The sequence below is a fragment of the Sinohyriopsis cumingii genome, chromosome 7 (assembly GCF_028554795.1).
Source record: "Sinohyriopsis cumingii isolate HCF-2022 chromosome 7, ASM2855479v2, whole genome shotgun sequence".
NCBI lineage: Eukaryota > Metazoa > Mollusca > Bivalvia > Unionida > Unionidae > Sinohyriopsis > Sinohyriopsis cumingii.
The window spans coordinates 96,943,643-97,015,731 of record NC_142967.1 but is presented as its reverse complement, the minus strand read 5'-3'; the positions used below and the strand labels follow the sequence as shown (position 1 = coordinate 97,015,731).

At 35.2% G+C, this 72,089-nt stretch overlaps 2 protein-coding genes and 1 long non-coding RNA gene across 3 annotated transcripts; 1 reads left to right on the top strand and 2 right to left on the bottom strand.

The window, feature by feature from the left end:
- Nucleotides 1-15,107: 15,107 nt before the first annotated feature.
- LOC149795771 (uncharacterized) lies at nt 15,108-19,047 on the bottom strand. Its single transcript, XM_089964132.1, has one exon. It carries the CDS (start codon nt 18,881-18,883, stop codon nt 17,570-17,572), a length of 1,314 nt encoding a protein of 437 aa, XP_089820258.1. The 5' UTR covers nt 18,884-19,047; the 3' UTR covers nt 15,108-17,569.
- A 27,683-nt stretch (nt 19,048-46,730) lies between these two features.
- Nucleotides 46,731-55,289, bottom strand: LOC149795770 (uncharacterized). The gene has a single exon (XM_089965695.1). The coding sequence runs from the start codon at nt 55,268-55,270 to the stop codon at nt 53,921-53,923; it is 1,350 nt and encodes a 449-aa protein (XP_089821821.1). The 5' UTR covers nt 55,271-55,289; the 3' UTR covers nt 46,731-53,920.
- On the top strand, nt 47,323-68,734 carry LOC149795769 (uncharacterized). The gene is made up of 6 exons (XR_016422399.1): nt 47,323-47,695; nt 56,384-56,499; nt 57,574-57,795; nt 61,787-61,919; nt 63,595-63,654; nt 64,985-68,734. It is a non-coding gene; the product is annotated as an uncharacterized LOC149795769 (long non-coding RNA).
- The last annotated feature ends 3,355 nt before the right edge of the window (nt 68,735-72,089 follow it).

Genomic DNA, 72,089 nt, shown 5'->3' with positions numbered 1-72,089 from the left:
CAGACTCACCAGCTCGTCGCGTATGTAGATGCAGGAGAAGTGTTTTCGGGATGGGTGGGCCGTAGCTGGTTAAAGTTGGAGATGGTGTTCGCCGTCGCCTAGGCCCTAGCTTCCAACGCTGCGGTTGATGGATTTTAGGGCCAGCCCGTTTAAGGCGCCTAGTGGCGGCCTTGAAAGTAGCTAAATGCTCCGCGGTAACTGCCGCTCTGGCAGCAATACCCATGAATGTGCGATAAGGCAAAGAGAGGAATCGAAAAAGATACCGAGTTTGCGATTAAGACGGATCGGAAAATTGCTTTGCGGGCCACCCGTATGCGCATATCCAGGGTGGGCCTCAGTATTATTGGACGCTAGAGCTGGACCGCAGCCTGTCACCCCGGCCAATCTTCCAGGCTGTGTGTTTTTCCAATTGTTAGAGGGTGAGGACTTCAAAATGTCTTTTTGTAGGGATCACATGCACGTATATACTATGGGTGGACATCAAATATTTTTTTGCGGCGGGAGCTTGGAAAACCGTCTTAAGTTCTCCACCGCAAGAGAAGGACTGAAGATGTGATCTCCTTATCTTTGTACATATATCATATATTGAATTCCATATCTCTAGAAATCGGCTCCACAAATTTTCCATAAATTTATCCAGTGATGGAACGGATCTATAGACAGAAATTCTCCAAGAGGCGCTGAAATTAAACTTCTCGAAATACAGTATTTGTGGGTACAAAATATTAATACAATAGATAGCCATTGAACATATTTTTTTTTTATATCCGATACCCAGAAATGGCCACCCCTCCCCAATTAAACTAATTCCTCTCATTTCGTCAAGATTTATTTCATGGTTTCAACATATTCTCAGACATAAAAGCTCAAGAAGTGACAATGTAAAACTATGTATAAGGGTTTTTAAGGGTCCCTGTGCATATATTCGATTTAACCCGTGTACTGCATGTATTCCCCCATCAAATATTTACCCTTAATTTCTCCACACCTGCTTCGCAAAATTTTACTAAAATCTGCTAAAGGGCTGTAACGCTTCAATACTGCGGATATCCATAACGATTTTCCTATTAATCCCTTTGTTATCGATTAATGCTGTCAATACATCTTGTAGGAGTCAAACATATCCATATGTACAATCTTTCAAAAGAAAGATCGATCACGAGGTCATTTAGGCGAGAACCGTACAATGCAGATAAGGACAGAAGAGGCAATTTCCTAGTGGTCATCGTTATAACTACCGTGTATTGAGCTCTAGATTTATCGAAATCGCCTCTAAAATTCTCCTTAAAAGTTTTCTACTGTTTAAACGGGTCCCTAACTTGATACTGTCCAAGGGACACCGAAATCAAAATCATCAAAGTAGGGGTACAATTAGTATAACATATTGAGATAATCTTTGCTCAAGATGTGTTTTTCGTATCTGTTAACGAAAACCCGCCACTTATTTCGCTGGTACCTATCGAAAAAATTCGTAAGGACATCCTTCCTTGGTAGACCCAATTCCATATGTATATAAAATATCAAAGAAGGGACCATGTCAAAGATACTTAAAGAGAAGACGTAAGAGCCCAACTGTATACGTAAAATATAATATTATCGCGGCATGTGCTCTACCCGGCAAAATTTATATAGCCATGAATTTCTCGAAAGTGGCTTGACGAATATTTTTTATGTTTTCCTACTGTTGCAATAGATCCCGAGCTAGATACTGTCCAAGAGGCGTTGAAATCAAAATCCTGTAAGTAGAGGTCACATTTCTACAAGTTATTGATATATTAGATGTAGGCCTACATTGAGCGTGTTTTTTTCAAACCAAGTACTCATAGGATGCCCCTTAATTCGCTGATTCCTCTTGAAGAAATTCGTCGTGGGTCGACGCTCACCCGAGAGATAAAATGTCAATGAAGGGTTTTATGTCAAAAATCTATTTTAAAAAATCTTCTTACGGCATGCGTGTATCCAACCCCTTTATCTAGCCGACACATTCGTGAAATCGGTTCAACAAATATTCTTTAGACTTTTCCTACAGTTGGATAATATATGTGGCTAGAATTCACAAACACGCGTTAAAATAAAAATTCTCTAAGTCGGAGTTCAGTTAGTAAACATATATTGATACCATTGACGCACATTCTGCGTATTTCTCATACCTTTACTCGCAGGTTTACCCTTTCGCTGATTCCTCTTCAGGAAATTAATTAGGACTTCATACGTAGGTAGACTTCATCCCTTATAGATAAATATCAAATAAGAATCCATCTCAAAACACAGTAAAGAGGGGACGTAATGTCCCAACTGTATACATAAGATATAATCTTCGAACGGCATGTGTTGTGCTAAATTCAATTATCTAGTAGACTAATGTTATTCAAAATTTTCCTACTATTGGAACTGATCCCAAACTAGTTAGTTTCCAAGAGGCGATGGAATTAAAGTCCTCTAACTCCGTGTCAAATTAGTTCATGTTATTGCTTAATTCGTGGGTTTTTTTTATAGCAGATCCCCTTAGGGTGCCCTTTATATGGATGATTCCTATCCACGAAAATCATCAGGACGTAACTCGAGGGTCGACTCTATCTCCTACAGATAATGTCATTGAAGGGTTCGTGTATAAAGAGGTGACGTAATGGCCCATATGTAAACGTACGATAAAATCTTACGTCATGCGTTCTGCTAGACTTCCTATTTTTAGTCGCGAATATCTCGAAATCGGCTCGGGAAATGTTCTTTAAGCTTTTTCTGCTAATAGAAAGGAGCCTTATTTCGATACTGTATAAGATGTGTTGAAATTAAAATCGTCTAAGTAAGGGTTCCATAAGTACAAACTATTGATACAGTTTATTAACACATGCGTGTTTTTTTTATTGTAGCAGGTACTCCCTAAGGCGCCCCTTATTTTGCTGCTTCGTCTCCACGAAATTCGTCAGGACTTCCTTCGTAGGTGAACTCTAAAATATCAGTGAAGAGTTCATTTATAAAGAGTGGATGTAATGGCCCAATTGTAAATGTACGATATAATCTTACGGCATGCGTTCTGCACGACTTCCTTTTTTTATCCGCGAGTTTCTCGAAATCGGCTCAACGAATTTTCTTTAAACGTTTTCTGCTGTTAGACAGTGGCATTTTGTCGATACTATATAAGAGGCGTTGAAATGAACTTCCTCTAAGTAAGGGTTCCATGAGTACAAACTATTGATACAGTTTATGAACATTTGCGTGTTTTTGATAGCTGGTACCCCTTAACGCGCCCTTTAGTTTGCTGTTTACTCCAGGACTTCAGAAGTACATTCTTTCTCCTTATTAAATTTCCGTTACGTAGGGGTAGTATTTCACTCCTTGAAAAGATACAACTCAAACACCAGGTATTGGGAACTATTTTGCATGCACTACCCCAGGCCTTTCAGATTACGCTTTTAAGCCTCATTTCGCCTGTAACCTTGCACCATATATACCATCATAGGAACAACACAAGCCGTCTCCAGACTACGGAACCGTCTTTTCTCAAAGACTATTGTACAATTTACAGTTACCCATCACGAATACTGCATATGGAGTCACATAATCGTTCCATACAGTTAGGTTTTAATAGGGACTATTCAGTTCGAGGAACACTTATGCTTATCTGACTCGAATTCACTATAAATTAAACCATGTCATCCTGGAATCTCAACAACACTCCAATCTGGGACGTTTGCCCCTATCAAATTAGTCGCGCTGCGAACACCGACTTCACAAAATCAAACAAGTGATCACTAAAAATCTATGAAATCCTTAAAATGGAGAGATATATGCAAATGGCGGATACTCCAAAATGTATTAGAATATCAAAGATGGGTCTATGTAAAGACTGTATAAAGAGGGGACTTATTAGCTCAAATGTAAACGTAATAGTCTTACGTCATGTGTTGTGCTGTACTAACTTTATCTAACCGATAATTTCTCGAAATTGATTCGACGTTATTTCTTCTACTTTTTCAGTACTTGAATTTAGACGATATCCAAGAGGCATTGTAATTAAAATCCTCTTAGCAGAGGTTCAATTAGTGCACAGTTTTGATATAATCTATCAACATTTTACTGTTGTTTATACCCGGAAGCCATCGTTGCTATTTATCGACGATATTCGTCAGGACTTCATTCGTGGGCGGACTCAATCGCACAGAGATAAAATATCCGAGAAGGTCCATTGTCAGAACTCTTTAAAGACGAAATATAGAGGCTCGTCTATATATGTAAGGCATAATCTTCTGATCGCATGTGTTGTGCCCGACCTTTTTCATCTAAGCGCAAATTCGTCGAAATCGTCTAGGCGAATTTGCTTCTAAGGTATCTTACTGTTGGGATCGGCCACTCTTTACGGACTTTTAAACATGGATTGAAATAAAAATTCTCAGAGGTAAGGTTTAAACATCGGTAAAGTGTGGTTGCAATCAGTTTTCCGCTTGCATTAGACAAACACCGTCAGAAATGCTTTTGGGATACTTATTTATCTCTGTTTACAAAATATCGAACAATAATAAATGTCAAAATCATTTTAGTGGTGAACTGTGATGAACTAGATATGGGCTAAAGAGGTAATCTGCTAATAGACGTAGTTACAACTATCATATATTAATCTCCGGATTCCAAGAAATCGGGTCTACGAATTTTCTTTACATGTTTCCTACATTTGGAAGAGATCTTTAACTAAATAGTGTCCAAGAGGTATTGAAAGCAATATCTTTTGGTTAGGGGTTCACTATTCACTAATTACAATTTTTCAATCGATCCAAATTGAGAGTGTTTTTCATACCTGGTGCTCGTAGGTTGCCCCTTTTTCCCGCTGATTCCTCTCGATGAGATTCGTCAGTACTTCTTTCGTGGCCTGACACTAGTTCTAGAGATCAAATGTCAGAAAAAGTCAGTGTCAAAACTCGTTAAAGAGGACACGTATTGGCCCACCTGTATAAGTAAGAAATTATCTTCTTGCGGTAGGTGTTGTACTCTAGCCCCCTCTGTTTACGTAGCCCCATTTTCTGAAAATAGTTTAAATGAATCTTTTCAATGACTTTGGTTTCTGTTGGAACAGATTCCTTAATAGAAACTGCCCATCAGACGTTGTAATCAACATTGTTTAGGTTCTGGTTTAATTCTTGCTAAGTATTGATAGATTTGATGCACTCTGAGCGAGTTTTACGTCTACCCGTATGCTTGTTTACCCAGTTTCAAGGACTTCAAGACAACAGTCGATGTCATCTGAAGGCTTCCTAAACCCGTGGATGCGTGAAATAATTCTTCTTTTAGCACACTATGACCACAAAAGAGAAATCTCCAATTTCACACATGTATGGTTGCTTTTATGATTTCCCGTTTACATGAGTCATTATTAAGCTTTTCGAATCCGAGTACTATTAGTTTGCGCCATGCACAGCAGCACACGACCCAAACACCTAACACAACTAATTATTCCTATCTCAAATTACTAATTATGTATACCGATCCATATCTAAACCCCTTGTCTGGGATTTGTCTCTAGTCAGCTTTATATAGCTGGCACCAAAGAACACTCTCATTTCCCTGTGTTGGAATAACATCAATGCATTCTGTGAAATGCTTTCAATCTTCAATAAATAAGTTATAACCAATTACTTATTGAACTATGAATAAAGAATGAACACCCAACTGGATGTTATTAAGGAATAAGTAAAAAAAAATGTATGTAGAAATAATTGAATCGGGAATAAGTAAATGGTTACTTATTCCTTATTCAATCGGTAATTGGTTACTTATTCCTTATTCAACCGGGAATAATGAATAAGTAACCAACTTGATATCGCTGAATATTACTAGTACAGCACAGGATGTACAAACAGTAAGGAATAGGTTACATTTAAAAAATATCATATTAGACGGTATTCAGTTCACAAGCACGACCAGCACCATCTTAGAAAAGGTACTTCCAGATCAATTATGTCGTACCGATTTGTCAACTGCTAGTTCAGAAGACGACGATGAACCAGGATATAGTTACGAAATGTATCGACGGTTTACAACATATTCTGGATGACGATATGAAACACGAATGTGAAGGAATAAAACATGAGATTTGGGATTTCGTAGCCTATTTAACAGGGACACCACCTGCAAATGAATTGAGTGAGGGAGATAGAATACATGTCCTGTCGGGACTGGGGCCCAGCTTGACAGTAAATGTATCTAACCAGCTTGGTATAATTAGGAGCAAGGTCAAGGATATGGTGATAAAGCGCAGTACGAATAAGTTTGATATTTTCTTGAAATATGTGGAATTGTATTGTTCCCTGGTGATTCTGCGTGTGCTCTTGCTTTTATATCATTTTGCCGTTCTATCGGCATACAGTGCACCAAATGCAAATTGCGTGAAAAATGTACTGGGCCAGCACAGAGAAAATGATAAGAGCTTATTCAAAGATATTAGATTTCTGCTCAAACCTAGAAAAGATGCAGTGAGAATGCATCTTAATTACAATGCGCACAGTTGTGAAATCATTCAAAGCTTCTTAAATAAGCATGAATTAATAGAAGACCCAAGCCGATTTTACGACAAGGCATTACAAATATTCCCTGAGAAAAGTAGAAACGCAACATTTTCTTTAGTTAGTCTATTTGAATGAAAATTCATCAAGTGTAATAACATTACAAATATGGGGAACACGGTTTTTCAATTTCGCAGATCTTCTGAAAGAGCAGGAAGCATTTGCAGTATCCAACCTCTCACTTTGCCAGACCAACACTTAACCACTGGATGTTTGCCTTGGCTTTCTATAACAGACGGAGAACCATCAGAAAGAGGGAAATGGCGACTAGTCGAGATTGAACCGGTGAACCTAGCCAACCGTCCAGTTTTGTTATAGTACTAGAATCCACTGAAGATCAATGTATATACACTGATAGTATGGGATATGTGTATAGCAAAAGGTTAAACAACACTGACTCTGGTTTCTTCTGGACATTAAATGTACTGTAAAGGCGAGAACAGATTATGTTGAGACATTCTCGTTCAGGAAATTTTCCTCAGCAACTCTTCTTCAGAAATATTTTTATTATTTAAACCTTCAACATGGAAGTGATACAAACTTTTAAAACAGATCACATTACTTATATTCCAGTTGTTTCTGGATATTTAACCTGCTTCTAAGGCAGTAAAATAGTATTTTGTGGTGTCATATTTGTGAAACTGCTGCTGAGCAATGGTTTGTCCATTCAATCAGACTAAATACTACAGAAATTTATGAATGAAAAGTGTGTGTACATATAAACATCAGATGCAGATTCTCATAGAACCTCATTATTGTGATAATCTTATACAGTAGTCCCGAGAAAATGAATTACTATAAAAATAATCAACTCCATGTACGCGCATGCGTAACGTACATAATTACATTTTATACATTACAATGTCACATATGCCACGTGTCTTTAGGCAGTCTGACAGCTGTAGAGCTGTGTTGTGTCTGTGGTGTGTGTTTTCACTGTGTATTAGAGCCGTTGAGTCAGCCGTTTGGCAACTAGATTTTTTTGAGTTCAGAGACGATGTGTTTGTCAGCTGTAGAGCTGTTGGAGATGTAGGCAGTCTGGTAGCTGTATAGTGTTGGTCCTGATGATGTTGGATCTGTCATGTGTGTTGGTGTTGTGCTATGTGTTTGCACTGTGTGTCGATGCTGGTGGGGTAGACGTTGTTTGACTTTGGAGACGATGTTTATTTCTCAGTTGTATAGCTGTTTCAGATATCGGGATCCATCATGTCCGTTTTTGCCGCAAAGGTTAGGCAGTTTGGCAGCTAAGAGTTGCTTGACTCTTTTGGAGGGGTGTGTGTGTGTGTGTGTGTGTGTGTGTGTATCTTGGTTAGCTGTAGAGCTGTGTAACTATCTGTGTTGAAGGTGTGGTCTTAGCCGTTTTGCTAATTTGGATGATGTGTTTTGATACTATGTGAGTTGGTATACACCTGGTGTGTTGCTGTCGGTGGTGACGTTGGCTCGGAGGAATATAGTGGTTATCTCGTATTGATGGACCAAAGCTCCGGGACCAAAGGGTCTGCAGGGAACAAAGGGGTCCTAGGGGTCCTAAGGCAGGCTGCGAGGGGCTCCTTCATCATCCGACAGCGGTGGTTCTGAAGATGCTTTGTGATCGTCAATTGGACATCAAACGTTGTCTCCAACATTTAGGTTATTTACCATTATCATTATTTGAACGAAAACTATCATCATCATTATTAGAGTGAAATCTATCATTATCATTATTCAATTGAATGTCATCAATATCATTATTTATTTGAAAACCATCATTGTCATGATTTATTTGAAAATCATCATTATCACTGAAATAGTGATAATCGTCACTATCGATGTTTTAGTGAAAGTCATCATGAGCATTATTTGAGCGATTATTCATTTTTGTTGGCTTAATTTCTAATCAATGGTCATCCATGTTGAGAGATTCACCAATCAATAATATGTTTTTAATTTCTATTCGTTTATTCTTGTTGATTGTCCGGTTTCAGTTAATGTTACGATTTATTCCAGTTAGAAACAGTATCATTTTCTTTATATCAGTGGTTTAACTCAGTGCGCATCATTGTATAAATTCCATTGTTCGAATTTATACTCACAAGTTTGATGTCAGAGTTTTTTTTAGGGTTTTACATTTTAACTTTGTAATAAAGAGAAATGTATAACGTGCTGAATTAAATTTTTGTGATTTCGCTTTTTTCTGTCACATAGTCGTTACAGAACTCTGGGGGGCTCGTCCTAAATTTGAAGTTCTTAAAACATTTCAGAGATATTGAAAATTGCCTTTAAATTTAAAGTTGACTTCGTTTCAGAATTTTCATAGTCCCTGATAAGATTTTCATTTGACACATATGAGAAATCGTTATTGAAACCATTTAGCAATCAAACATCATTTAATATCGAGTATTTTGTCTTTCAAATCCTACTCAGAAGGGTTTTGAGTATATGAAAAAGGACCTGTTGCTTGAGCTTGCTAGACATTATGATCTTTCTGATGCCAATGAATCTTTAACAAAACAAGAGATAACGAGGTTTTTAATTCGGCATTTGGTAGGAATGGAAGGTTGGATGAGAGTGGTTTGGAGTTGATTGGTAAGTCTGTCTCTGGTTTTAATAGAACATTCAAGGAATTACTGTTAAAACAAAATCCAGATAGAACTGGAATTATCAAAATTTTAGCTTCACAATAAAATGATGGAATTGTAAATTCAGAAAGAAGAAAAGGAGAGACAAACAACAGAGAGAGAGAGAGAGAGAGAGAGAGAGAGAGAGAGAGAGAGAGAGAAATGCATAAGGTAGAGAGAGAACCTGTAAAAAGAAATGCGATGACAAAGAGAATAAGAACAAAGTGAAATAGAAATAAAGATGCAGAGAGAAGAAATAGAAATGCAACATACATTAAAAAATTAAAACTGGCAGGCGGAGTATGCTCCCCTCTTTACATATAAGTTCAGGTTTTGAATTATTAGGTTAGTTCCTCATATTCAAGAAAATAAAATATGATAAATACCTTCTTCACTTTGAGAAATTGCTGAAAACTTATAATGGACAAAAGAACAAAGAGTACCTACTGGCAAATCTCGTGAAGTCAACACGTCACTGTCGGTACAACAAAGTGCTGATTATGATGTGGTTAAAGAATGTATCTTGAAGGGTTGTGAGTTAGTAACCGAGGTATATCGACAAAGGTGTAGGAATTGCAGGATAGAAACAGAAAAAACCCCACATGTTGAATTTGCAATGGAAACAAAACTTTTTGACCGGTGGTGCTCAGCCAAGAAGTTTGTGAAAGATTCCGATAACCTCAGACAGGTCTTAATAATCGAAGAGTTCAAGATGTGAATATAATAATGATATCAACACTGTCTTTATGACCAAAAGTGGAAAAAGTACTTTGGGAAGATGCTACTCGCACAGCTGATAATTATTTCTTGACTCTATAAGTGTCATTTGTCAGTACGCCTTCTTCTCATCAGTTTTTGGTACAAATCATCTCAGACTCGGACGAGTAGTTCCAAATCTTAAGCTGGCGCAACGTTTAAAAATCAAACATCTGATAAGACTGATCAGAACTCCTCGTCTCTTCCTATGTTCACCTCTTGTACGAAGAAAGGGCACGATGTTATTTCTGATTGCTACAGTTTATTACACAACCAACAGAATGTTGTCATTTCAAAGAGGTCACTGTCGCGGTCATGTCTTGAAAGCAACTCATTTATCGGGTCAAACAAACCTCAGTCTGAGTCTATTTTGAAGTCTTAAGGACCCTTCCTGTCGGAAGGTTCTATATCACTTATTGGCAGTTCTGCCAAGTCTATCCCTATTTAAATATTAAGGAACATTCGTTACTGTTCGTGTAGTCTGTATTGCATCTGTGATATTCACATAAAACTCTATCAGTTGATGAAATATCGCTTTGACATTGTTGTAATTTCATACGGGAAGTCCCTGAAATATATGAAGTGTCTAAATATAGGCTCAAAATTTTAATAATTACACACTGTTAAGGATATTTTTGTCCTGAATTGCAATTTAATACAGTTGCTGGGGTTAACATTTTGTTTCATTGCAAAGGTTGTGGGAAAATATAAAATAAAAAAAGACTGCGAAAAACTTTTGATTCAATATCAAGGGCATGAATATCAAAACATCAAGTGTATATATAAACCACCCAGGAGTAATTTGTAATAAAAATACATGGAAACTTACAGCTATAATACGCAGAAAGGACTTTATCTTTCAAACAAATTCAGGACTCATAAATTTCACATGCTTATCTCTCATAAATGGGCTCCTGACCAACATGATTCTGTCCAAAATGTTCATTTCCACTGTATAAAAAGAAGGATACCACGCTACACAAGTGCATGTGCGTACTGTATTGTTTTAATTAAGGTCTTAGTCAAAGTGTTTCTTAATTTTAAATAAGTGAGATTTGTTATGATACCTTTATACCAGTGAATCATAATTTAAGTTTCCATTGTTAACTGTCCGCTGAACGTGATATATGTGCATTATTACGGTGAATATCCATGAAAACTCTTTCTATTCAGCACATCTATCCACGCAGTTCACAGCTATCACGACCATTGACTCTCCTGTACAACGATTATATTTTAAAGATAAATCAATCACACCTTAGGGTTCACCGATTTCTTGAAAACGTGTTTGCTCCTACTGTCTGGAATGGCCATGGATATGTTTTCTATCGAGCAATTTGGGTTCGAAACGCTGAACAACCTAGTATAAATATTGTAATCCTGATGTGATAACCCGTCTCAGCTGGAAATAAAATAGTATAGTATGCGAAGTGGTGTCCAGTGGAAGATTTGACAGGAAGTATACGAAGAGGTGTCCAGTGGAAAGTTACAGGAAAAAGATACTTTAGCCAGAGTAAGTTCATACTACAAGTGAAGTTCAATGTTATATTTTTGTTATAATGTTTCGGAATGTTAAGAAAACCTACAGTACAGTCAGTGAGCAGACAATTTTGAAATAAAACTGAACAATCTCTTTCTCACTCCGTCTCTTTATGTCTCACACGCAACAGAATAAAGAAAGAAGTGCTTGAATCCATTGTTATACGTTTACCGTTGTTTTATTTATGCATTTTCTAGTATTGCTTCATTTTAACGATCTCTAAAGGTATATTTAACAGATTATAACTTACAACCTTAACGAATCCTCGTTACAGACGTCATCATTATAGAGATCAATCAATAAAAAGATATGATGTTAAATTGAAACATCAAGGCATTTATACTAGTCCCCCGAATGGTTCTGGGTGGAAGAGCTTGCCATCAGTTAAAAGTCAGTGTCATAGTCACAAAAGACATCATACTAAAGAGTGTTTGGGCAGCACACAACCTTCCTCGACTACATTTGTGACTGCGACTTGTTCAGGTGACTTACCGTTGTCCACGACACTAGCGAGCATGCCATCATGGAATTGCCGAACCACTACGATAAATTTCTCTGTGCAACCACATTTTGACATGATTTTATAAAGGCCCCCAAGACTTACTGTGTTAAAGGCTTTTGTCAGTCAACGAAAGCGAGCTGCAATCACCATGTATGTTGTTATTCGTCTTTTCCTGAAGCCACATGGACTCTCTGGCAGAAGCCCATAACCACTGTGATGCCAAAAGCAATTCAGATAAGTTTGGAAAGGAATTCGCTGGTTATCGACAGCAAGTAGATGTCCCGATTTTTGTCACACGATCATCTGCTGCCGTTCCGCTTGTACAAGTGCACAATTGATGTGTCCTAGGACTCCTTGCTTATAGTTCCTTGATTTCACATTGACTGAAAGACTTCATTCAGTTTCTGTGCCATGTGTGAATCACCTACTTTCATGAGTCCTACTAACATAGCGTTCGCTCCAGTTGCTTTGCCATTTAACAGCAGATCAATTTTCTGCCTGTTCCAAAATGATTTCTGCTTCTTTCTATTGTTGAAAGGTGATTTTTTTTCTCCCCAATACTCATTTCCATTTTGTTGTATCAGTTTTCTCTGCATTCGTTTCAGGGACAACGATATCGCGAGCTAAATACATCTGATCTTGAACTTTTGTTGATACTTATTTGGCACTGGAAGTTTGTTCACTGCAGTATTGTAGAGCGTGTTGGATAGTAATATAGACGGCTGCTGAATTGTAGAATGTGTGCATGGATGCGTGCATGGATAGTAATAACAAATTTTAACATTACAGTTTCCCTTATCTCCAGAGTGATCCATCTAAACATACATTTATAGATCACTTGTTAAATTCCCTTTGTCCCCAGAATGATCCACCGATGTAAACCACTGTACCATTTTAACATATAATATCCCTTGTCCCCTAAGTGTCCCACAATGTAAACATATCGAGCATTTTAACATATGATTTATCCTTGTACCCAGAGTGTCCCACAATGTACACCAATATGCTAAAATTAATTCCCGTTAGTCCCTTCAGTTCCCTGTACAACCACGTCTGACAAACAGTAGTTTGTCAATCATGACATATGCTATATATTTAGAATCTTACAAGGACTATCGATATATTTTTAATCTAAGGAGATTAATACTTCAGTCTTCAGCTTTGTCTCTAGCGTGCATACTTGTGCTTTATACTAAATCCTCTTCCTTCCTCCTGGAACACAAAGCTTCGACGCACCTTCACCTCCCATTTTGCTGCCGCCTCTTCTTCGCTCAGGATAGCGTATCTCTTATATATAGGGCATCACGGTGCGCCACTATGCCATCAGAGTCCGTTCTTTCATCGTTTAACTCCGTTGTATCAACGATAGACCCATTACGACATAAATACGTCACAACATCATAGAGGCTTTTGTAGCTCAGAATAGCGACGCAAATGTTTAAAATTAATTGGATATGTCTTGAAAACTACTCAGTGGATTTGAATGCAACTTTTGTATATAATTATACTCACTTAACATATTCAGGCAAGACACACTTGAAATAAGAGATAATTTTCTTTTAAGATTTTTTAACAGTGACTACTGAAGAATCGGTGGGTTTTTTCATATCGGAGAAATCTAACACTGAAAGTCAAAACAGTCCTTTATATGGTTCTCCTGATGCTGAGGAGGTTTAAAATATAAGCCAATGTCTCGGGAAGAAGTATAACATTTCGTAAAAGAGTAATCCATACTTCTGTATTTGACAGGCGTTGTGAAAACTTGTCGAGTGCCCATGAATGCGTTTGAATATATGTTTTCAATATTGAGTTTACTGACAAAATAATACAGAACGAGAAGCAACAACAGGATTATATTACAGATTCAGTATCCAACGTTCACATTGGTATACACAGGATTATATTATAGATTCAATATCCCACGTTCACATTGGTATACACAGGATTATATTACAGATTCAATATCCAACGTTCACATTGGTATACACAGGATTATATTACAGATTCAATAGCCCACGTTCTCATTGGTATACACAGGATTATATTACAGATTCAATATCCCACGTTCGCATTGGTATGCACAGGATTATATTACAGATTCAATATCCCACGTTCACATTGGTATACACAGGATTATATTACAGATTCAATATCCAACGTTCACATTGGTATACACAGGATTATATTAAAGATTCAATATCCCACGTTCATATTAGTATACACATGATTATATTACAGATTCAATATCCCACGTTCACATTGGTATACACATTTGTCCTATAGTGAGTACACGAAAAGTAGATATTGTACTTAGAAGAATTGAATTAATAACAATCTAAATAGTTATTTGTTGTTGTATTTTGTTTTTCCACAGCATATCATATACATAGAAAAAGTACTCAGTAAGATGTTTACTGATTCTGTATTTTTTTTGCCTTCAACGAGACTCGCAATTGTGATCGATAAAAATGAACGTTTTAGGCATTGTGCAACTAATTAACTTGAACAAATAACATTGTCATGAAAGGATTTTGTTTCCTATTTTGTTTAAAGTCTTTTGTACGATGTTTGAAATTATATATATATATATATATATATATATATATATATATATATATATATATATATATATATATATATATATGTGTGTGTGTGTGTGTGTGTGTATAAAAATGTATATATGTATGTATATATATATATGTACACACACACACACACACACACACACACACACACACACATATATATATATATATATATATGTGTGTGTGTGTGTGTGTGTGTGTGTGTGTGTGCATGATTCAACATGTATCTTATTACATTGGGTGATGATTGTATTTTAACTTTAACATCCGTGCGTTAATAACGACCTGAAGTGATCTGCTGTTGTTTTTCTGTTTGTAATTTGTTAGCACCAAACAATGCACATAGTCAATACTCGGTAATGTGTATATTAAATTCAGTAGTTTTCTCTTCTGTGTGAATATCAATTGTAATACATAACCTAATTGTTCTTAAAAATAGCGTAACAAATTACATTGGTTGCTTGAACGGACACTTCCTTAAAAGCATAGCATTCATCATAACATACTGCAATAGTCTGATGCATAGTTTATTAAAATACCACTTAAACGTTTTGTTAATATCATAGACAGGAATATACGTGTACATAGATACCATTAGGCTCTTTCAGCTCAAACAATATTTTTTCACCATGCTGCATCATGGCTAGCCATTAAGACTCGATGGACATTCATAATGTGCCAAGATGATTTAACTTTTAATTGCCGTAGTTTCTATATCTGAGGCAGAAGACATTGGAAAACTGTAAACTGGAAGGATGGGTATGCATTTTAGCTTCTTTTTCTTTGATATTGACCCTCTGCTTTATGCTGATCTCTTTACTGATTTTGAAATTTATATATACATTTGTGTGCATGGTCAGTTTTGAAACACACAAGTATATATATAAATTCCATATATTCTATAATTGTTTTTAAAGTTACACTATTTATTAACAATTAGGAAAAATAAGTTAGGTAAATTTGGAATCGAAAGTTTTTTTTTAGTTCAAATACATTAATGCTATAGGTGTTGTTATTCTACTAAATAATGGCCCCAATAAAGACACATCAGCCTTCTTTGAAGAGATAGCAAGTGATATTTAGCAAGTACATAATGAAATATATAACTTCAGAAGGTGACTTTATGTTATCATCAACCCTACTATACACTTATAATTATTGACTATCAATAATCCCAAGAAAAGAGGGAAAAGGTCCTTGATCGATATCATGAATTTGATCTGATTGATAGTTGGAGGGAATTAAACATGGATACTCACACGTATACTTGGAGAAAAAAAAACCTTTTAAGACAAGCTAGATTATATTTTATTCATATCAGAACATCTTTTATTCTAGCGAATAATAAAGAAGCTTGGATTGAACCTGGGTGCAGCACATATCACAAAATGGTGATTATTAAATTTGAATTGCAAAAGGTTTTTGGGAGTTTAATATTTCTTATTGACAGATGTAGAATGTGTACATCTAGTTCAACAAACTATACATGCTGTTGTGGAACAATATGCCAAAAACACTTGAAATTTCAAATGATGAATGTCAAATACCACTCGTGATAAATGATGAGTTACTTTTTTAAACATGTATTATTAGAAACAAGCGGTAAAACTATTTATTATGCAACATCCAAGAGAAAGGAGGACTTTGAGAAGAGAAGTGCCGTTTTCAGATGAAATTCAGGAATTGGAAAAAGATTGCGAAACTTTAGAAAGATTTTGTAAAAAGCCATGTGGAGTTTGCAAAACGAAAAAGTATAGCTATTTGATAGGCGTACTCGTCCTATAAAGTTGATAAAGATTACGATAACCTTAGACCGCTCAGATTATTTGAAGAGTTCAAGAATAACATACACTGTGATGTGAAAACCTATGTTAATTAGTAAAGGTGGCTCTGATATCTTGCTAAAAGTGTCTAAACAAATGTTGTATCATGGTATAAATATTAAAAAGGAAATAATTGTCGGTAAAAATCTCCAAGAACTATAATCAGAACTTGTTTTCTTGGTCAATAAGCAATAATCCGGGTAAATTTTACTCTTCAGTATAATGTGTCAGATAATACTTTATTCTTTTCTTCCCAGTTATGTTTTCCTGTTCAAATCCTGTTTGATCTTCTGAAATCAGAAAGTAGAATACACATTTCATTCTATTTGCAACACCATGTTTACTTTATACATTGGTAGGTGGAGGAGGAGGGGTATAATATATGCCAATTTTACGTACTGATTTGGTTTGTTCACTTTTTATACATATGTCAATACAGTCTATGTAATTCAGATAATTTTCCATTATCATAAAACATTTCCCAAGATAAATCCTATGCCTGTGCAATAAATCATTTAATATAATACCACTGACAATCATCATTCCCCTACTCCATAGAAATATGTAATATATTAGAACCATGAAGTAATGTATACATGTACCGAGGATTTTTTTTACAATGTCCTATATTAATTATATATTATAATTAAAGATATGCTTCCTCAAGACACATGTGTAAAAACTCAATATGTATATAATATATATGGCAAGCTAAAGAAAACAAGAAAGTAGGACAATTTTTTTAAAAAAAATCATTTTTAAATTATGTTGCCACCTGCAAAATTAATATTAACTGATTGATTAATGCGTACACCCCTCAACATTAATAGTGCCATATTCTTACACAATATTTAGGGTTATTTTTGCTAGGTCTAGTCAATTCAATCCTTCATCAAAATTGTCTAATAAACATCAAAAAGTATAAAGTTAAAGATGCGACTTATTTAAATACATAAATGTTTTGGCACAATATGAAATAAAGGTAAATGATTGAAGATAAAGTTTCTCGGTAAACCCGGATGCTACAGCCATACCGGTTGCTAAAATCATGCATCCCAACATACTATTTAACTGTCTTAGTAGTAGGTTAAGCAACCAGAAATAATCAGAATATAAGTCCTGCGGTTTGTTTTATCACTTTCCCTTTAGGAGCCAAATAATAAAGGAAATATTCCATGCACGAGAGTGTGTCAACTTAATCTGTTATCGCCTTTACAGCACATTAAATGTCCAGAAGAAACCAGAGTCAGTGGTGTTTAACCTTTTGCTATACACAAATCCCATATTATCAGTGTATATACATTGATCTTCCGTGGATTCTAGTACTATAACAAAACTGGACGGCTGGCTAGGCTCATCAGGTTCAATCTCGACTAGTCGCCATTTCCCACTTTCTGATGGTTCTCCCTTTCTGGTTGTGAGCCACCCCGATTTACGGGTTACGTATTGGTGTGGCCAAGGGATAGGATGTATGCTAAAAACGCTTCCTGCTTTTTCAGAGGCTTTGCAAAATTGAAACACAGTATTCTCCGAGTCTGTTTTTTTGTAACAATGGATGCGATTCAATCCAAGTGTTCTCTGTGAAGATAAAGTTGCGTTTTTATATTTAACAGACAATATTCGTAACGCCTTGTTGTAAAATCGGCTGGGGTCGTCTAGTAATTGATGCTTATTTAAGAAGTTTTGAATGATTTCACAACTGTGCGCATTGTATTCAAGATGCATTCTCAGTGTCTCTTTTCTAGGTTTGAGCAGAAATCTGATAACTTTGAATAAGCTTTTATCATTTTCTCTGTGCTGGTCCAGTACATTTTTCACACAATTTGTATTTGGTGCACTGTATGCCGATAGGACGGCAAAATGATATAAAAGCATGAGCTCACGCAGAATTGATAGGGAACAATACAGTTCAACACATTTAAAAAAAACATCAAACTTATCCGTACTGCGCTTTGTCACCATATCCTTGATTTTGCTCCTAATTAAACCAAGCTGCTTAGATCCATTCACTGTTAAGTTGGGTCCCAGTCCATACAAAACATGTATTCTATCTCCCTCACTCAATTCATTTGCAGGCGGTACCCCTGTTAAATAGGCTACGGAATCCCAAAGCTCATTTTTTATTCCTTCACATTCGTGTTTCATATCGTCATCCATAATCTGTTGTAAATCGTCGATACATTTCGTAACTATATCCTGGTTCGCCTCCGTCTTCTGAAATAGCAGTGAAAAAATCTGCATGACAACATTCAGTTTATTTCCAGCGGGAGCGGGTAGTACCTTTTGCATGATGGTGTTGATCTTACCTGCGAATTTACTGATGATTACTATGATATCTTTTGAATTTGATCCATTCTTTATTGTTCCTGCAGAATGTACTGCATCAATAATATTCAAATACGAATCTCCATCAGTTAATGACATATCGCGTAGACATTGAAGCAGTTCCAAACGGCAAGCCTCTGAAATAGGCAGAGAGTTAAAGTTTTCAACTAGTGAATCCGCTATGTTTGACGCAGTAGCCATATTACAAGAATTTAACAAGTTTTCCTCAAACACATGAACAGGACATATCGTTTCAACTCCTCAAGCCATTTCAAGGACACTTAGAAATGTACAATATTGAAAAATCCCACTATACTGTAAAACAAAGTGATAATGGCTAACATAGAACTGGATATTCCCCTGGAGAGGTCTGCTCTGTGTATACGAATAATCTGCAAGTAGGGTATAATTATAGGCGCATTCGTGCAATGACTTGCGCCGTAAAAGATAGCGATAACATTTGGCCTCAATTGCAATTCAGTACGGTGAATGGGGTGAACATTTTATGTATGTGGAAAGGAGTGAGACAAGATATAATACAATGTAAAGGGACTTGGGGAAAACTTTGTTCTCAGTATGTAAGATTATAAAAATCCAAACATTAAGAAGTTAACATAAACGACCATAGTGTGAGTAATGTTGAATACGACCACACTGAAACTTGCAGTTCAAGATAACTGCTCAGAAAGGACATTATCTTTAAAAGAAATCCAGGGTTCCCTATTTTCATGTGATTGTCTCTTATACAAAGGGCACCTGTCTCACATGAGTTTGTTCAAATGTCCATTTGCATTGCATGAAAAGGAGAGTATAGTGCAACACAGTTATATGTGCGTACTGTTTTATTTAAGGTTTCAAGTTGATGTGTTTCTTAACTTTAAATCACTGAAGTTATTTAGGATTTTAGGATACATTTATACCAGTAAATCATAATTTAAGATCCCATTGTTAACTGTGGTATTTAACATGTGCATATACATGGATAATCTCAGTGAATAACCCTTATATCTCTCTGTTCAGCACATCTATCATCACCGTTCACAGCTATCATAACCATGAACACTCTTGTAAATACGATTCACTTTAAAGATGAATCAATCAAGCCTTTGGGTTCACTGCCATCTTGACGATGTGTTTTGCTCACACTGTCTGTAATGGCCATAAATATGCTTTCTTCGAACAATTCTGGTTCGAACCACTGCACAAAAAAGTGGTGAGATGTGTTTTTGGTCACACTCTCTGTAATGGACATGAATATGCTTTCTTCAAACAATTCTGGTTCGAACCACTGCACAAACAAGTGTAGATATTCTAATGTCGATATGAGACTCTGTCTTAGCTGGAAATAAAATAGGATATATAGAAACAAATGTATCCTAGTTGGAACGAAATCCCCCCACCGCATCAAAGAAATTAAATGGTCGATCCTTCCCAAGCTTACGGTGTAATGTATAGTTCCTCTCAAGATCTGGTTATTAGTTGAAGAAAAGCTGGATCCGAGCTTAGTAACATCAGCATATATTATAGAGTCTCATATAACCAGGTGATGCCTATCTTCAGACTAAATGGTTTTGTTTATTTTATTCTAAATATAATCCTGATACAATTTTTCAGGTATTACATTTGTTCGAAGATTTGACTTGAAATATACAAAGAGGTGTCCACTGTCCTGTATAAGATGTAAAAGACGTGTCCAGTAGATTTAACTTACATGTCGACACTTAGTGAGAAAAGATGCTGTTTTCCAGAGCAGAGTTAAATTCACAACATGAGTAAGTTTACAACATGAGTGGAGTTCAAAGTTACATTTTTGTTATAATTTTTGGGAATGTTAAAAAAAAATATGCAATACAATTACCGAGCTAACTTTTCTGAAATAATGCAGTAACATCTCTCTCTCTCTCACACACACAATTAATATAGAGGTGCTTTAATTATTTTTCATGCTTTTACCTTTGTTTTCTCTGTTCATTTCTAGCATGTATTCATTTTAACTAACTTAACAGGTATATTGAACAGATTATAACTTGCAATGACAACGAATGCTTGTTACAGAAGTCGTTATATAGGGATCTATAAATAAGAAAGATATGAGGCTAAATTGCATCTTCTCTAGCCAAGGTTGCAATATGATAACCATATCTACACCTTGGCGTATCGAGCAGATATTTCTGTACTTCGGGTCCGTGAATTTCATATGATGCGGCAGCAAGCCACCACATCCAATCAATATTAAGTTGTTCAAATTTGAACACTGTTCATACATGATCGAGGCATGGGGAGCACACAACTTAAACGGACTGATAAATAAGCAAATTTCCAGTGCCGGCTTGTGTTTGTATAAATAACTTTCACTCAAATACACCTGTAATGGCTTCACTGTGGTAGATAGTCATACTTTTGATGTTAAACTTACAAAATACCCTTTTTAAGTCAATTGCCTCCACCATTGTCGGCCGATGTATAATGCATAGCTGTTATTGGTTAGTCGGCATTACATACTAAGGGAGGCAACTCGTGAAATTCAACAGATGTCACTAGGACAAAGCACTCAAATATATGTTGATCCGCCAAGGTGATGATAGGGTTATCATATCGGAACCATGGCTAGCGAAGACGGTTAAATTTAAACTTAAAGGCATGTCTATTAGTGACGCGTACGGTCCATGACTTCCTCGTTGGGAAACACTCATACTCAGTCATGGTCCAAATGTGTTTCAAGGGGTCAAGGTGCTATCGAGATCAAATGCCACATTCCATCGTGTCAGTTGTGTCAGTACATTACTAATCATTTTGTTTGTTTGCTGTTATTGCTGTTGTTTTAAAAGCACTTTTAGCACAATATTGGCTGTATCATGCAGAAGAAATGCGAGCTAAGTGCTCTCCGTAGGGATACACGAGGCAGTCGAAACAGATTGGTCTGGGCGGGTAACGAATTCGTGAACTTGAATTACTATATTGAACTGACAATTAATGGAGTTCATCGTATTTTTAAGAAGAAATCTTCGATAAAGAAGAAGTAACAGCAGACGTAGAATTGGGTTTCTATTTTTTTTTTTTTACTTCAGATGAGGAAACACTTGTCCTAAATCGGGTTTCGCTGCGGTTTCAGGATAATTAGTTTCTTTGTTTGAATATCGATTCTTGGATGGGCCAGTTGTGCGATGAGGAATGTTAACAACATTTCTTCTTCTTCAATCACAGTCTTATTATAGTGTTTATAACTATATCCTAGAGTAAAAAGTGAAATGGTTCATTACGTTTCACTTGAATATGTACAAATTCTATTGAAATGCGTTCTCGCAGCTCGAAATATATATGTTGATGTCTGACCCGAGGTGATCAATGTACATGCAACTATCGGTTTTAAATGTAGAAGACGTAGTCTCCGAAACGTGCTACGACAGAGTGGGCATGGGCTGTCGTTTATGATGACACTGCTAAATTTGTCAGGTAGAGCAAACTCTATGATCATATTTGGTATTATATTTTAGAAGGATGAACAGAACACAAATAGGTTTGGATCATCAGAAAAATTTAAAGTTTACGAATATTTGTAATGGCTTCCATCTCTAATTTGAGATTGCAATGAAATGTAAAGCTTTTAGAAGGAGATTGATTTTAAAGTTCTGTTAAAGGAAATTCCGTTCCAATTTGGCCAGAACTGGTTACATAATGTATTAAAATTATAAGCACAGCTGTTAATTAAATAAATTTATTAGCGGTTAATATTTCACCCGATTAATCAAAAAGTAATGCTCAATATAAATCGAATTAAATTTCCTAAATGCCAAATGAATTCACATCTGCTGTGCTTACCGATCTCCAGACTCTCTATCGTCGTCATCATCATCATTGAATGATTAATCAGAACACGAGTTAGGGACTGCTTTAGCTTTTAACTCAGAAGCAATTATCATGGGAGATTTTACTTTTAATTTCATTTCCCATTTTAATAAAATGGCTTAATATGATACAACTTCGCTACTAAACACAGGTAATTAATGGTCAGAGAAGAGTTACAGCCCGATCTGCCACCATGATCGATCACATCTACACTACCCACCCTGCTAATCTCACGAGATTAACATACCCTGTCTCTCTATTACTGATCACTATCACTATCCTGTATATGCTACTCGTAGAAGAAGATTTCCTGTATGTAATACCGAAGTTTTAAACAGATTTGCTGAAAATAAGTAGGTCTAATTTTACAGAGTCTAACACATAAACATTCATTGTCCTCAAGAGTGAACTGGTACACATCAATTTCTTCTTTAATATCACTCTTCAATATCGATCCATATCTCTTCAATATCACTCTGATCACATTAACTGATACCGTTGGTATTAGCAATAAAATAGATACTAAGAAATCAGCGAATCTAGATAGAATTCACCCTAAAATACTGAAAAATATTGACTCTGACAATTACTGATTAATTGAAAGAATTTATGTATTGTGGTATCACTTCTGGTAAATTTACAGATCTTTGAAATTAGAGAAAAGGATTTCCAATTCTTAAGGCAAATAATATGAATTATTCATCGAACTATCGATCCATATCTCTTTTATCTGTATTTTTGAAAAAAATTTTTTAAACAAAACACGGCATCATGCATCTTTTCGGATATATCAAGAAGTACAAACTCGTACATAAATCACAATCAATTTCCGACAAAAACAGTCATGTCAAATTGTCTTGACGAAACTTATAGACCACTGTCTACTAGCGATTGAATCTGGTGAAGTTATAGGCGCAATCTTAATTGAATTTTTTAAATTAAAAAACAACGAACAAAACATTCGATTTGTTGACAGTTCAGTGCTGATTAAAACAACAGTCGGCCATCAAATTTTTTTCAAACTAAGGTTCTTGGTTCACCACATATCTTGCAAACGGATTATCGTGCAAACGGATTATCGGTTGTTAGTAGTATATGGGGCCACTTTACCGACAATAGGACTTTAATGTTAAAATAGGGGGTTTGCACTTTGTTGACAATGGGAATTTAACATGGGAATGTCACTTTGTACTTTGGCGACAATGGGAATTTAACATGGGAATGTCACCTGGAGGTCAATGGGAATTGAACATTGGTGACGTCATGGGGTTTATAGGGTCAAAACATTTTATATTATAGAGTGAAATGTATTTGTAGGGACAAACGGTTGATAGGGACAAACATAGACATACAGAAACAAACAAATACACATCCAAACACACATAAAAGAGGACAGAAATGTTCAAAAGAAAAACTTCAATTAGAATAGAGACTCGAAAAAGAAAAGTCTGTTGTACGGGTTCAAAACATTTATTCGAGTATATACCTGGGCTCTCTGGCCTGTGCTTTGGTCTAAGCACTATCCATTTAATACATAAACATTTGGACATTAAACAAACATATTTACAAGTTATTTAATTCTTGCTCTAGTAAACTACTGTTTAAAATTAAAGTTCACACCTTTCTTAAATCACTTCATATGCAACGTATTTACATTTAATGTTCATTTATAAGAAAAAGCTAAAACAAAACAAGTAACATCACTCAAATAGAACAAAGTTCATGTTTCTCTCTATATCCGTCTCACACGTTGTTAAAATTCTGGTCAGCTACCATTTGTGTCCCAGCGTAGATGTTTCCCATCACGTACTCCCTTTTATTCGTAAATATAATGTTATGTCCATCGTGCTAGGTACACTTATCGGTAAACAGATCAAGTGCAGTCATCGTCTTCTTCCCATGGAGGTACAACGTATGCCATATGAATGGTCACTTTTCCATCGGTGATGTCAAATTTTTCTCTCATCGTCTGCACGTCTTCTATAGCCCTCAAAAGTTTGGAAGCAGTTTGTTCTGCAGGAGTGCTAAACCCAAGACATACAGGCGAGTTCAAATTGTCGTGATACATAGATAGGCTCAAACGACCTCGATCTTTGACTTGGCAATGACATTTGAGTTCTTCTAACAGTGAGTCAAGTAGGTCCGTAATGAAACCTGTTACTTCCTCGGCTGGAACGTCAGACGTGAAGTCTTTAAATTTCACCGTGTAGGTGTAAGTTGTTGTTCTAAATTTTCTCGAGGCCTCTGTCTGAGTCCTTGGATGCTAAAATACTTCTTTAGGTCTACTGAATCCTTTCCCTTCTTGGACGCACATTGCTGTGACGGTATGGTGGTGAAAGAGATCAATGATGTTTGTTATTTCTCTTTTTTATCTGCGTAGAGTGATTCATCTTTCTCGTCGCTTGTCCTCGCAATGAAGTGTCGTTCTTGGAAGTCGTCACTTTTATACTGGGTGACATCAGTATGTCCATAAGGTAACGTTTTGTGGTCTGGAAGTTTCACTGGTTGCACGTAGTTTGTCATGTCGTTAGTACATAAACAACTAAGATGTGGTACTGCATTGGTGATGTGATCGTGAGGCATAGAATCACACCTGAGTTTCTCGTTGGACTTGAGTCTTACGCTCTATACATGCTGATTGAAAGGATTCATTTTTTCTCGATTGGTCTTGGTAGTGACAATAAACTATTGGTCTTGGACGTTGTCCTTTTTATATGTTGACCATTATCGACGTGACCGTACGGCAAAGTGAAGTGGTTGGGAAGCCGCACTCGCTTCTGGTACACGATTTGATACAGCTTTTCCAAGGGTCGACTGACGATTTGGTGAGTGGGTAAACGTACAATCTTGTTCGGTTGGTAGGTGGTCACTTTGAAGTTTCCATCTTCTCCAGACTGCAAGGCTTCTTTCAATACTCCAAAGTTCACCACTTGACTGGTACGATAATTCAGAGTCAATCCTTTCACTTTACACTCGGCGTGCACTTCTCCTTGTTTGTCCCGGTATTCGTAGCCGTAATTATTAGGTCCGCCACTAGTAAAACTTAAAATTTTCTCGTCGGGGTGTTCGTCTGTCTAGGCTCCTAAACGGTCTCCTTCGATGTAAGGGTGACGTTGACCCGGGCGATCGATGTAGATGCAACTGTCCGTGTCAAAGTACAGGACGCGATCCCCTAACAGTTCTAAAGTTTCGTACAATTTGATGCGAGCATGGGCTGTCACGTAAGCCGCAATGATGACATTTCCAAATTCGTCGGCTTGTACAAAGTCCAGATCTTCTTCGTAATTGACTAAGATCAAATCCTCGCGAACGACGTCCACGTGTTTCATGTATTTGGTTTTGTCGTGAATCATCTGGAAGTAGCGTGAAGGTTCTGTCAAATACTGTGTCTTGGGTAAACACGGTCGTTGTGCCATTTTACCCCACAAACAATTTAACATCACTTTGGCAAACGATCGCCTGCCCTCGTTATTCTCGATGTGGTCTAAAGTGATGTCTTCTTGTTCCCAGTATTTCTCTTTGAATGTCTTTTCATCTTCGGGAGTGTGACACCAGGAAGGATAGCCACTGGCTTCTTGTTTCAGTTTCAAAAAGGCATCCACGTAGTCTGCAAAAATGCCTTTCTGAGTCTCGTCGCCCTTGTGGTATTTTTGTGTCTTGGGAAAGTGGTAAATTTCGTACACTTCTAACAGTTGATATCCCATGTCCAGAGCTTGAAACAATTCCACGCTGACCGATGTTCCCGTCAAGGTGCGTTCTTCCTGGGTGTGCTGACAAGACTGGTCTTGGTTGCACATTTCGGCACAAGTACGACGCAACGGAAACATCCTTGGCAATGGTGAGGTAACACGGGATGGTACAAGTCGGTGGGAGGCAAGACTTTGCACTTGATCAAGCCTTCGTATTGTCGAATGTTGTCCAGGTCGATGTGTTCCGTCAGCAATTGCGTGAGCCCTGCAAGAAAGCGACAATATTTACACACGGAAGGATACAGCAAACACACGTCCAAGTATCTGATTTCTTCTCCTTTCTTTTCGTCGGCTTGGTACAGCAAACAGGTGGCATTTGTCCTTCTTCCGTACAAACTATCCCTCGGGTTCAGTGGGACCATCAGCTTGTAACTTTCCACGATGCGTTTAAACTCCGGATCGGTTTTCAAACGGTGATCGTACTCATGTTCCCACATTTCCACCACTTGGTATCCTTGCTGTTCTAACTTCAAACGCCCCTGACAAGTGGTCTCGTACAAGTCTTCCATGGTCCGTTGTAAAAACTGATTTTTAGTGTGACGTTGAGGGTAACAGAGGGGACACCCGTGAAATAAGCAACCGTTAAACTCGTACACGACCTTGGGGTTTTCTAAGTCCCAGCCAATCCCCGAATATGTTCCGATGGCCTTTTCGCCTCCTCCGTTGCGGACTTATTGGATCTATTTGTCTTCCTTGTCGCACAAGTAGTGTAACCAGCGTAGGGCGTTGATCGAGTATTGATGTTTGATAAAGTTGGTCGTTTGAGGGCTGATGACACCAGGGTGTTTTCAGGCATGAAACATTGGCAGTACACTAAGGAACACGCTTTGGCAATGGTGCAGGCTTCTTTCAAAGGATCGACCCTTCCGTGTTCCATGAACAGTTTTCAAAATTTGCCACAGCAACGCCGTAAAATGTCCACGTCGAAACGACAATACTTTAAAATTTCTTCCTGAAAGTCGAAGGGGTCCGAAGCGTGAGCCTGGTCCCAAGCGTAGAAAGCTTCTCGTTGTTCGGTACGCATGTTGTCGGGGTCATAATCGTGAGCCTTGTGCAAATGGGGTAGAACAGCATGTTGATTGGCTTCGGTATTGAAAAAGTGAGGAAAATAACCTTTAGCCATTTCTGTCATTCCAAACGTTTTAGGCATTCGACTCAAAGGCATGGCCAAATAGCTCATCGGATCTTTAAACTGTACTTGTCCCACTTGCATGGAAATAATTTTGGCTTCGTTCAAAGTGACTTTAGGACGTTCGGTGCCTTGTTCCGTATAGTATCTGAGAAGAAACTGTCCATCGTATCCGGAGAAATTGTGGGCCATCACCCTGGCATGACGATGACAATCTCCATAACGTTCGATGTCCTCTTGGCTCCACGTCTCGTCGATGGGGTCTAAGATCCATCGGGAAAAATCGGCCAACGTGTTCGGTCCCCGAAAGATTTTTTCACGTCCTCCAGGAATCTTGCTGCAGTGAGGGCAATGACTAAAGATAGGCTCTTGAATGCACTTCTCGCACGCTCGATGAGGCACACAGAAATTAGGAATGTGAATGCCAGTCTCTTGCATGCATTAGAAATCGAAAAAGGTGAAATTGCCTTTCTTCTGATCATCTTCGTCCTCTTGTTGTGGTTGGTATTTTTGAATGTGGCATTGGTGTTCCAAGTCCATGATTTGATGACAAATGTGACATTTTTTCTTTCCTGGACATACGTGAAACTTGGCACAATTGGTACGTATGCCTTGTTCACACGTAGGGCACAATCTCAGGAGTTGACAAGCACTTTTCTGATGTGAACCTTGCATCTTCAGATGTTGTTGGTAACAGGTTGGGCTGACAAAAGTGTGCTTACAATCAGGGCAATGCACTCGTTCTTGTCCTTTGTCCAGGCAGGGTTGAGAGGCCAAACATCCTGAGCATTTCGAACCACAATGCTTGTTTTGCTCTCGATTGTTGTAGCCATAGTCACATTTCTCACAGTAATATCTGTATCCCAGGAATCCAGTGATGCTGGCAATGGCATCGAAATGTTCATCGTGATGATAGACGTGAATGTATTTTCCGTCTTGGAAATCTTTGCCTCGAAACAAGAGGCCCGCGCACTTCTTGAGGGTTTACTTTGAAGGTGTAGCGTGGAGCTAGGACATCTTGCAATATTTGCATTTCAGGAATGCCACAGGGGGTGTCTTTGGACAGGCCGGCTTGTTGTAACAGGAGATCTGCTTCACTTCGTTGTTTGGCTCGATCCGATTTTTGAATAGTTTTCCAGGCTCTTTTCCATTCTACCGTGACGTTCTTGTTGGCATACGTTCGTCCCACCACGATGGCACGGGCTAAACACATCTGGTCTTGAGGGTTGTTAATTTGGACGAGGCTCTTTTTGCTGCTGCGAAGGTCGTCCACCAATAACACCTTTTTGCGTCCTGTCCCTTGAGGAAGAGACACGTGGGTCATAAACAGTGTGGCTTTTCCATCGGTGATGTGAAACTTGTCATTGGATTGTTGCGCGTGTTGAATCTTGTCGATGACTTTGGAAGGTGTCAATTCTGCTAGGCTGCTAAACTGGATCCAAACGGGTGACTTCAAGTTGTCGTGATGAATGGAAAGTCTCAAGCGATCGTTTTCTTTGGCCTCACATTGTCATTTTAGTGTGGGTAACAAAGAATCCCACACCTCGGTGATGAACTCTTCTGCTTTCTCCAGTGGTACGTCGGGCTTGAAATCCTTAAACTTCACAGTGTACGTGTAAGCCGTAGTTCTAAATTTTCTAGAGTAGCGCTTTTCCGTCTCTCGAATGTGGTAATACTTTGTGGGTGATACTGGTGGACTTCGGTTTGGAGTAGGGTCTCTCTGTCTGGTCGCAGACATGGAAGGTGTTGATTCAGGTTCGCTCATGTTTTTTATTTGAGCGAACACTTCTTTTTGTGTGTGAGGCGATACGTCACTTCGCTGCCTCTTACGTTCTTCTTCTCTCTCACTGAAATCGTGCGATCGTTTCATCTCGATTACTGATTCAGAAATTATTTAATCAAGTTCATTCTCTCCATATATACCCTCTCTACCTCATGTTGTCACAATAACTTGGTATATTTCACATGGGCAAGTGAAAGCCAAGCATATAGGAACCCAACGACAGCGGTGCGTCTTAAACACCTCACGCATCTTGACGACCCTTCGATTCAAACCCTACTACGAAAGAAAAAAAGTTGCAAGAAAAAACAAACAGACAGTTGGTGTCTTCAAGAGAGCTAGAGACGGCACTGAGACGGCACTGTGTCGCTGGGACACGTACGTCCTCCAGAAAACCACGCTACTCGACAACGATGTCTCCTTCTCTCAGTCACTTCTACTTTGTCGCTGACTACGATTCTACCAACCTGTTTTAACACACGTTTTTCTTCATCTGATATTTAAAATAAAATACTAAACTCATTTTAAAAAGAATTACCCTTTTTCTACAGCAGCGGCGGCGTCTCCTTCTGCTGTTACCACTGTTGCTGAACAAAGGTGATCTTTCCTTAAGATCAAAGTATGAGACAGAGCAAGTAAGTTGTGAAGTTGAGCGGAGGTGTCTAAACAACAACTGTCAAGCCCCTATGTTCTATTTCTGCTTGTGATAATAATTTGTGATACTTCACATTTTCTAAAGTGGAAATCTTTACAAACCGTTCAAAAGTTATATGACTTTGGCTTCTGACAGTTGCACAGACTCTTCACTTTATAAGTGTCAGGAGCAAATTGTGTATCCAATTTTGACCATTTTCCAAAACACGCACACAGTTGCAGCGTGACCAGAAATCTGTACTTCTTTATTTGTGGATATCCCACAGACCCGTCCCAGCATATATAGCTGGTCAAGAACTGTAGGAATATCACCTCATTTTTTCAGAAATATCAAAGCTTTTATGTGTATCTTCCCTGTTCCACCCTTTATTAGTGGTTAGGTATGGTCTCTAAAGACACAAACAATTTAGAACAAAATGAAATTTTGGATTAAGGTTTCTCTCTGTTTATACATTTTTTCAAGTTGTTGGTGCATGGCAGATTACATCCAAATACCTTCTCAAAGTGATAGGCATTTCTACACATGTCATTGTCTTTGTTAAATTCGGTTTTGTTGGTTAGTCATCGTTAATCTTTAATTCTTTTTTATTATATGTATTTCCTTTTTTATACAGAAGATGTAAGATTGTTTATTGTTGTAACGGTATTGTAACGGTATTTATGTTGTTTAGTCTGTTGCTTCGAAAGAAAATACCTATAGCAAAGTGCTTAAGTTTGTTCAGTTTTTTTATTTCAAGCTCTACAAAAGGTACCAAGTTTGTCTTGCAAGGAGATTGAAACTTTAAGTTACGCGGACGTGTAGGAGGAAAACACCTTTGTTACTACAGTTTGCTGTCTTTGTGTTCGTTCTAATCATACTTGCCTTATATCTTTGTGTTTTAGACATCATATTTCTTCTGATGTAAATACATGCATCAATGGAGAGACAGCTTGGGTTATCATCCTTGAGGTTCACTGTACTTTAGTTTATTTACTTCATACAAACCCAAAATTCACTAGTTTTAAGGGGTGGGGTGGGGGAAATAACAAAAACTGACACCCGGTACTGTAACACTTCTGTCTCTATTGATGTGAGTGTGCTTGTCAAAATGTTTGAGTAAGATTAAAAAAGTTTGTCAGTTTCAAAACGCGAACCAGTACTGTGGCCATTTAATATTTGATGTGACAAGAAGAAATGGTACAACACGCAACAAAGGGATTGTAAGTTTACACTCCAATCTGTCTGCACTGCAATGGTAACAACGCTCTTGCGTTGGCATTATTTTGCCACACTACCTTAGAAAAAAAAACAATGCATCACTCATCATAAACGATTTCATTGGCTATACTTATTTTCTTACCGCGTTCGCTTCGAATTGACTTCAGTAGCTTTTCATACAGTGACAAGATCGGACGTGTTTTTTTTTAAATATTCTGCGGCTGGGCGCTTCACTACTTGCCCTGAATTTACAACCAAACAATGTGTGTTACACATTGTAAGTGACTTCATTGGCTAACCGATATTTTCCACCGCCTTAGCTTCAATTTGGTTTCAGTTGTTATTCGCACCGCGAGATGATCAGACGCGTTTTTCTGTACCTGACCATTATAGTCACTTCACAAACAATAAAACTAACACACAAACGATCACGCCATGGGCGACTCATGGAAATTATGTTAGTCATACTGGAAAATATATCACGACTTGTTTGGATGTACTTTTTAATCACATGCGTCTTCAGTTCACTCTTGTGATATTTTTTTAATGGTGTATTTTTTTCTGTGGATGTGATTATGTTATGTTCTATATGTTCTTTTATGTTTTCAATGATTTTACTTTATATCTGTATTTAATTTAGGTGTATGGACTATGTAGTCTGAAATAAAGAATTATTTTCTAATCTTATGCAAGTGGAATGCGTGTCTTTGAAACTTTCATAAGGAAAATATACCATAAAAACAAACGTATGTGTCGTGATATTTTTAAAGTAGGAAATACATTCTCTCTCGCTCTATCTCTCTCCGTCATTGTAGTTTTGATTTATATCCTAATGGAATATGTTCTTGTTTGAAGATACCTCTCCAAAATTGTGATCAGTAGTCACCACAATTACGCGAACTGTTCCGTTTGTCATGTCATTTTTTTCTCCAAACGTTTACACTCTAAACATTTGTAGAACGAATTTTTTTTCTTCTATCAGTAAATCTTTGGATGAAATAAAAGCTTGAGCTTGCACAATTCAGGTATCTTAACTTTATCCTATTTTGCAATATGTCACGGATTGAGATATTACAGGTACAGCAAATTTTAAGGCCATTGGGTTTAATTTCTCCAATCCCAGTGGATTTTTTTAATATTCAGTGTCATAAGTTACAGTATATATCATATTCACATGCTAATTGTAGAGAAATCAGAAGAAGGACTGATTGTATTGTCAAGACTAAGTCTAAATCCTATATTACATGCACATGTGTTTGATTCTGTTGTTAGGTTCACAAACAAGATTTGATCACATATTAGATCCTTGTACTTTTAACAAGGGTCCTCCACTGCAAAAGTAAATTTCTAGAACATAGAATATTAAGCATTTGATTGTACTCAACTTAAAAATATGCACTTCATTTTAAGCAGAGGTAGGTGTGACTTAATACATAAAGAGGTCGGAAATGCTATATATGTCTCAGGATGAAGCAGCGTGGTTTAAGAATGATATGGTACCTTAATAAATTTTACGTGTAAATTCTAATTATTATAGCTTCACTATATCGCATTAAAGTTTCACTCGATTGGTTTTGTTTACCATGTAACAGCTGCCTAATCTTTCAGATAAATCAGCCTAGCATAGACATAAATGAATTCATACAGTTGCATGCCTGCCTTCTACAGCAACAAATGTAAAAGAATACAATGAAATTCTAATAATTCTCTGAATCATTCGAATCCCAAAGCATATAAGGAATCGAGTTATTGTAAACTGTAATGAAATAAATAGTCAAAGCAGTAATTCAAACATTTCAAACTAATATATATATATGGTTTTTATTCTATGTTTAACTTTTGTCGATGAATATAAGCTGAAAACAGAATGTTAACATAGATAATTATTGTCCATGTTTGAAATTTATAAACGTATTGTTTACGTAGCAATTTTTGTTATGCTGGACTTGTTTAGACGATGTGTCTCGGTTGGAAATATTCACATTTCATTACTATGGAGGCCAAGTGAAAATGTGTGTAGCAAAGGATTTATTAACAGTATAATTCGTTCCTTTTTTGTCAGTTCGTGGGAATCAATTTGATTAGAGTTTACCGTTGTATTATTGAAATCAGCTATGATTCAAGAGGAACTGTGCATTAAAAATGTTCATTGAAATTACTAGAGTGTTCATTGACTTTGGATTATAATAATAATACTGAGGACTTTGTATACCGCCTAATCTTTAGAAGCTCTAAGCGTTTTACAACATTAGACAGCACCTATAAGATAAAAAAGATATAATGATATGATTACAAAACAGACACCATGAAATTAGAAAACATTAAAAAAACATGTTGAGAATATTTAAGGTAGGAAACATTATTAGGTCTTTAAGTTTGTTCTTGCAGTCAAAATAAGTGAGTTTTAAGATCACTCTTGAATGTGATGACTGTGTCTTTGTGTCTAAGTTCAGTGGCAATTCATTCCACGTTGCTGGGCCCTGGTATGCAAAAGAACGCTGTCCATATGACTTTGTTTTCATAGTGGGAATAATGAGTATACGATTGTCAGAAGAGGAGCGTAAGTATCTTGCTGGTGTGTACACATGGGTGACATCGGATAGGTATGTTGGACTAGAGTCCCACAGTGAAACGTAGCACAGAGAACAAATTTTGTGTTTGATTCTGGATCGAATGGATAGCCAGTGTAGGGTACAGAGCAGCGGGGAGGTGTGTTCTGATTGTGGTACTCTAAGTATGATCCAAGCAGCTGTGTTTTGAACTTTGTGAAGTTTCTGGAGCAGATATTGAGATGAACCAGACAGAATTGAGTTACAATAGTCCATTCTTGAAAGTACTAATGAACACACAAGTGTTTTAGTGGATCAACTGAAAGATACTTGCGAATTGAGCTGATGCGTCTCAGCTCAAGATATGCAGCCTTGCATATGTTCATGACATGTTGGTGCAATATGAGAGTACTGTCCAGAGTAACACCTAGGTTTCGTACTGATTGTGTGAATTTAATGTTGGTGTGCTGATATTTATTGTTTGAGGTAAAGGATGTGAATGAGAAAGTCTTTGTGTTGTAATCAGAATGGCCTCAGTTTTACCATCATTCATCTGCAGCTTGTTACATGTCATCCATGATTTCACATCAAAAATGCACCTCTCTACACCTTGGATGGTAGGATCAACTTGAGTTGGGTGGCTAGATTTGTATATTTGGGTGTCATCAGCGTACAATTGATGAGACAATGCATGATGATCTATGACACTTGAGAGCGACTGAGTGTACAGAATGAAGAGAACAGGTCCAAGAACAGACCCCTGTGGAACACCACAAAATAGATCAACTGGGCTGGAGTGTATTCCATTTGCAGATACAATTTGTGTCCTGTCGACCAAGTAGGACTTGAATCACAGTAAGGCTGTATCATGAATGCCAAATACATGCTGGAGATGGTAAAGTAATATTTCATGATCTATTGTGTCAAATGCTGCAGACAAATCAAGGAGGGTGAGGACTGTAATATTTCCGCTATCCAAAGCAGAGAGAATGTCATTAACTACTTTCAGAAGAGTAGTTTCAGTACTGTGGCAAGGGCGATATGCAGATTGTACATTGCTAAATATATATGATATACAATATATATGATATACAAGCTGGGACAGAACAACCTTTTCTAAGATTTTTGATATGAATGGGAGATTAGAAACTGGGCGTTAGTTCTTTAAATCGTTATGATCAAGTGTTGGTTTCTTCAGCAGAGGCTTTACAATGGTAGTTTTGAAAAATGATGGGAATTACCCGGATGAGAGGGTATTAATAACATCAGTTAGTGAAGGCAATACTGGATTTAAGCACTCAAGCAGCAGTGATGTTGGAATTGGATCAAATTCACATGACTTTGGTGCACTCTTCATCACGATTGTACGTACGAAATCCATAGAGACAGGTTCAAATGCTGCTAATGGTTGCCGCTTAAATGCTGTATCCCAACTGTATGGTGACGACGAGTCAATTGAAATTGTGGTGTCAAGCTTATCTCTAATGGTTTGTACTTTGTCACGGAAGAAATCTGCAAACATGTCCGGAAGGTCGACTGGAGAGAAGGTAGGTGGAAGTGGTGTAGATTTGTTCCTTGGCATTAGCTTGTTAGTAATCTCGAAGAGCCCTTTGCAGCTGGAACTTTCCATGATCTTGGTAGTGTAGTTGGCTGGTTTCGCTTCATGGACTATATTTGTGATATTCTTCTTAGAGGCTTCATAGATTTGCTTATGAATAGTGAGTCTGGTGGAAAGCCAAAGCCTCTCAGCTTTACGGCGGTCTCTTTTAGCAGCGCGAAGCTGGTCCCTAACACTGCAATACCATGGAGAACACTTCTGAATTGATACCCTGCACTTGGTAGCTGGTGCATGTTTGTCAAGCAATGAACGCAGGCAGTTATCGAGTTGTTCTGCGGGAGGAGGTAAGCAAGTTGTTAAGTTAGCTTGGATGTCGTGGATTAGTTTTGTTTCTCTTAGTAGCAGATAAAGGTGGAGGGTTAGGGACTGATACGTCAAGATGGCATATAATGCAGAGGTGATCTGATGCATGGTCATGGGATACCAGGGAGGACCGTATAATGTTATCATCAGGTCTATGAAGAATCCAGTCTAAAATGTGACCGTGTTTATGGGTGGGTTGGTTAACTGACTGTTTCAGGTTGAAAACATTAATGGAATCTATGAGTTTTGATGTATTTGGGTTTCCGGGACAGTCAAAGTGAAAGTTGAAATCTCCAAGAATAACCAGGTTGCCACCTATCGAATTTCCATAGTCCAGGATATTCGGAAACTGCTCAAAAAAAGAGAGAGTCAGCCAGCTTGTTTTTTTCTACTAGGAGTTGGGCGATATAGGCAGGAAAAAAATGGACTGACCTTTGCTCCAGTGTGAGTGTGGTTTGGACTAGTTCAAACGATGTGTGGTCGAAATTGAATGTTGTGGTGTGGTTAAGACGTTTTATCATGGTGTTCTTTGTGATGACAGCAATTCCACCTCCGCGAGAATTACGGGGGAACGACTTGATGGAGTAACCAGTGAGTGTTAGATCCGCACACTTGAGCTCATCGTCTGATGTTTTTAGCCATGTTTCTGTCAGGAAAAATAGGTCAATATTCTGGTCGTTGATAAAATTAACTATTTCTGTACGCTTTTCGGTGGTCCTACTCACTGGGCATTGAATAATGCAATACGCAGAGGTATCTCCTGGATAGTTGACACAAAGGTTGACGAATTAATAGGGATTTGAATTATGTTACCTGAATTAACGGTCGATTTTTTTTTAAATTGTTGAGCCGAAATAAGGGAGATAACTGGAATTCTTCTTCCTGTTCTACACCTGCCAGCTTTGAAACAACGTTTCTTTTTTCGCTTCTGTTTACATTTAGGTAATGATGAATGTAGTCCCAGTTCGTTTAGTCTAGAGCACAATGTAGTGTGGAGAGCCAAAGAGTGATCATTTAAAGCAATTAATGAGGGTCCATCGTAGCATAAATGGGTTGACTAGCGAGTATCACGTGATGGTGGTTTGTTCAAAACAGTGGAGCAAGACAGCTGAGAAAAAGTCTAATTGCTCTCACTTCTAAAACAAGGAGATGAAGAAACACATACGAATTTAACAGCCAATACATGATGAACACAATAACGTAGATGAAAACAGGCAACAAGCACAAATATCATGAAAACGGCAATAAAAAACGGAACAGCTGCTTCAAGCCGGTTAAGCGATAGCGGACATTTTGTTACAGGATTAATACATTACTTTTGATTTTTGTGAACTCGTTGAAAGACATTCTGGATTGCATTATTGGGTTAGATCTGGTCATTCAAGACTTTTGGAATTCATTCGGAACAGTCTATATTTTTTTAACTTTTCATAAGATATTCATAACAGTTTGTTTTCTATTTCACAATATTGTGAGTGTCATTTAAATATATTTTGATTCTGTATTAAATGGAAATATTTTGCTTTTCTAGTTTTCTTATATTGTTGGTTTCACTTCTTTCTGTTCCATATTGTACGAGCTAGAGTAGTGTCAGTTATAGATTTTCTAAAAACGTGAAATAAATGAAACATTCATGCACATACTTTTTGATACCACGTTTGCATTTGCGCTATTGCTTAACAATGATTTGTTGCCATACCATTTTAAAAAATGTCATAACCCATTTAAATATCGTATATGTTTGTTATTTCCTGATAGGAAAGGACAAAATATAACCAGATGATACATTTTACATTTAGAAGTCAAAGTTTCGGGGTTTCCTTTTAACTTCTACATACAGTGTATATTCTATTAGGTAAATGTAAACAAACATGCAAGATAATCTTGACAATTATGCATTTTATACAAAAGAAACAAGGATTAAATATATTTTTAGACAAATGTTATGCGTCGGTGACTTTTACATTTAATGCGAGCAATATTTTTGTGGGTAATAATTTTTTTGGAAGTCTAGGATTTCATTACTACAAGTTTAAAGACACAGAGAAAGTGATATTGATATAAACAAAACTGAGCTTGTATCCAAATCCACGAAATTAAATGAATTCAAAAATATAATTTTTTAAATGGTAAACATTTGTATACACTACTAAATAAATTTGCAATAAGTAGGAATATCAGTGCAATTTGACCTAGAACTATAAAACTACCTTGCTTTTCATTTAATGCGAGAAATGGGTCTCTTAATTTATTTAAATACTATAACTGGTGCCAGTACTAGGTCAAAAAGGTTCAAAAGGGTTTAAACGATATATAGTAGCTACTTGTTTATTATGATATAAAATTAGTTATACGTCATCTTTAGTTAATGTAATATAAAAACATACCTATACATTATGTAATGTTAACATGATCTGTCCTGTATCCAGATCAACAACTGCATGTAAATCCACTCAAAGTATTGATGCAAATTTGCACATAGATATTCAGTGTTGGGTCTTCACATTCATTTATATTCTAAATAAATACATTTCATCATAGTTCAAAAAATATCTTTACTGTGTTTTTTTTTCTTTCTCAAGACAACCAACAGCATTTATTAGTTATGAATAGCGCATGCAATTTAAAAATTTGCTCTACTGCAGGAAGATAAAAATTAAGAGGTTGATACAGTAATATCTAGCTAACTAAATTGTGTGAAAGAGACAGACATATGTACATTGATACTATGTCTGCATTATGGAAATGTCATTTTCCGCAAATTACAATTAATATATATATATATATATATATATATATATATATATATATATATATATATATATATATATATATATATATAATTTTTTATGCATCGTTGGCTTTTGTCCATTATGATATGTTTGTATATTGAATTTGTGTTGTGGGATTGACCTTTGTACATAACTGAGGGTAGGAGTTTGGGTCTACCTTGCTAATATATTTACAGAAACAACATATTCCATATCTAATTTTTGTCTAAAGATTGCAGATTACATATTTAGATAATTCGTCTAGGCTTGGGTTTTAGATAAGGATTAGTTCTGACCTTTCCAATTTCACAAATGATTTTTGTTTACTGTTTGAATGCATTTTCCATCAAGAAGACCCTCATCCTGGTCCAATAATAGTATTTTACGTGTTTATATAACGGACTGGTACAGAAAAATGCTTTATTCCTATCTTAACATCCGAATCTGAACCAGTCTTTAAGTTGTGTTCAGTTTTTATTTGAGAAGACATATGTATTTAAATTAATTAATGGAATTACAAAATGCTGAATACTACATTCGGACTTAATCAGAATTTGTGATTGTTGTGAATTATGGTATATATATTTTGGATAAAGCATTGTGATAAATCAAAACTGTTAGCACACCAACACTGATCCATGCTATTAGTACTTCATCACATTCAAGATTGGATTTAATTCGAAATACCACTAGAAATAATTCGGCTTTCTAATTTTGTGAACTTTTAGGATTATTTAATATTTAAAATTATTTGGTATACATATTGACTGAATTGAAAAATAATTACAGCAAGTGGATAAGTCACAATTCTGGTCAAATATAGCTAACCATTTCACATTAATCTCTTCCTATGTTTCCATCTTCATCCACAAGTTCATATTCCTTAATGTAGCATAGGATTGCTAATAACTTAACATAACTCTAAGATATGAGATTTGTTTCCAATACTGTTTGTATAAAACACCTTTACAACTTTCCTCGTAAACAGGAAATGTTAGTACACGGATTTTATCGGTTTCAATTAATTAATAATCAGTTTCAGGTTGGCATGTTTTACAAGCTAAACTCTTCGCTAAATGTCTGTAAGAAAGGGGATTCTCTATATGTATGGTTGAATTAGATAAAATAAAAAATATTACACAAAACTGAATAATCCACGTGAACCCAATGTAAAATAACTTTGTACTTTGAATAGTTATCATGTCTATTAAAACTATATTGATTTTATAACATGACAGATTGATATTGAAATATTTAAAATGTGCTTACATGCATATTACCAGTGCCTTGATATTACACATGGTTGAAAAACTGCTTAAAAATCTCAGAACAAAAACAAATATGCAAATTTAACTTTAAAAAATAAAGTCTTAAATGACCTTAATAGCTATCTAAAGTTCGTAAATAAATATTATTCTTAAAAATTTGTTTATTGTCTTCTATTTTTTTTTCTGTCTGACTCACCTGTACATGTATTATTTGTAGATTTGTAACCTGTAACACAATTGCAGACATAAGATCCGATGTTATTCATACACTCTTTTAGTGTATTATTACTTATGTTCGGATTCTCGAAGCATTAATTGATATCCTGGTCACAACTAATTCTTCCTCGTTCACAAATACATCCTTTTATTGGATCACACCTTTTGGCTCCCATTCCACATTCACATACACGGGAACAATTCTCGCGATAGTAAGGAAAGATGCATGCTATAATGATAAATATGACAATTTTGAAATATTATGAACCCCACTTTGAACTGCCAGCTTTGGTGACACAGAACGGTTTCTATTGGTATTGGCCATTAAGCGCAATTGTAATTGATCAAAACTGTCTAACGATGTTAAAATTAAAACGAACCGTGTCTGTCCCTCTACCCATTTTATGAATCTGAGCAAATTACAACAAAAGTATAATTACCATTGTGTTTGTTGGTGGAGGGGGCGGATATATTTGTGTACGTTCTCATTCAAAACCTAAAAATCTTAAATTATTTTATATATGACCGAAATTACACTTGATCACACTTTATTTTCTTAAACTTACCACAACATACACTATTCTGTTTATACAGGTATTTAACAAGCAATGAGTTATTAAATATTCCAATCCTACCTATTCAACCGCTGATTTGAAATAATATGTTTCTATATGCTAACAAGTACAGTCTTGCCTTAGTGAAAACAAACGATTCTATACTGCAGATTTTATTCCGGATATGAGAATATGTTGTATTCGTGAGCTTCACACGATGATGCCATGAGTCAATTGTCTAAATATGTTGTATTAGTGAGCTTCACACGATGATGCCATGAGTCAATTGTCTAAATATGTTGTATTAGTGAGCTTCACACGATGATGCCATGAGTCAATTGTCTAAATATGTTGTATTAGTGAGCTTCACACGATGATGCCATGAGTCAATTGTCTAAATATGTTGATTTTGTGAGCTTCACACGATGATGCCATGAGTCAATTGTCTAAATATGTTGATTTTGCTTGGAAAGTAGCTAAAAGTAACTCAAAACTCGATCAAAGTAGATGCTCATGTCAAACTGCAACGGAATTCAAACGTTAATTGCAGTAGGTGAAAAGGTAGATTTGCACAAGTCAGGAAAAGTCTTTTATGGATTATGCTATAAATACAAAGGTCGAAATCTGCTCTCCAGCTGACTCAAGTTATCGCGTCCTATTGGTTTTTCTATCTACTCAGATACCCACTTGTTCTAGGCGTAGAGACTTTGCGAAATACTTTGGTAATATTTTGTACATTTAAGAGGAAACCAATTCATTATATAGATAGCATGCATTGTAACGTCAATCATACTTTTCTTCGCTAATAGCTAGAAGAGAAAGATACAGTGTCAATATGCAGCAATTAATAGATATATGACAATCATTAGAATTTAATAAACTTGTTTTTTAATTAATTGTAAACGAAATCTATCTTACTGCTTACTGAGCAAAGATCTAAAAGAATCTGGATGGAAGAATAAATACCTGGCATCACCTTTTGATAGTTGAATTAACTGTTTTGTTACCTGGGCAATGATTTTTAGGACCTCAGGTTCCATAAACAATAGAAGATTACGTTTCGTCTATACATGTGTTATCGATTATAGAACTTTAATTTGCATTTTCACAATTTAGTGAATGTGTTTGGCACTGACGCATCTAGATACACAGCAATGCAGCAATTCAGTTTTGCGTCCGAAAATATCCCATGGAAACGTACCTTCACAAGACTCATCTGCTGTCAGTCGATATCCATACTGACAAACACATAAGTCGTTTTCTTTAAATATATATAAAATGATAATCCTGGCTTTTTCATGGTTGCTGGTCAGATCAAGTAGAATACAGAGTTATACCAATCTTAATTACTTATATTTTATATCTATCTCTGTATATAATATGATGATAAGCGGACTTTGTTGTATTTAAAATACCTTTATCAGAAGAAATCACTCAAGCAGATTTCATTAGTATCAACATCAGTGTTGCTCGCATGCAAAGCGCTCTACATTTGCTTTCATTAAGTTTAAAAATAGTTTGTCTTATTAATTAAACAAATCGTTGAACAAATAATATAGTAAAAGTCGTTTATATCTATCCTGATTATATTAGTGGTTAATTGGGCTGGAGGATACACATTGTTCAGTTTGTCATTTTTATAAAATTGAATTTAGGTTCCTATAATCATAGTCATACCATCGAGTCAGATGAATGTGATGAAAGACATTCAATTTTAGACTGTGAGATTTCATCATTTAATCATATAAAAGTAATAAATAAAAGGTAGTCCGATAAAAGAGACTAACATGTATCATACTTAAGTAAGTCAAGGCATAAGCAAATACCTTCACAGTACTTGTTGTCGGCATGCAATCTAAAATATTTACTGCATTCACAATAGTAACTCCCGTCTGTATTAACACAGGTTTGGTAGCAACCATGTGAGCTTGCATTACATTCATTTAGATCTACAATAGAAATAATATGAATGCAATATATAAAATCCAACATAGAAATTATAATTTCAGTAATACAGTGACATCCAATAGATGTCATAAAGTACACCAACTATAGCATATAATGCCTTCATCCTATAAATGTACGATAAACGGACGTATATATTACATATATTAATGCTAATTTATTAACTGTGAACATCATTGATGCTTCCGAAGGGTATACATGATATAGTCCTAAATCTAAACTGTTGCTTTAGACATAATGTATATACATGGTAAATCACTTAGTGCAGATAACATAAATGCTTATTTACATGCTTTTGTAGTAAAATGTTTGGGATACACTCAGCATTTGTTTGTCTCTACATATCCTTGTAAGTACACTAATATCGTAGCCAATGGCAAGTTTTGAAATTTACCGAAAAACATTATCTTCTGTTATGAAGGTTCCAAAGCGTGATAATGGTGTTTATGTGAAAAATATGTACCGAAATATATACGTTGAAATCTTATTAAGCGGTTCTACAAAGACATCTTTTCTTTGACAATGGATGTGCTGTCATACCTTATTACAATTTTTCCATGCTACTTATTAGATATTTCTGCAGCTAATAGAATGAATGCAACAAAACGTAGGTCTGGCCAGGGAAGCAGAAATTATCTAGTATTTTATAATACGTACCTATACACTTTGCATAATAATCAAAAGCATAACCAGCAGGACAGGAAGAACAACTGTAGGCCTGATTTAGTGTCTCGTGGACAGAAATAGGATTCGTAATACATGTCCTTTGTGGAGAACATGGCATAGAGGCACATCCCTTAAAATCTACCTAACAATCATTATCTACAAAGAAGAGATCGTCTAAATGTACGTGCAATTATAGCTAAACCATATATTTTATATTTGAATAACAAATGTTTCAATATGAATACTCTGTCTATCAAACAAAGGATATATTTTTCAGGCATGCATACGTTTCATCTGTTTGCTTTCCATATTTATCTCAGATATATCGGATTCTGCTAACTCATTAAGATAATCATACTATGTGGAAAAAATTTCAGGTGCAAAGCCAGAGTTTTCTTGAGCAGCAGTGTATAAGTTTGGAAGCAAACTGAATGGAAAGCAGGACATTTGGTTCTAATCAAACAAATGTATTCTTAAGGATTTTAATTATATTATTACTAAAAAAAGTAGCAACATTTTAATGTTTAGGTAGCAAGCTAGATACTGACAAAATATTTTTACGTTAGAATTAAAAACATTTTTCTGTATATAACATTAAATATTGTAGAGATATCTATATTTGCACCCAAAAACAAAACACAAAGAAATATCTACTAATGTCTATAAAGTTATCTATTAACAAGCTGGATAATAAAGAAAGGCACACTGAGAATAATAAAATTTCCCAACGTTTCAGTCTAAAGGATGATTTTTCTTCGGCCTACCAACACCTTCATTTCTAATGCAAACACCTTCTTAATTTTGTTTTTCAAGCGGCAATTACATCCAGTAACGAAAAGCTAGAAACGGGTAATAACTCAAGACAATGATGTAGACAATTAGGTCACAACTACCAGTTTAGCGCTATTGTGCTGATAGCTTCCATGACAACTCAATTGACTTCTTCATCGTTATACATTGATATCCATTTCTCGAAATGTTACTTTTTTCATCGGTATTTTATGACGCAGGTCACTACTTGCATGTGTATGTTTCTTGGTATATTTGTGTGGCTAAATATATTCCCTAATATACCGTAACGAAGACTTTGCCCAAGGTTCGACAAGTATATTGTTATAATACCGACACCGCTTTTCCTATTTTTGTGTTATTATGAGCAAATTTGCTATTGGTTAGCATTCCCATTATAACTTCTACAAACCAGTACTTCCATATCCATTTGAAATTATAGTTAATGGCATTAGTTATAAAGTCAATCACGATATTGCAAACCAAACGATCGTCTCTTTTACTAATATTTCCCAACACGTAAAAGGTCTAATTTTAGAGAGCCTAACACATACAAATGTATTGCCCACATGCGTGAACGGGTACACAGTAATTTCTTTTTCAATATCACCCTAATTATTTAACTGATACCATTAGTATTATCACTAACATAGATACTAACAAATCAGCGGGTCTAGACAGAATTCACCCACCAAATTCTGAAAAATGTCGCTTATGTAAATTTCTGGTTCATTAAAAGAATTAATTGCAGTAACACTTTTTATAAATTTCCAGACTCGTTGAAATTACATAAAAGGATTCGCAATTCATAAGGCAAATTTAAGGAATTATCCATTTAACTATTGAGCCATATATCTTCCATCTGTACTTTAAAAAAATTATTAACTAAACACTGCAGCATCCAAATTTGTACATAAATCACAATCAGTTTCTAACAATAATATTCATGTCAAACTGCCTTGACGAAACCTATAGACCAGTGTCTAGTAGCTATTGAATCCTGCTAACTTATGGGCGCAATCTTTATTAATTTTAAGAAAAACTTTCGATTGGGTTGACCATTTGGTACTTAATAAAACAAGAAAACCTATCAGCCTTCCAGTTTACTTCAGAGTCAGATTCTTGGTTCATATCATATCTCGCAAACAGATTACAGGTCGTTTGTACGGATAAATATAGTTCTAATTCGACTCATTTTCTAAGTGGTGTTCCTCAAGGCTCTATATTACGGCCTAATCTTTTGCTACTGTTTGTCAGTGACTTGCTTTGTATTCAGTGCACCCTAACACTTATATATTCGCTGATAGTAATACGCTGCATAAATCTGGTAAATCTCCGAAAAGAAATTTCAAATCCACCTCAGAAATTTATCGGTATTGTGTAAACAAAATAGAATGCATCTCTATACTAAAATGAAATGTATGACAATCGCAACAAGACAGCGTCTATCAATTCACATGGATTTACTTCTCACCCAGTAAAATACTTTCGTATACATTGATCATCACCTCACCTGGAATTCGCATATTGATGGCCTATGTGCAATGGTGTCTCAATTTCTACTTCCCCAGACGCTTGAACATAATTTTTAATAGAAATACATTATCACTGATATATTAAGACTGTACAATATGGAGAAATACGTTAAATTATAATTAATTCGGAACTGATAAACATTAGAAAATAGAATCGCGAAACAGTCTGAACAAATTCTTTTGCTTCCTGTTTAGACTCTTGCTGGCATTATTGTCATGTATAGAGTGTCTACCAATAAAGAAATCTTATTCTTTATTTTAAAAGTATAATGACATAAAAGTCTCTAAAGAATCTTTATTCAAATACTATCTCTAATGTAATTAACTAAGATCATCAAAAACTGAGGGTACTCTCAGATCTAATCACTATTTCAAAAGTTCTTTTACTTCATCCGCACCTACATTGTGCAAATCTCTACCGCTGTCGATTCGAAATCGGAAATATTTAGCTTTTCAACCTCACTAAAGGAATTCTTTCTTGATAGTTCTGTAAGAATTCTGACTTAATAAACTATGCACAGTATATATGTTCAGTATATGTTGGCCACTATATGTATGAAAATTAATCCATTTTAAATCTGTGTGAGTCCGCATGTAAGTATACTTGAGTATGTAAGTGACTGTTGTATAACTGGTTCATATGACGAGGACCACGTGACAGATGAGTCTTTCATGACCAAATGTGTTGTCCGCATTCACTACAGTTTATTGTAATAATAATAATAATAATAATTATTATTATTATTATTATTATTACGAAACGTGACAATTTATCAATGCAACATACAATAATTTTAAAACCCGAAGAAAACTCGAAATCTCATTGATACCACATTTTGATATCACATTCTCGATGAAGGAACACAAATATGTTTTAAATATTTGCTTTGAATTAAAGACTATTTAGATTTAGGATGTATGGGATCCAGCATTGACGGTTTACTAACTTGTCACGAAATATACAAAAAATGGGTTCTATTGTACTTGTAATCAAGTAGTACAAAATGTATTAGAATGTTTACCCGAGAATTCGCAATGTATTGTATTAAAAAAATGTAGCCGTGAAGACGAATCAAACAGTCGTAAAAATGTATTGTGGAAATTTGATTTAATAGAAAATGCACGTACAAGCAAGTTACTTTACAGAAAGAAAAAAGAAAGAAAGAAATCATAGTAGTAATTTTACAAAGAATTTCAATTTGAATATTTATTAGGTCTTTAAATCTCAACGCTAAAACTGAATTTACATTAAGTCTTTAAATCACAATATTATACATGAAAATAAACCTACATTTGAACCACATAACTACAAACGAATCTTCATTAGGTATATATGTGTGTGTGTGTGTGCGTGTGTGTGTGTGTGCGCGCGCGTGTATGTAACGCCATATCCGGACTGCATTATATTTTGGGTCCTCCTGTCTAGCTTTTGATTAGAAAGAATAATAGAAGACCGTATAGAATAAGCAATGAAAGCATTTATTTGTAAACTACCTTAAGTACAAGAACAGGTGAATATGCAATTACTGAATGTCCATATATTTACACATACGTAAAGGTTTAAGACTGAATACGAGACTTAGGTAAACCAGATAATCATGGGATACAAAAGTGCTCGAATTCATGGGAGAAGGTGCAATGGAGCTTCAAAGATAATTGTACCTTCTCCATAATAATTTATTTCATTTAGAATTCACGTTATGGAAGTACAAGAAAAGAGTTGTTCAAGTCGGGTTGTTCAATAAGGTGAAGGTGAAGTATGACCTTCAGGTGTTGAAGGTGGTGAATATCGTAAGGTGAAGGTGAAACGCGAGTTCCACCTTCTAATGAAGGTGAAGAGGGACGGTTTAGTAGCGACTTAACGTTAATGAAGTAATATTCTTATGTATCAGTTCCCGAGGGAACAATTTGTATGTTTTCCAGGATTATAATAATCGTAATGATCTCTAACCTTCACTTACATAGGTTAATTGCGGTGATAATTCGCCGAAGGTGAAATCAAATCAACCATTACGGTAGCAGGCGTCACCTCAAGAATAATAAATAAATTCTGGGAATTCACCGTAACGTTAAGCAAGCATATAAAATTTCATTCGGAAATAACCATTGCAACTTGACTATGCTTATCTAACATAGCTTGAGATATCATAGAATAGAAGAAATGAGTACAATGTCGCCCGATGCTTTAATTCCATCTGCTCCGAACGCTAAACAAGATAGCAGTGAAGCTTGCCAGTACACGTACGTGGTGCTATTTATAGAAAATGGTCATGTGACCAACAGCCAATCAGATTACACAGCGATTGCTGACCAAACGAGTGCAAATTGCGGATTAGTATGTATTCGCAGCGAGTGCACAGCAAAACATTGGAACTGTGGAATAAATTGACCATGTCCTGGTTGAATTATATACATGATACAAGGTAATTTGATTATAATGTTATGACTAACACGTAAAATATGCACAAAATAATCATACAAGATTATCATACATACCGAATCTGTTTATCACATGGTGTCTAAACATCGTGAGTCAGCATGTCCTAATGCACAATGCAGGTAACAAAATTCATTTGCTAAAACGCTGAAAGACGTGTCCTAAATAAGCACATGATACATATTACGATAAATAAAGCACACCTATCATATAATATACGTTATTAAGTTATTGTATTGTAAATTCAGTACGTAACTGGGGCAATTATAATTATAACTGCCAGAACTGAAAAGGAAAATGGAAGAGTTTATGCCATTCAGGAGGAAACAAATGAAAGGGGTTATGATCTGTTCTAGAGGAAACTGGGTTCACGAAGGAGAAAAGGTTACAAAATATATCTTCACCCATTAAAAGAGTAATTATGTTAATAAAATGATGCCTATGTTAATAAGAGATGATGGGTCAAAGACACCAGCTCAAAAGGAAATTTCACAAGAAGCGATGAACAATTTTGAGCATTTGAATAAATAAAGGAAATAAGACTCCATCAATATAAATGAACTTTATAATAAATGTGGATATTCCAAAACTAGATAACTTGGATAAAGAAGCAATCAAAAGAATAACATCATAATATTATAAGGAAGCTTTAAAATGCTTGAAACAGACGACAGACAATAAAATCCAGATTCAGATGGGTATACCACTGAGCTTTTTCAAAAAAGTTGTTTTGAAAGATTTGTGTCATTTTCTTGTCAGATCAATAAAATATGGTTAAAATACAGACATTCATCGACACAGAAAGAGGGAATAATTTACTTGTATACCAAAAGCCGTGAAACCAAAGCAGTTGTTGTGTATATCTATATTATTTGCTTAAATTTTGACCATAATTGTGCATTGTACTTTAATATAATGTTCAGTTATAACCAGGATGTTTCCTTGACTAACTTTCATCTGTCATTGTAGGTTATAAATAGGTTGTGCATAAGCGTGATATATTCTAGAAACAGACCTGTTTGCAATTTGATTGGAATTTTCCATTACAATGACTAACATCTATGACAAGCAAAAATGTTTATAAAAATAGTGACTTGCTTAGCTAAATAACTGATTCATTATTGAAGATCAGTCTCTGGAACCCACTGGTTATAAAATTTTAGTTATGTTCAGATATAATTCGAGAGGAATTATTTATCAAAATTATTCATCGGAATTCCAAATTGCTCATAAGCTTTGGATTAATACATTGTTTTGGAATTATTGTGAACTCATTAAAAGACAGTTGGATTAAATAACTGTGGTGCGTCGGGACATTCAAGATTATTGAAATTCATTCGGAAAATTCTATTCTTTTGGACTTGTGATAGAACATTTAGGATTATTTGGGATCTAATTCCCATTACTGTAAATATGTGTAATTTCACTTTGTAACTTAAAGAAATAAACTGGTTGACCATTTTACCTTAAAAAAAAATTGTTTTTCTACTTTGTTGGGACACTATGGCCTTAAACTAAGTAACAGAAAAGAGCAAAAACCAACAAGGTTATTACAATTCAACAAATAACTATTTCCCAAGCATGTAAAGTGAAAATTAAAAAAAGTCTTCCAGTATTGTGATTCAAAATCCCAAATAGTCCTAAACGTTCTATCAGAAGTCTTAAAGTATAGAATTCCGAATGAAGTCCAGTGGCGTTCCGAATGAATTCCAATCTTGAATCGGTTGATGTGCCAATAGTCATAAATGTGCTTACGTGCCAACAGTCATATACACTAAAATTATAATATAATCCAGAATGCACTTGAATGCATTCACAATAATTCCAAAAACTGACTTTGTCCTAAACTTTATGAGCGATTTGTAATTCCAATAAATGATTTAAACAAATGAAACCTCTCAAGTTAGAACTGAACAAAATTAAAAGACTGATTTTACTTCAGTAACCATAATATAAAAACCTAAGAAGCAACAAGAAGACGAGAATGAGGGTCAAAAGGTCATTTCCAGAACATTCTAAATTGTGAACAAGGTCAGGTCTTTCATTTATATTTTAGTAAAGAATATGGCATACAAAGTTAAAATATTTTGCAAGGAACATACAGTATTGTGAATTAAATCCTAAATAATTATAAATGTTTTATCACAAGTCCAGAAGTAGAGAATATTCCGAACTATTTCCATGTCTTTAAAATGCTGATGTAGCAATAGTCTTCAATAAGCTGATGTACCAATAGTCCTGATGTATCCCAACCATATAATCGAGAATAATTTTGATTTAATTCACAATAATCCCAAAGTAGTTTTTAGTCCATAATATTAATGCATGCTTTGCAATTCCAATGAATAATTTAAATATATGATTCCTCTCAAATTATATCTGAATACAACAAAAACCTCTGATAATATATTCCCAGTCCCTTATATAAAGACTTCACCTGATCTATGTCACTACAAAATGCCCATGATGTGGGCCATTCTCATAAATTCATAAATTATTTTGCTTCCGGACAATACCAAACTGGTAAACAAGGTCAGGCTTTTAATTTAAATTCAAGTAAACATCATGACAAAAATCAGGTGGAAAATAGAATTTTCCGGGGTAAAAATCAAGGTCCTGAACTCAAATGCAAGTAAACGTGTTGTTTACAAACGATCATTACCTTTAAGTATTATCTACAATCATGGACAAAAGTTAGCTTTTTGTTGTTGTTGTTCTTGTAGGGTTTAACGCCATTTTTCAGCACATGATAGGCTATACATGGCGGCCAGTATTAATGGTGGAGGAAGAACCCGGGAAAAGCCTGGAAAGAACCACTGACCTTCGAGAAGCTACTGGCAATCTTACTCACATACCCACATTGGCTGAATCCTCCGAGACTCGAACCTATGCAGACAGAGGTGAGATGGCAGTGATCCATAACGGAGAGAGCTTTAGACCACTCGGCCACTCTGGGCCCCCAAAAGTTAGCTATGTAATATGTTGTTTACAAATGACCAATGTAATATGTTGTTTACAAATGACCCTTACAATCTACGCTCATTTATAAAAGTTAAACACTCATCATAGACATACATAACATCTCGCTCTCTGTAGCAATAACAGTAACTCCCAAAATGCATCACCTGACTCAGATATATAGTTCTCCCCTCCATAAATGACAACTCACATTTATATACAATTGTATTTTACGCAGAGGTTAACGACAATAAAGAAATGTTAAAAATGGGCTTTAAAAATATGTATCAGGTAGGAATCCAAAACAATATTTAATATTGGAATCACCGAGGCGTTTAATACAGCTGCCATTCCTACTGGTGCTAGACTACTGTTACACCATATAACAATCATAATCCTTATTTTTTGTTATATTTTATCAAAATTCATTTTATCATACCTTCTGAATTACTTGGGAACACTGTGCTTTGTATTTTGCTGTGTCCATTGCAGTCAACATCCAAGTTGCAACATTTTAGCGCTGAATGTTCTTCTACCAGTTAAAATAGCGTTTTTTGTAATTTTAATTCAAAGTAAAATAAAATAGGGACAATTTTTAAAACCTGTAAAGCCCCATCTACTGCAGAGAGGGTACCGTGAATTATTAATATTATGTCGTCCCTCAAATTGTGATATTAAATATTCAGTATTGTCAATTTCTAATCTATTACCACCTATATATGTTTAGCTTTCTTAAAATATTTATGCACATGACAAATATAGATATGGGATATTGATTCACCTTGTCTGCATCATCTACTAATATTAAACAATTGACAGAGATGTTCATTTTAATGGCTGCTTCTGTGATATCTTGATAAAAGTTTCTAATCCAATGTTGCATCATTGGATTGATTTTAAAAAGGAAAGAATTGTCGGTAATAATCTCAAAAAAATATAACACAAATTTGATTTCTAGGTCAATAAATAATAATTCGGGGATATTTTTCTCGTGAGTATGATGTATCAGATAATACATTAATGATTATTCTTTTCTTCCATAGTATATTTTCCTTTTCAAATCCTGTTTGATTTTCTGTAATCAGAAAGTAGAATACACATCTGATTCTATATGTAATACAGCATGTTTACATGCTACATTGGTGGGTGGGGGGTATATTTTATGCCAATTTTACATACATGTACTGATTTGATTTATTCTCTTTAGGTAAACTTCTAAATAAGTCTAAGTAATTCAAACAATTTCCCATTATCATACAATGTTTCACAAGATAAATCATTAACCAAACTCGGGACTCATATTATTTCTCATTTTCATCAAACTTGCAAAAATTTCTTCATATGTGATTTAACTTTATTATTGATGTGTCCAATTTGGGTGTTATTGGTTCACTTTGTCCTCAAGTAATGTCAAAAGCTTCATAAAGAAATTGATTTTCTTTTTAAAGTTGGATGTACCGGTAGTTGCATAAACGCATAATGCGACTGTAGATCAGGGTCTTCTTCCCTGCAACAAACAGTTTGCAATCAACTGTACAACTGTTGTTCTTACCCATACAAAAACAGTTTGCAATCAAACTGTACAACTGCCTTTCTATTCCTTACAAAACAGCTGTTAGTAACTTTACAACCGTCTATCTTACCTTTGCAAAAACAGTTTGCAATCAACTGTACAGCTATCATTTTTACTCCAGGTAATTATCTACAATGAAACCTTGAGGGTTGTATGTCATTCTGGACCAAAAGTCCGACTGAAGGACTAAATACTGCTTTTAAAAGGAAGAACACACTGCCATTCTGCTAAATGTCATAATATGGCACAACAGGTGTAATTTAAGTAATCTAATTTAAAGGTATATGTCTTTGTAATACGTTATTGAACATGATTATATCACTGACAATCCACCCCTTGTATTCCATATAAATTTGTTACCCATAAAAATAATGTATACATGTATCGAGGATTTAATACGTTGGATATTAATTATCGAATCCCACTTAATTCAGTTCAATATCACCATCATAACCATATGCACACATGGGAGAGTTAACTAAGTTCACTCTGAAAAAGCATACATTATGACACAGAGAGCTATGATAATTATAAGGTACACATTATGACACAGAGAGCTATGATAATTATAAGGTACACATTATGACACAGAGAGCTATGATAATTATAAGGTACACATTATGACACAGAGAACTATGATAATTATAAGGTACACATTATGACACAGAGAGCTATGATAATTATAATGTACACATTGTGACACAGAGAGCTATGATAATTATAAGGCATACAATGCGACATAGAAAACCATAATAAGGCATACATTGTGACACAGAAAGCCATAATAAGGCACATATTGTGACGGAGAGCCATGATAAGGCATACATTGTGACACAGAGAGCCATGATAAAGGATACATTGGGACACAAAGAGCCATGATAAGGCATACATTGGGACACAGAAAGCTATGATAATTATAAGGTACACATTGGGACACAAAGATCCATGATAAGAAATACATTGTGACACAGAGAGCTATGATAATTATGAGGCATACAATGCGACATAGAGAACCATAATAAGGCATACATTGTGACACAGAAAGCCATAATAAGGCACATATTGTGACAGAGCCGTGATAAGGCATACATTGTGACACAGAGAGCAATGATAAAGGATACATTGGGACACAAAGAGCCATGATAAGGCATACATTGGGACACAAAGAACTATGATAAGGCATACATTGGGACACAAAGAGCCATAATAAGACATACTTTGAGACATAGAGAGCCATGATAAGGCATATATTGTGACGCAGATCCATGATAAGGTGCATATTGTGACACAGAGAACTATATTAAGGTATACATTGTGACACAGAGAGCCATAATAAGGCATACATTCTGACACAGAGAGCCATGATAAGGCATACATTCTGACACAGAGAGCCATAATAAGGCATACATTCTGACACAGAGAGCCATGATAAGGCATACATTGTGACACAGAGAGCCATAATAAGGCATACATTCTGACACAGCGCCATGATAAGGCAGCAATTCCATAATTATGCTTCCCAACATATTAATTTATTGTTTTAGGACTAGGCTAAATATCAAGCAATAACAAGAAAATAAGTATTATGGTCTTTTTAAAAGCCTGCATCACGTACAATTTAGAAGCAAAACAATAAACATATGCCATGCACGAGTGTCTCAACAAAATATGTTATCGCCTTTATAGTACATTTAATGTCCAGAAGAAACCAGAGTCAGTGTTGTTTAACTTTTTACTATACACAAATCCCATAGTATCAGTGTATATACATTGATCTTCGGTGGAATCTTGAACTATGACAAAACTGGACGGCTGGTCAGGCTCATCCGGTTCAATCTCGACTAGTCGCCATTTTCCTCTTTCTGATGGTTCTCCAGTTCTAGTGGTAAGCCACCACCATCCACTAGTTGCATGTTGGTGTGACCAAGGGATAGGGTGTATACTAAAAACGCTTCTTGCATCTTTAGAAGTTTTGCGAAATTGAAACACAGTATTCTCCATGTTTGTATTTTTAAAACAGCAGATGCGATTCAATCCAAGTATTCTATGTGAAGATAAGGTTGCGTTTTTATATTTCTCAGAGAATATCTGTAATGCCTTGTCGACAAATCTGATTGAGTCTTCCAGTAATTCATACTTATCTAAGAAGCTCTGAATGATTTTCCAATTATGGGCATTGTATTTAAGGTGCAATCTCAGTGTGTCTTTTCTAGGTTTTTGAAGAAAGCTAATAACATTGCATAAGCTTTTATCATTTTCTCTGTGTTGGTCCAGTACATTTTTCACGCTATTTGCATTTGGTGCGTTGTATGCAGATAGGACGGCAAAATGATACAAAAGCTTGAGCTCACGCAGAATCGACAGGGAACAATACAGTTCAACATATTTCAGAAAAACATCAAACTTGTCCGTACTGCACTTTTGGACCATATCTTTGACCTTGCTCCTAATAATACCAAGCTGCTTTGATCCCGAACCTTTTAAGCTGGACCCAAGTCCACAGAGAACATGTATTCTATCTGCCTCACTCAATTCATTTGCAGGTGGTATTCCTGTTAAATAGGCTACGGAATCCAAAAGCTCATTTTTTATTCCTTCACATTCGTGTTTCATATCGTCATCCAGAATGTGCTGTAAACCGTCCATAACCTTGGCAACCATATCCCGGTTTATCCCCGTTGTCCGAAATAGCGGTGGAAAAAACAGTATGACAACATTCAATATATTTCTAGCTTGAGCGGGTAGTACCTTTTGCATGATGGCATTGATCGTACCTGCAAATTGAATAATGATTAATATGATATCGTTTGAGTTTGACCCGCTCTTCATTTGTCCTGCAGTCTGTACTGCATTTGTGATATCCACATACAAATCTCTATCAGTTATTGAAATATGGCGTAGACACTGTAGCAATTCCAAACGGCAAGCCTCTGAAATAGGCACAGTTTTAAAATGTTCAACAACCGAATCCGTTAGTTTGGATGCAGTAGCCATATTATAAACACCTAACAAGTTATCACCAAAACACATGAATAGTACATACCCATTTCAACTCCGCGAGCCATTTCAAGGACACTGAGAAGTGTACAATACTGAAAGATCCCACTATAATGTAAATCAAACTGATAATGGCAAAATATAGAACTGGAAATTCCCCTGGAGAGGTCTGCTCTATGTACACGAATAATCTGCAAGTAGTATGAGGCGCCGTAGCGGACAAAAGCTGGTCCAATGTCGAGAAATCCAATATTACGTGTTGGATCAGATTGCATGTCCTTAAAGTTCCATTTTCTAGGTTGAGATTTTAGATTTTATATGTTGAATTATACAGTGGTGGTTTAAAGTTATATTTCCTATGTCGACGTTTTACAGTGTATATTTTGAATAACATAGCGGTGGTTGAAATTTCAAGCAAGAAGCAAGATCTGGAATGGAAAATTTTATGGTGCAGCTCATTTCAAGTTAAGCAGATATTGAAACATTTTAATGTTTCCGATTTATTTGATGAAATGTTAAAACTCTAATTGCAATTATGTAAAAGTGTCCAAGGAAAATATTACAGTACAGTACAAATGACAAAGTTAAGGTATTGAAACTGTCCAAGCAATTAAGATTATCTAATTAATTTAGCACCACTAGGGTAATTTTTTTCCTGTGTTTCTTTTTTGTGTTGTGTGCCCCATTCATCTCCCCCCCACAAAAAAAAAAAATATTAAGTGGGAGACACAGTACCCTCTGGTCTTGGAATCTTATGTGCCACAATGTTAATGCATACTGGATATGCAACACTGGTAATATAGGTGTGCTGAATGCTTGAAATCCCATTTGATTCATGTTCTTATTATCATTTCTGTAAATTGTAATGAGGTGGTCACATGATCCAAACATGGCTGACATTTTATTTCATGATAGACTGGAACTCATAAGTACTAAGAAATTATTAATCAGAGAAATATCAATGCTGTTAACAAATAGATAAAGAGGTATAACTTTTTACAAAATTCATTTAGTTTCTGTATCTAAAAAGTGTCAAAACTTCATAACAATTAATTGAATTGAGTTGATTGGGATGGAAATGCACAAGATCATTATATAAAAATTCTTCTTAATTATTTTATTAGTTTACACCCATTTTTTATTTAGCCAGACCAAGAACACATTATTCAAGGCTACAAAACCAGACTCAACAGCAAAGCGGTCAAGCACCAGCATTTGCAGTATGAACTTTCACTTATGGGCAGCACAGTGACATATGAATGGTAAAGACGAAAACTATTACTACACACTTCTCTTTATATTGTCAAAACTCTAGTGTTTATTTCTAAAGAAAAGTCCTTGCCTGATAATAATTTTAGCTGTACGTCCTGTATCTCCATTAAATTTGACAAATCTATTATTGCAATGCATATCATAGACTAAGCTCAGATTTACACCCCTATAATGGCAATATTTGCCTAGGTTTCCATACCTATTATACACTGAACAAGGAAAATTTCATAGATTGATACTATTCACAGGCACAGAGAGTTCTGTTCAAGTCTGGATATATTATTTAGACAGTGATACTATTCACAGGCACAGAGAGTTCTGTTCAAGTCTGGATATATTATTTAGACAGTGGTACTATTCACAGCACAGAAAGTTCTGTTCAAGTCTGGATATACTATTTAGACAGAGCTTTTATGTATTCTCTAAACAGTATTCCAGTTACAGTATCCTCCCAAGTGAAGGTACACAGTTTGTTGTAATAGTGATGTTCTTTCATTTATCTGTCTGTCAAGCCATAATATCATTACACAAGATGAAATGTAACTTTAGTTTTACTTTTGTCTGGAAACATCACACATTTTCGGGTTATTGTTATGATTGTATTATGTAAATACTCCCCTCAGCAAGTTCCAACAGCATCTTAGTAAGATCACAGTGCAGAATGGTTAATTCAGATTACTGTAAATTTACTATAAATGCCAGATAATGGTCAGTTAAACTTGTGTGGAATAATGTTCTTTGGAGCATCTATACAGAATAAGAAGTAACTCTTGATGATTTATTTTTTCCGAACATCAAAAATGTTCACGTTCTTGCATGAACAAGTTTTTGTGCTTGGATATGTTTATCATTATTTTACTAGATCCTACAAAAAGACAAAATCAGCTTTGGTAATTGATATCCATCATATACAATAACCAAGGTAGATAATAGGAATTCCATATTGTTATAATATACATGTAGTAATGAGGTTCTATTTTGTTGCTTAGTTTGGTCTACAAATCTGCAGTGGGGGCATACATCTTTTACAAATATAATGTTTTTTGGAACCTTTATATTTATAGGCAGCAGATTCATTTAAAATGTGGAAGTGGACCCTTTGTTAAGGATTTAGTGCTGATCCCAGATCCTAGGACAGAGCTAGTGCCAAGGCAGGGTGTCAAGCTCAAGCTGATCCAGGATGGTTTTTAGAAGCAAGGTGTCCAATTTTTGAAAGAATGGTCTTATGACCATATCCTTCAGAAAATGTGTAATGTCTTTCATGATAAATTGAAAGATTCCTGCAGGTAACTGTAAAAAAGTAAATGTTTTCCTAAACAGTATGATTTTGTCACTCAAGAATTTTATGAATACATGATTTATATTTTGGGAAACAACCCTTTGTGCTAATAAGACACAGTCTGTCAATACATGTTTCATCATTGGAGGTAATTTCTCTATATAACAGCTTGATTAGTTTGTGCACAGAATATCATGTCTAGCCAGGTGGTCTTTCTAAACAGGCTTTACTGTTAAATAATTTGCTGTCATGTTAAGACATCACTGCAGTAATGTTGTTCATCACAACAAAAGTTTAACATAAAATTTTGGTGGATTTGTTACAGTAACTGTACAGCTTTCTTTTTTGAATTGGTCTTTTGCTTAAAAATATTTTCAGTGTTGGATAGTTGTAAAGATGAAATGAACAGTATTAAAAATAGACAGCAGGGCAAAATCAACACATCACTGAGGCAGCCAGAAGAGGCTATTCATAATGGCTTCCATTTATTAAGGCTTTAATCCAAGGCCATGCATCGGCTTTTTTGTTGCTATTAAACAATTTTAATACTAAATTGTAAATATTCAGGAGCACTATTATGAGACATCCTGTACATTAATTTGGCTTTTCTCAAACAGATTCGGTCTTTAATAGGTAATATTTTTAACCTACCAGCTAAATTTTCCTTGTTTTTTTTTTGCATTGATATTAGCGCTAATGCTCTTTTTTGAAGATGTGCCAGCTTTGCTATGCTTTTATCATTTGAATTACCCCATACTGTATTACAGTAGTCTAAATAGGGTTGTATGTAACTGTTATAAAATAGTTTTCTGCGCCTTTCAGGGAGAAAATGTCTTATCCTACTGAGAAGCCATAAACTTGAATTGACTTTTTTACTGATATGTTTGTTATGTTCAGTCCATGATAGGTTATTATCTACCAGAACACCAAGTAGTCTATCATGACAGACCATTTGCAAATTTTTACCTTTCCATGTCAGATATAATTCATCACTATCAAGATTTGTCCTTTTTTGCTGTGTTGAGATAAGTAATATTTTAGTTTTACCAGTATTTACCACCATGACATTGCATGTACATCAGTTTTCCAGTAATGTTTAGGGCATTCTGTAAAGAAATTTCGAGTTCATGCTTTGTGTTTTGGATGTCTGACAATGTTGTGTCATCTGCATAGAGATCTGTACATGTAATTGAGTCTCTTAGTAAAAGTGGAAGGTCATTAATAAATAAAATGAATAGTAACGGACCTAGAATTGAGCCTTGTGGTACTCCATATCTAACTGTTCCAGGTTCCGACAGAACATTATTTATGTAAACATGTTGTGTTCTCTCACTTAAGTAAGAAGTAAACCATCTAATTGTTCTTTCATCACATTGGTAGATTTTCAGTTTCTTCAAAAGGATTTCATGATCCACCATGTCAAAAGCTTTCCTGAAATCTACAAATACAGATCATATTATTCTACCTTGGTCAAGTGCTTGAATCCATTTATCAGTTAGGGAGATCAATACAGTCTTACAGGAATGTTTCTGTCTAAAGCCTGATTGATTAGGGTGTAACAGCAAGTGTTTGGTTAAATATGACATGAATGAGTCATGGACATGTTTTTCAATCATATTTGACAAGTTTGGTAGTACTGAGATTGGTCAGTAGTTATCAGCATCATCCTTAGAACCAGATCTGTGAATAGGAGTTACTTCTGCAGTTTTCCATATTTTGGGGACAGATGAGGTTGCAATACTTAAATTGATTATGAATGTTATGCTATTGACAGTAGCAGAGGCAGAAGATTTAATGAGTCATGGACCAATCTGATCAAGTCCTGTAGCTTTCTTGGTATCAAGTTCACTGAGATATTTTTTAACAAAGTTTTTGGATGCTGGTGGGATAGAGAAACATACCTCCTTAGAGATTTTGCTGCTGCAGAACTTTTTCAGTTCATTAGAGTTGTTTTCTATCACTGGTTCTTTTAACTTTGTGGTAACTTGAGCTACATATTTCATCAAGCAGCAAGATGCTTAATTTTGTGTCAGAAATCAAGTCAGTATTTTGTTAAAATCAGTTGGTTGTGCAAATCATGTTGTTTTCCATTGATCTATAGTGAGGATCATCATTATGCACTGATAAGCACATTCTTGATGATGAGGCCACCAGACACCTCTTACAAAAATTTGGCAGTTTTATAAACATTTGTCAGTATTGTACATGACCCAGTTTTATTTGCAAAATACAATAATAATAAAATAATAATAATAATATTCCAGTTGGTTTGATAGAATATTACCATACCCAGCTATCATCACATGGAAATCATGTCGCAGACCTGCGTTACAAGCTTTAAGGGGTCATCTATTTAGTAGATATGCAAAAAATCTGGCAAAGCTTGACCCCTCCCTGTACACATGCATACTTTTTTACACACCCTACCTGCATATGTACGCTTGACATGCCCCCTCCCCCCATTCTATAGAATGGCCTATATTTAATCCACACAGAAACCATAAAGGATTAATATTAACGTGTTTAATAAAACACACTCCACTGATGTTGAATGTCTGTCAGCATCAAAGAAATAAGCTGCGTAACTCTAAACAATTTGTCTAGTGTCCGCTAAAATTCAAACGCCAATTGAACCCAGTTGAACAGGTTATGTATTAGACAAATTATTATCAAGGTTTCACCCCCCACCCCCACCATAACACACCTCCATTTCCTATGTGTACATACATTATCATATATTAGATATTCCTGATCAAGTTCAAAATGTCTGTATATTGCAGTAAATGCATTATATAAAGTGTATGAATGTTTCATATGGCATCCTTGTCAGTAATCCAATAAAGCTTGTGGATGATCAACACATTGAATAATAAACAGAAGTTGTGGACTAATAACCTTCAGTTACGAACTTGCTTCTTTGCATGGCCTATCTATACTCTAGTACATTATGTCTAACTTAATATTATGGTCAAAGCCTGAATTTGTACCTTGAATATCCATCTAATCTCGCTTCAGAGGTCTGACCTTGTACTGGTCATCATCTACATGAATAATATATCTTTTATCATATAGTTCTGGTAAGTATTGATGTTTGAAGTCAGTTAAACTTTTCTTAACAGAAGTTGCTGTTCAGTTTGTCCGTTAAATATGTATAACTTCCTACAGTAATTGTACAGATGATAGTAGTGGAAGAATTACATTATAGAAATGTCTGTATAGCTTTAAAATTAATCTGTTATCTGAAATAGCAATTTTGGATTTCTTTCTTTACCTAAAGATAAACATGACTGTATTGCACAGCCATAATTTTTTGTTATATATACCTTTTTAATGTTGACATGGTATTTTCCCAATACAATTCAGAGCACTAGATTAACTTTCCTTGCTCTCCATTGGATGCTAACATCTATGTTGACACATTCCTCTTTCCCACCATAATGGTACATACCTGCACCACCCCAAAACACCATGATCCAAGGGTAAGAATTATTAACCCCTTATAAACATGATGTGTCTGCCAGGTATGACTGACTGCATGTACATGTATCAGGTTTTGTAAAAAGGAAAGAAAAATGTCCCAGATTTGTTTGTTTCAGCAATCTTATGGAATAAGTAAGTACTGATGCCTTTTTCTGAAAAAGTGTTTGACATAGGCAAAGTGTATGACATAGGCAAACTAATGATCAAAGCTGCTTAATTCCCATGCAGCTATTCTCAAGATGTACTAATGGATGGCTATACAGGATGGGAGTTATCAGTATCCCAAACAATTTCTAAAATGTGTAGGAATAACGGCATATTAAATGGTTATAATGTTTGCTTGAAAATAGTACATTTTTCTTAATTGCTTTATTGGAATCATGATTTACAGTTGTGATCCGTTAGTGACTTTTAAACAATGGAATAGTTTTAAGACTCATTGTATGAATGAAATTTGAAAACTTGATTATTTCAACACTCGAATAGTAATTACAGAGAATATTTGGGGTTTTTTTCAGCTTAGAGCTTCTGCATTCTGTCCATCAGAGACTTCTACCACCATCTCTGGAGGCTGGCCAGGAGATGACCAGATATTTTATTACAAAGATATGCAAAGATACATCTGTTGGCCTTCTTTCAAATGGAAATGAGGTACATTTCTCTCTCTCTCATTGGATGTGTGATGCATATGTATTGGTGAGTTTATCTTCTTAGTTTTTGGCCATTACATTATGGAACCTAACTTTATTGATACTCTTTTGCTGTTAAATAATATACATACATACATACATACATACATACATACATACATACATACATGCATGCTTACATACATACATACATACATGCATGCTTACATACATACATACATACATACATGCATGCATGCATACATACATACATGCATGCATGCTTACATACATACATACATACATACATACATGCATGCTTACATACATGCATGGTTACATACATACATAGTACATACATGCTTACATACGTATATACATACATGTACATACATACCGCTCTGGTGGCCTAGTGGTAAGAGTGTCCGCCTCAGATGCGGGAGGTCATGGGTTCGATCCCCAGCCAAGTCATAGCAAAGACTTACAAAAATGGTACTAACAGCTACCTCACTGGGCGCTCAGTATTAAGAGGATAGTGTTAGGACTGGTCAGCCTGGTGTCAGGATAATGTGACTGGGTGGGTCATCATGCTACATGTCTGTGGCATGATGCCCCAGTGCTGGACATCACTATAAACTGCCGCACTGCAGACATCATAGCAGTATGACTGAAAAATTGTTAAAGCTACGTTTTAAAAAAAAATAAAAAAAATAAAATCCAAATACATACATACTTACATACATACACACACACACACATACATACTTACATACATACACCACCTCTGTCTGCGGCGGTTCGAGTCTAAGATTCAGCCAATGTGGGCATGTGAGAAAGCTTGCCAGTAGCTTCTTGTGGGTCGGTGGTTCTTTCCGGGGTTTTCCGGGTTCTTCCTCCACCATTAATACTGGCCGCCATGTATAGCCTATCGTGCTGAAAAATGGCGTTAAACCCCACAACAACAACAACAACATACATACACACACATACATACTTACATACATACACACATGCATACATACTGCTTTTGTATCAGATATAAACAGACCCACATATTCTCTTTAAAAAGAAAAAGACCCTACATGTCATTTGACTGTACAATTCACTGTCAGGTGATAATAATAATAATAATGATAATAATAATAAAAATCCTTCAGTTTCAGTCCTTGCCTCTTGTATAAAATACCTGATTAGCATGGATAGCAATAATTATGATTTCTGATGATTATGAAGACCATTGCATGTCACCTTATGACAGAATTTAAATGTCACATATTAAAATGATACAGTTAAAAGAAATGAAAATAAATTATGAAATCATACTATTTCATGCATAGATTAGGCAATTTTTTTAAAAAAATGAGTAAATTATAAGAATGAGTGTTACAGGAAATCAGCATCTAAAGCACATCATTTGATAGCTTGGTTAACAAAAAATTGTTTTAATCTGCTTTTATTAAGATTATTTTTATTTTTTTGCTATTAAGCTGATTAAACTTTTAGTTTAGTGGGGAAACAAATCATGAAAAAGATTAAAATATTTGTGGTATTATAAATGCTTGGTTGTTCAGTTATAGTTTATGCAAGGTAACATGATTGATTTGAAAGAATTACATTTCAGCTACTTATTAGGTGGTAAAAAATATCCCTTTGCTCTCAGATTTTCAAATAATGAACTTCTTTCTGTATATTTTCAGATTCCTGTATGATTTCAGATTCTGCAAAGTGTTTGTCATGACATTGGATACTTCACAGAGGTAAGGAAATATAATTTATTACTCAGTAAGGAAAGCAGAGTAAATAACTTCAAATGTATTTGTGGCAAAACGTGTTGAAATATTTGCTAGAAAACAAAATAAGATGGATGTGCTGTCCAAATTTGAACAATTGAAGAAGCAGGTAAGAAAGCCATGTGATCAGATTCACTCCAGCTTTTTGTCAGTTGATAATGTTTTTACAGGAATGTTTTGAATCTTGCAGTACTGTATAAATTTAATAAATGCTTATACTTTCTTTACCACAGAAATTTTATAATTATGAAAAAAGAAATTGAATTAATCATTTTAGAGAAAGTGGATGACTAACATATCAGTTTGAATATTAGTATATATGGATATTTATACAGTCCAGATAACAATGCCTCATTTAATTTGGTTTCCTTTTTAATGAACCAACATATGTTGAAGCACATTATTTTATTGTTACATCCACCTTTTTCTCTCTGTTCTTTTAATAACAGTTTGGTTTCTATATGGTAGATGATAATTGTTTCATATACCTTTTCCAAATTTAGTTTATGGGTTGCTGTTTTCCAATTATCGTGCACAGTTTGTTGATTTGCACATAGCCCTGTTGGTTATTGTGGTCAGAAGTCAAAGCAGTGTTGCACCTTGAGTGAACCCAGAGGACATTCTGTCACACAAAACTTACTGACCTTCTAACTTAACAAATAATCATACATATATGATTGCTATAGTGGAATGAGGTACAGAAAATGTCCCTTCAACAACACAACCAAGTTGCAACACAGCAGCTTCACTGTGTTTGTGATCTGAGAAGTGTACTTAATGCATATCCACAAAGCATTGTTGCTCCTGATACACTAATAACAGCATTGAAAAGGCAAAGGTAAGACTCACATCGTTGTCTCAAGTGGAATTTGAGTTCCTACATTTTATGCCATTTTATACTAAATATACCATCACCAGATTCTATTTATTGGTCATTTGATAATAGCCATTATGATTGGAGGAAAATGAAGATCAAGGTCATTGTGAACCACACATATAGTACAGCTCATAAAGTTTATGTATGCATTCTAAGTCAATTTTGTGGATATAGGTATCATTTTGGAGAATTTTATAACAAACACCTTTAAATAGCGTTTATTCACTTTATTTTGCACCTTGTTCATCAAAATTCCATTGTGTTGCAGAAATATTGCTTCTGAATATATATATATATATATATATATATATATATATATATATATATATATATAGAATCCAATAAAAAATTTGTTTCTGAAGGTGTAAAATTGAAATTGATTTTAGTATTCTTGATTTTTAATAAAATATATCCTTTCAGGTCTGATGTCCAGTCCAGTTCAACATCTTAAGAGCAGCCCTTTCCATGTGTAACTGAACAACTTCCTGAAGAATTAACTCCTAACCAGCAGAGTAACTTACATGCCCTATAAGAATGGAGCATATCCATTTGAAATTGTCTGTCATTATGTTATTTAAGGACACTTTAGGTTTTGTGCATAAATGTGAAGATAAGACGTGAACTGCATGTAATTTGGAAATTATGATACATTTATTGCAAATACTGTAGGGTTCAGAAAAACTTATTTCACACCTTGAAAACAAATCTATGTGCATTTTCTTCCTGTAAAATGCACCAGAATTCAACATCGCTTAATGTCCAGCATGTGTTAATTATCGATTACTTATGCCTATTAAACGTTTTTGTTCTTTACTGTAAAATGTCCCTGTGGAAGATGCCTTCATTTTCTTTTTTATACAAGTACCAAATGCAAACTTGATACTCAAATGGGTAAAAAGCATGAAAATATTTGGAAGTTTCACACAAATTTCATGATGGTATTCTCATTTAATTGACACTTTTCAGTACTCTAAGCAAGATTTTAATCTGTTGAATTTTGTTTCAAAACACTGAACACATCTTCACAGGACAGACCTGTAAGAAGTTATGAGCAATAGAATGTCAAAAGTATGATTTTTTTAATGCTCAGGCTGTGTTAAATTTGTCCCAGGTCATTGGCATTTTCAAGACTGTAATCTTATTGATACATTGTCATGCCAAATATTTCTTACTTCCATTTTCACAACAAATCTGTTGCTATCAGAAACAAGTATTTTCAATGTCTCTTCTGATTTATATTAGCTTTCACGCCACTCCAGTGGCCTAAGTGGTTAGAGTTTCCATCTCGAATATGAGAGGTCATGGGTACGAATCCTGGTCAAGTCATACTAAAGACTTACAAAAATGGTACTAGCAGCTGCCTCACTGGGCACTCAGCATTAAAAGTTAGTGTTAGTACTGGTCGGCCTGGTGTCGGGCTAAGTAACTGGGTGGGAAATGATGCCCCAGTGCTAAACATCACTATAAACTGCCACACTGCAGACACTATAGTGATGTGACTGAAATTTTGTAAAAAGCTGTGCTAAAATTCCAAGTCTCACACGCACAGAGCTTTCACATAAATGTGTGCCATAGTAATATATTTAAAAAAGACAATGACAAGACAGCTGTTGATTGGTCAAAATTTCTTGGGGGAGGTCACGACAGAAATGTTCATTCCTTTTGATTAATCATCTATCTTCCCTCTCCTATGTGCCTTTGAGTAGCACTCTCTCTAAATGACCATTTTATTCAAATGGATTGTTTAGGAGCAGGTTTGGTGGAAACTGCAGAGGTGGTTGGTATTTATTTTTCAAATGCAAGTTACCAACTTTTTTCTCATGAAAACTAATTATCTATACATACCTATGGAAACATATACTGTTTATTTTGCTTTATGCCTTGAAAATACTGGTGACTCAGGCAAGTATAACAGACTGACCAGATGAAATATCATATTTTTGACATTATCTCTCTTTTAACATCTGACATGCCCAACTCATGTGTTCCAGTCATATTGATTTGCTGAAGTTTGTTTTTGTTCACCATTACACATAAATGAGACCTAGATTATTGGAAGATGAGGCTATAAATGTGAATACTGTTAAGAATTTGAGGGCTAGATATGGAACAACAATTCCAGGTTTACAAAGATTGTAACCTTATTTAACCTTTTATCTTGTTATGTGTTTGATTATATCTATTTCTATGTATTAGATGCACTTGGAACCAGCTGTCTTTGCTACTTTGATTATTCTTTAGTATCAAGCCTTGTTGTTAATTTTTAAGTTGCATAGACAAAAGGTGTACTGTGTTGAGTTAAACGAGGATTGGGGTCAGTAATGGTTACATTTAACTTGTGTCAAACATGAGTGGATGGAAGAATGTTTCCCGAGATCTGACAAGTAAATGTTAAAAGAATTAAGCACACTTACTTACTACTTGCCTCTTCCTTGAGTGTTTAAGCAAAGAAAATCTCTTCCATTTATTTCTGTAATGATTACTTTCAAAATGCCATATTTTTTTAGGATTCATCTTGTAAGTCTTTTGCAGATGTTCATCTTTGTCTCCAAAATTCCAGAACCAATTTATTGTAAAAAAATATTCAATAAATTGTATTTTTATTACATCAAAATTGAAGGCTTATCTGACTTTATATTGGTTATAACATGATATTGTTTAGAAAGAAAGATTAGAATAATTTTCAGGCATACTTGTGGCAGACATACATACTTTATGAGGTTGCTCTAGCTAAAAAAAACTCCAAAATATTTTCCCCCTCGATCTTTTAAGAGCATGGTAATTTTCCTCCAAAAAGGGAACTTTAAAGTTATAAGTCTCAGGCAAAAGGACACCTTATTTTATCATGAATTGTTGGTTTTTAGGTAGTATCATTATTAGTATTATTGTTAAATATTGTCCTGAATTTTAAATTATTACTCTGTTTTCAGGTACATGAATGCATGCAATTGAAACAGTGAATAATAACATGAATTTATATTCTTTGGTTGGCCTGGATTATGTTTTTATTTTAGAGTAAATGAATTCCAGGTGAAATCTAATGTATACTCAATGTCGATTTACCATCAAATTATCCTAGAGAAGAAAAACTTGGGGATATATGTTTTTACTGTCTTTTTAATTTACTTGAAGAAATGTAAATATACCACAACATTTATTTAGTTCAAGGTACTATAAAATGTGCTTACACTTTAGACATGTTTGCAGATTCCCTTTTGAAGAGAAAACTGATGATCTACAAATTCAAGAAATTTTGACTCCATGTTAATTTTAGGTTTAAATTTTTAATCAGCACTTGGCATACTGTCTTAGGATTTATACGTGAAAAAATACCCAATAAATATGTAATAATGAGACTCCAATAAATCCAAAATAGTTAATAGTTATCCTTAATACCTTGAGCATAGATAAATATAAAGGTTCAGATAAATTAAATAAATAAGAATCTAATATATGCTTATATTTCCTAACCCCTTGATGATTTGTCTTCATACTTGGGTGAATTCTTATGAACTTAACACCATTTTGAGATATGAACTATCACTTCTTTGATATTTGTCACAGTTGTATAGAAAATTTGTGTTAAATGTTTTAAGATGGATGAATCATTATCAACTGAAGACAATTCTGCATCATGCTACCTCAACATTTTGACCTTCAGGTCAAGGTCATATTTTGGACTAATTGCTGTGTGCTCAAAATGCATGCCCAATTTTTCTCATGTTTAGTTCAGTTTGTCAATGATTATTTATCATATACATCCTACATGGTGTTTAGATGGATGTTGTTGAATGTAACATATTTAACAGATCCAGCAAGATTTATGCTGCACTGACTTCATTTTCATTTATGTTAGATTTAAGTCATTTTTCATTTCAGAGTCGTGCATCGAGCTGGTAGCTGAGTATGTTGTGTTCAGTGAACATGTCTGAAGTTTGGCTCACTACAAAACTTTATTAATGTATCCATGAAAATGGCACAATGACATGCAAGCTACTTTATTTGTACACTAGCTTTGCTATCTTCTGATGGCTTCATTCATTCCTATTTAAACATTTTGAAATGGCCTCAATACAACAAAGTAATCGCAGTCAATTATGTCATCATCCTATGACTTGCAGTTTCATAATTTGTGATGAAAACTGTTGTTATATATTAAATAATACAAGTGCCAAATCTTAAGTTTTTATTTTGTGTTAACACCACCCCATCCCCACCCCATTCATTTTTAGATGGTACATAGTATTTAACATGCCTGACAGTGTCTCTCCCATCATGTTCTTCCATCCCAAATTTATATCAGCCAATTAATTTCTGAAGTACACCATGAATTGAAACCAACTTTGCACTTAAGAACTTACATTTATAAAACAGGGTAAATTACACTGTATATATTTCTTACAAATTTCTTCAATTTTGCTAAGGTTTTTATGTTCTACCTAACAGTTGCTTAATGGGTTATTTGAACTAACCTTGATTGTAAACTGCTGTAAACAGATAAGTCCTTGTGAAACAAAATTCATTTGTGAAATCTTGCTACATTAGTGGAGGGGAGCAGGCATGTAGGTATTCATCACTTGTCTAAGAACATTTTTGTGGCTTTTGTACTCTGTTACAGTTGTCAATACCTATCAGTCATGTCCCCAAAACTCATAATTAGTACCAGTTATGAATCTGATTGCATTTTAACAGTTATGAAAGATTTCATGGATTGTAACCAAATGAGGTACAATCTTTATATTACAACTACTTAAAACTCAATTGTCAAAAGTTAGAATCTAATTTTAAAGGAGATATCACTCCTGTTTAGACTTGTGTTGCTAAATGTTTCCCTTTGATTGCATCATTTTGGTTGGGGTATTTCATATGGATGCAAGTATGTTATAACAGTGCATTTCTTCAAGCACTGTTTCAACATTGATCATGATCTAAATATGTAAAGAAAAAAATAATAGACTGCTATTATGATAAGTTTTTTTCAGAGGAAATGATAGTATCTTGTTAGAATGTGTTCATGATAAAGCCAATAATTGTGTAAGTACACTTTTTACATTTAAAAGATGGTTTATGCCATGATTACCATCATCATACAAAGGACCACACAGGGTCTGCAGGTGGTTTAATGCGTTTGGGGGTAGAAATACATTAATGAATGGCACCTGGACATTATTTTCAGTTTCAGTTTCTCCAATCAGTCCATTATGGTCTACATCAAAAGTCTCCACATTGATAGCATCATGGCCTAAATTGGCCAGGTGCAGGAGGACACCTTGCATCCAAAGGACAAGAGGATTGATGGCCCATTCAACTTAGTCTATGATAGTTCCATTGATTATAGATCTCATCTAAAGAGGGTTGAATTCGGGGCAGGAAAACAAAATGAAGGATGAAGATATCAACTTCATCCAAGCTGGAAAGAAGTCCCAAGTCTTCCATAAACGTGAAGCGTCTTTTGTAGTAGCTAGACAATACTTTATTTGTCTCTTCCCAAAGTCGCTCAATGCGCTGATTGTGGACACCCAGTCCTGTTATGAAACTTCTTCTGCCAACACCTTTCGTGTTAATGACAAAATGAGCTACATCAATATGTTCAACTCCCTCGTCTGCTCAAACTCCTGATGGCATGCCAAATACCCTTATACTCTCTTGAAAATAGCCAAGAACAGTCTGAGCCAAATTATTTGCTGAACACTTTAGGTAAATATGCAGCCATGAATTACAAAACACAAAGAAATATGCTTGTGGTTGGAATCCATGTACCTGAAATAAAAAGATGAAACTTAAATGTCAAATTATAAATTGGACAGTTTTCCTGGATAGTATCAACTATGTACAACAAAACAGTGAAAGAAATTAGGAAAGTATTACAGATATTTTCCACATAAATGAAGGAAGTAGCCAAATTAGACTTGCTTCCATGCTAAAGGGTCAAAGAAAAGCAGCATATGTAGAGGTTTGGATAATTAAGTTTATGTATGTTTAACATTAACTATGATTTGATTGCAACTTTCATATTAGAATTCATAACAATAGTCAGACAATAAAAGAATTGAAGATTGGTAAAAATATTTGAAGTACCAAGCATTTTACTGATTTCCTGCATTAGACTATAAGTGAATATAGTTTTTACTCTTTTCTCTTGCAACTTGTTGGAACAAATTTCCTAGAAAAGATATGCGAACAACTTTCATTAATATAGCCATTTGATGTTTAGTATAGCCCATGCACCAACAGCATGTCAGATGACAATTTTCGACTTCATGGGATACAAGTGAGAAAACCATTGTAACAAAATATGAAAATGACACTGAATTAAAAGACCGAAAATATCTGCAACTGATTGAAAAAAGGCCTCTTGCTTACTCCAAATCAAAAAGAATATCATACCTTCAGCTGAGCCAGTATGTGTTTGCCACTTTTCAGTAACTTACTCTACACTCCAAATAAGCTAGTTTTTATTACTCCTTGAAAATAACAAGTAATTCAAACACTATATTGAACACATAATCTATGCATATTGTCATGAAAGAAAATTCGTAATAAAAGTATTTAACCTTTTTTTTTTACTGGTTCTACATGAACATTTAAAATGTAAGCGACGTTAAATTGGACCAATGCAAGTCTGAAAATTGCACTTTCATCTTTCAAAATTTTAGAATCATCAGAAGGCATGTTCCAAGCCACATTCATGGTCCTACAGTTAATGTCAGGATCACAGCCTTGTTTTGTGCTTTCCATCACTTTGCCTTGTATATTTATTAAATTTGGAACCATTTGATATTAAGAGAGGACACCTGGCTCACTTGTACATTGTGACTAGAGTGCATAGTTACCACACTTTTGTCAAGGTTAAATATCCAACTTTATGTACACATGCTTTTTGTGTCTTTAAAAAGTTAAGGAACAACAAAATTCTACAATGAATTGGTACATGTTTTGTATTATGTTTAAGAACATACCATAGATGGTTAGGTACTGTGATAATGTAATTTCTCCGGCATATTGCTCTCCTCTGTCTCACTGCTCATCCAACAGGGTCAATAATTTGTAATCTGCAACATTCCATCACTGAACATGAATACCATGCCCTATAGGTAAAATATTAAATGAGATATATTTCACTATTTCATTATTTGTGTGCTTTGTTGAATAAAATTAAAATTTATTGTTATACTGCCAATATGTTCATGTATGTATGTACTTATGTATGTATGTATATATGTATGTATGTATGTATGCATTAATAACTTATGTCACACAAGTCCTTTTAGCCCCCACCCCCCCAAAGTGTGCTTCTAGTTGGTCGAACATCCTGTTGCTGACCATAGCAATTTTTCCCCTCAGGGTAAATTGTTTAAATAAAAAATCCTGAAACTGATTTGTGCATCTAACTGAGCCAGTTTTGCCCAGTATTTTAAGTGCTTAGTACATTATATATTCTAATCATTATAATATATATAATGTAAGAAAAATACATACCTATCCCAATTTTAAAACCAGTACAATAGAAAACACTTGTTTTTGC

Excerpts from the sequence above, each read along its gene's own strand:
- LOC149795770 (XM_089965695.1), bottom strand. The coding sequence starts at position 55,270 with ATGTGTTTTGGTGATAACTTGTTAGGTGTTTATAATATGGCTACTGCA.
- LOC149795771 (XM_089964132.1), bottom strand. The coding sequence starts at position 18,883 with ATGGCTACTGCGTCAAACATAGCGGATTCACTAGTTGAAAACTTTAAC.